Genomic DNA, 72,089 nt, shown 5'->3' on the forward strand with positions numbered 1-72,089 from the left:
CTGTCTGCACTTAAATTACTACATAGGCACAGATCTAGCACTTGAATGTAGACAGTATTTATGCCAACAGGATGGCGTCTCTCATTGGCATAGGTAATCCACCTCCCTGAGAAACGGTAGCTATGTTGATGAGAGAATTCTTCCACTGACCTACCACTTGTCTATACAGGGACTTAGGTTGGCTTAATTATGCCACTCAGAGTGTGGATTTTTCATACTAACCTAATTTTCTAATGTAGACCAGGCCTAAAGGCATGCCTACACCACACTAAAATACCCGCAGCTGGCCCATGTTAACTAACTCAGGCTCACAGGGCACAGGCAGCAGGACCATAAAACTGTGGTATAGAAACCTTGGCTTGAGCTGTAGCCCATGCTCTTTGCAGCGGTGAAAGTAATTTAAAATGTCTTGCAGGTACCGTCCTATTGCAATCCAGGTCCCTTCCAGTTTTTTAAAGAGCTCCCTGCTGGCTTTTGCCACAGCTCAGCCAGCTTTTGCAGGAGCTGCCCTCCAGGATGCACCAGCTTACTTTCACCTCTGACACTTGGACTCAAGAGAGGAAGATAGCCTGTGAACTGCATACGCTGTTGCAGTCACCTAGAGAGCTTACCTGCTAGCTTTCCAAGAGCTGAGGGGAAGACCACGTGGTCCAACTGATTTCATATATTTTAATGATAATATTCAAATATCCTGAATGTGAAAAAGTCTGCTCCAGTGGGAACATGATTTTCCTTGCTGCACACTCCCTATTGTTTCTGTGACTGATTATATTATCTCTGAGTTTAGTTTTAAGTTATTCTTAGTTTATTTCATTCACTATATTTCTAAGCCTTTTCTTGGTAATCATTTTATTCCCTTCCTTTCATTTGGCAACAGCTGACCTGGCAGCAAGCCCAAAACATGGTAAATGACAAATCACTACCAGATGAAGCTATGAGTTTTACACAGAATATTTCCTCCAGCCACAGAGCACTTTGAGGCCCAATAAAATTACTGAAGTTATTGAAAATTACACCCAGATCAATCTTTATCCCGAGTCTTCCTGGTGGGAGAAAATAATTCATGCTAATTCTCAAAGCTGTGAATTGGATAACTGGGTTAATGAAGTCCCAGAAAAGATGCAAGATGAGGGCCAGCTACAGCAGTGCAAATCCACAGTGAATCTTTCCCATTACAGATTTATTCTTGTGTGTCCCCTGGTCTCAAATGAGAGCAGGAAGTGAAGGAATCTCTGTTCACAGATACCATGAAAAACAGAGGGCAAAATGGCCTGCAACAATCAGCAAGCACTGGCCATAGCATCCTCCTTCACTGTGGTTAAGCTGGGGGAAAGCCCTTCAAGCTAAGTCCACGTGGCTCAGCCGGGGCAGTGCTTTTGAGCAGGCAGAAAGGGAACAGAGCCATGGCATGTTCCCCAGCAATCCAGCAATTTGGGTCAGGAAAAAATGTAAAACGGCAGAAGTTGATGCTGCTAAGAACAGTATTAAATTATTATTTAATAATGCTGCTAAGAACAGTATTAAAATATTATTCAAAGTCCAATCCTCATGGGGAGCAATGGGAGGGCAGGATGCAGATATAGAGGGAGAAGGCTATGAATAATGATGATGCACCTCCTCAGAGCCCCGTTAGCAGCGTAAAGTGTCTTTTTCCTGCAGTCACACACGTCTCCCATGAAACCACAAATGCCTAATATCAGAGGCAGCAAACTCTATAGAATCCAGACATCTCCCTGAACCCTTTCCCTGGATGAACTCACTAGAGTTTCCTAGGTGTGTGGACCAAAATTATCATGCAAGGGACAACACATCAAGTTTTACAAAGACATGCTGATTTTTTGTTTCTAAATAGACAATCCGATCCAAGACTGTGGCATTTGCAATGCCCAAGATTCCATGCGGAAAGTTCGTATTTCTTAGCACAATTTCTAAGCTAAGAGTTCTGAAGCAGTAATTTTATGAGAGATACAGAATGATAAAGTGGATGTAACCTGAAACCATTCTGAGTCACATAACATAGTCTGAAAAATGGCTGGCTCTGGCTATAGCCCAGCAACAAATAAGGCCAGCAGAAAGCTAAACAAAGAAAATACCCTGTAAGTAATGCCCTTCTAAAATCTTCTGCGATGAGCAAATGTTTAAACAAAAAATTATGGAAAGGAAAAAACTCACTAACTAAAGTGTTATTTGGCTCCAGTTTTGTATACTCAAAATGCCACATAACATGTTTTTCAGAATAGCTAGAAAACCACTCCCTAAAGAGAGTGTTGTTTGATTTTGTGGGAAAGTTTATAAATGATTGAACTGTCATATATACAACAGAAAATGCAGAGTCTGTCAAGCTCACTTAACTGTTTTCAGATTCCATCTTCACGTGCTAAGGACTGGATTCAACATTCATGAAGTCTGATTGGAAGACAACAGAACAATTGGTTGCAACCCAATTAGTGGGTGTTTGGAAACAGTTTACATTTAGACTGGTTGCCTTTCAAGTCATACAAAAGTTAGAGACTTGCCTGTCCAGGCTACCCTGAGAATAAACTGCTTTGTGGAAGTTCATATACTCCCCCTCAGGGCTGCCAGCCTCCCCAGACAGTAGAATGAAGTGGCTGTCACATGTTATTTTGCTTTATGCTAACAGTTCACAAAAGAGCAGGAGTTCTAAGTTTCATGAACTCATAGGAGAAAGAATGAGCAATTATATAGCTCCTTTCTTAAAATCCTTTTAAAGGTTCAATGCCTCCATGAAGGGATAAAAGTTATTATTTCTTCTTAAAAGATGGGGAACTCAGGTACAGAAGTTGCAATGCAAGCATGTCTTCATAACAGCCACATTAGTAGATACATCAAAATCCTCATCCATCAGCTCTAAAACCACTAACTACTGCCAACTGAGATGTAGAACTACCTTAGGGTACAGCTAAACTGCAGGGCTACGTCTACATTGGCATCCCTTTCTGGAAAAGGGATGCTAATGAGACGAGTCGGAATTGCAAATCCGCGGGGGATTTAAATATCCCCCGCGGCATTTGCATTTACATGGCTGCCGCTTTTTTCCAGCTTGGGGATAAGCCAGAGAAAAGCGCCAGTCTAGACGTGATTCTCTGGAAAATAAGCCCTTTTCTGGAGGATTTCTTATTCCTACTTTCAATTCCTTATTCCTACTTTCTTATTCTCCATCCTTTCAAGTAGAAATAAGAAATCCTCCGGAAAAGGGCTTATTTTCCAGAGAATCGCGTCTAGACTGGCGCTTTTCTCCGGCTTATCCCCAAGCTGGAAAAAAGCCGCAGCCATGTAAATGCAAATGCCACAGGGGATATTTAAATCCCCCGCGGATTTGCAATTCCGACTCGTCTCATTAGCATCCCTTTTCCGGAAAGGGATGCCAATGTAGACGTAGCCCAGGGGTTTATTAGGATACAGGAAGTATCCTGAAAAAACTCTGTGTCCAGGGAATGCATTTGCTCTTCCACTTTTTTTTTTTTTTTTTTTTGCAGAAGAGCAAACACGCTCTTTCAGAAGCCTCTGTATTCCTTGTTCTGTGAGGAAGAAGGGGGCTTCCAACAGAGGGTTTTTTTCTCACATTTGACCCAGTCTAGACGGGTCAAATGTCAGAAAAGCCTCTTCCAATAAAAGAATCGGAAAAAGATACACAAAATGCATAGTGCATTTTGTGTACTTTTTTCGGACAAAAACTTGTAGTCTAGCCATACCCTTACTCACAGTAGACCAAGCACTAATGTACAATAACATTTCATTCATTCATATGTAAGTCAGTACATGACAAAATAACTTTCCCAGAGCCACAGAAGGAATGGATATTAGAGCCAGGACTCAAAACCATGAGTTTCTGGTTTGTAATCACGTGCTTGAGTGATAGGAATGCAGTGAGTTTTGCTTTATTTATCTAAAAATGCTAGTCTTACTCGTGTATTCCAAATAGCTTCAGTGGGAATTTTAAGATATAGTAGAACACCCTTTCTGAGTCAGGAGTGATCTTACATAGTTTTTAAGGTGGGAGGTTACATTGAAATGAAAGTGAAGGCCTGATTTTTGACAGCCAGATTCTAGGAAATCTGAGAAAATACCCACAAAAATCCTGAGCTGGCACTTTGCTCAGAGGTTACTTTATAACCATCTAAGTGACCATTCTTTCTGGGCATGCTTTTTTTCTTTCTTTCAACTGCTTTGAAGGTTAGCATCTCCTGAGAAATAATTCCACTACATCACTTATTGAGCTCCATAAGTTCGGGTCTTCTCAGTTTGCAGTCCCACACCCTCCCACTTCAGCCTAAGGCCACAGGCGGCCCCGGGCCACCCAGAGCTAAAGCGGAATGAATTCCAGGCAAATTCCACAGCCAGCCTGGCATTTCCTTCAGTGCAGAGTAGTACAGTAAATGGTTATAATAAGCACAGCAGCAACAACAAGCTCTGAGTGTTTTGGACTGCGAAGTACAGCACTGAAATTTCAGTGAGCTGGTCAATTGAGGTAAAGAAAACTTCAAAGGGTCACGTCTAGACGATACTTTCCTGTCTCAGAAAATCATGTGCAGCCTGGGAGAGGAAAGAGAAAGGAGGCCTGTCAGGCCTCATTGGGCATAGGTAATGGTACAGGGTAATTTCTTCTGATAATGTCACCAAAAAAGGAAATCCTACAGACTAAACTCATTAAGGTCTCAGGGAAATGCCAAATGGAGAGTTCTGTTTTTGCAGGAAGAAGGACAATAGGATTGAGCTTGTTTTAGGGGAAAAAAATATGTTGTGACACACTGATTTATGCCTTTTGGAGGTTCCCTTTTAGATAGATTTTAGCTCTTAAAAATCTAACATCTCAATGCCCCAGACAGAAGAAAAACAAAACAAAACAAAAAAATACTCCAAGAGAAAAAAGAAAGGTGTATGGCTTCTACTTGGATGCATTCAAGAAACATCACGTCATTTGCACTATCTTGCTGAAGAGAGTGACTTAATAAATAATGTACTGCACTTTCATGGAAGCCTGTTTCAGAGTTCACCCAAGGTAAAGAAAGCCTTTCCATTGATTTCAATAGACTTTGGATCAGGACCAAGCATGTCTTAAATCTGAGAAACTCCAAGCACTTTACAAACACAGAGGAAATAAGCCTCACAACACTCATCTGTCCAATGGAAGAATTATTTTACAGATAGAAAAACAGAGGCACCTAGAGTTATAGCACCAAATTCTGCTCTGGTTTACAGTAGTGTCAAGCTGGAGTAATTCCATAAAGTTATCACAGGTTTGCACTGGTGTGCATATTTTAGATTCAATAATTTGTCCAAAGCCATACTGGTGTCTGGTAGAAGTATGAACAGAACTATACCTTGACTTCCAATCTACTGCCCCCTTCTGAACTTAATGTGTTTTTATAGTTTGATGTGGAGCTTGAGGAAAATGCCTAATAGTGGAGTGAAATCTTGGCCAACTCATCTCTCATTGACTTCAATGGGGACAGATTCTAACACCCTCGATATTTTGTATGTTCTTAACGTAAAATAATTGTTTAAACTATACAATTGAAATGAGATTAAGCCACAACCTTTCCATGTTTATCTGCTGACCTTCAAGATATTCTCTTCTAAATGTAAGCCCTTTCAAAGAGATACATGCCAATATTTAGGCAGGCAGATCCCCATTTGTGTGTTCACACATAACCTAGCCCTGTACTTAAACATGGTGGGAGTTTACACACTGTGCTTGGGAATACCCACAAGTGCACATATGATAAACATGTGGATTTCACGTTTGAAAGATAAAAAGCCTTCTAAGTCTTGATACTACAGCTGGTTGGAAATCTTCCAATGCAACATGTTTCTGTCAGCAAATGCTAATTCATCAAAAATGAAAACATTCACAAAAACATGTTGCTATTGATGAAAATTAATTCCAAAATGAAAATCAAAAGAAAATATTTTGAAACATTCAATTTCACACTTTGCAACATGAACGGTTTTGACTTTCCATTTTTAATTGACTTTCATTGTTATTTATTTTATAATTAGGCTTGGAAGGATGAGGTTCTTATGAGCAAGAATTAAGAAATATAAATTTCATCATACACAAACAAAGCAATGACAAATATTTCCATTTATTATCATCAAAATTTGCAGATAGGCAAAGAAAGAAAAACAGCTTGAGAGTAGAATTTGCTTTTAATATTTTGACATCTGATGTTGACATTTGTGTTTAACTTGTTAAAAAGATTTAACTTTGTGAATCTCCATATATACTATTATTAAATAATTATTGTCCCACCTCCAGCATTTTTGGCTCTTCCATATAGTTTCCCAAAACTGTGAAAATGTAAATCAATACAAATAAATGTTTATTTTAAACATCTATATTACCTACTAAGATTATAAAAATATAAATTGAATTCTGCTAATATAATATAATAAGGAAATCAGATCAAAACATTTCAATTGACCTGAAATAAATTTCAAAATTTCAATGTAAGGACAATTTTAATTTTTTGTTTACATTCTGTAATAGAAGAAATTTCAAAATTATGAGACTCCCACAGTGAAGAGTCTAGTTCTCACACAGCTGTACTTTATATCATTAATACATCTTATAGGATTTTCTGTAACATATTCTAACACATGCACCTAAACATTCAATAACAGGAAAAAAAGAAATGCATCTGTATTTCATTGGCATGTGAATGTGTTTCCAATAGAAACTCTTAAAAATCTGCACAGAAAGGGCTGAATCCTGCAGCTATTATTCAGTCAAAATCCCCACTGACATCAATAGGGATTCTTACTGACCAAAAACTCCAGGATGTAACTCAAACAGGGACAGCTTATAAAATCTTATAACATGTACATTTTGAGATGTCATTGTGAACTGTGCAATCAGATTTTGAACAGCATCTGAAAATGTAAATTATATGGATTGAACTACTTGCTTAAAGTATTTTGCTTGGAAAATACATTTAATATTAAATTAAATATAAGCCAATATAAAATGCAATAAATTAAAACGTTGTAATTCAAGAGAAACATTTTAACTAAAAACTGGCCTGCTGTCTACAGAATAAGTCAAAAAGTGTCAAACTATCCTAGAAGCTAAATTCTCTCTGGCCAAGTAAAACAAATATATGTGCATGCTGTAAAAACAGCATAAATATAGAACTATATCATACAAGCATGTATTCCATTTCTTTATGTGAAAGCAACCATTACAGGAATCCTATGCTGACTTACTGATACCTTACGTATGTATTTGCCAGAAAACCAGCATACAGGCACTTGGTGTTGCAGTAGCAGGGAATGAAAGGTAGTCACTCCAATTCTGGCTAGCCTAAAAACTAAAAAAGAGAGACTTTTCCACAAAGTTTCTATGACAAAAATCAAGCATGTACGCAAGGATGAGATGTAGACGTTGGGTGGGATTTTCAAAAGCACTCATTCAATGTTAGCCTAACTTTGTTGCCACTGAATGGTATAGCTCCATTTGACTGCAATGGAAGCAGAGTCCGGCCAGCACTGAGGGCTCTTCAATATCCCATCATAAAGACTTTTAAAAGCAGTAGAACACATTTTCCATTCATGGCCATGGCACTGGATAATGAGCTAGACCTCCAGCCCACTGAAACTCAAATGAGAGTCAAGTGACAGGAACAACAATTAGAGTCACTGGAAACTAAGGCGAGAACTTGTCGTTTGGATAACATTCCATGCTAATGGAAATGGGCTCAGTCCTTTTCCCACTGAAAATCAATAGGCTCTTTGTCTTCAGTGTGAGCAGGATGAGACCTAATTTGAGGCTGATCCAGGTCTAAGTTAAATTTCAGAGGCATGTTACAGATTGTTAATCTCTTATAAAAGGCACAATCCTGCTATCATGGGAGTCAAAGCAAAACCTTTATGATGCAGGATCAAATGCAGAATATATGATTAATTAAATGGCTCAAATGCATTTTGTAAATCTGTTCCTGAGACAGTTTATTAGTTTTGTAAATTGCACACACAATCTTAAAATAACTTTTTCCTTCAGTGTCCTAATTTCAGAGGAAGATACTATTCAGTACCTCTTAAACAGGATCCATTAGCTTTTCAAAGCCTTCCCTTAAATGAGTGCTTTGAGTGTGGAGTTTAGAGTGTGAATAGTAAGAAGTGTGGTTTTGACTACTCAGAATATATTTTAGATATCACTTATCCTGTGTCTTATTTGATAGTATCAGATATTTTTCAGTGATATCCATGTACTTGTGTATTGTCTTGGTCAGTACCTACCTTCAGCAACAACAGCAACAGAAAGGAGGCATGTGAATGGACAGATTCACATCCTGAAGTTATGTGAATATGAGTTTTAACCTGGATTTCAAAGAAAGGAGGATCAGACTAAAAAAGTTCTGTAAAACTACAACAAGAACTTTCCACCTTATAGCTTCAAAGATTAACTTAAATCCGAACTAGTAAACACTTGATCTTTATCTTTCTTTAAATGGCATATGATTGTTTATTAGTGAGTGTATCAAAAAGAATGGCTCTTGTAATCCAGTAGCTGTTGAAAATGACAAATACATTTTTTGTCAATGAAATTAGTTTCAATTAAAAGACACAGTTTTTGGTAAAACTGCCTAATTTTAATTAACTGCACCATACTGTCTGGCAGTGGGTGCAGGCAAGATGAGATCCAATTGCCAAATGAAACTAATGGAAGTATACCCAACCTCTCTTTCTCTAACAGTGTCTACACTAGCCCCCTAGTTCGATCTAGGGAGGCTAATGAGGGTGACCAAAATTGCAAATGAAGCACGGGATTTAAATATCCCGCGCTTCATCAGCATGTTCCCGGCCGGTCGCCATTTTAGAAATTGACTAGCCCGAAGTAACTGCCCGTGTCTGCCTGCAATGAGGTTTACCAGCTAATTCGATTTAGGGCTTTAATTCAGAATCCTGTTTTGCTGCCACATATAGACTCGGGCAGTTTCTTCAGGCTAGTCAATTTCTAAAATGGTGACTGGCCAGGAACATGCTAATGAAGTGCGGGATATTTAAATCCTATGCTTCATTTGCAGTTTCGGTCACCCTCATTAGCCTCCCTAGATCGAACTAGGGGGCTAGTGTAGACATACACAAACTTTCTCTGATTTTCAGTTGCATATAGTTTAAGGTAGTCATAATTTCTGTACATAATACATCCACCAATAGGCAGTGTTAGAAAAGGTTGACTCAAGCTCCTATTTAACTCAATAGGAATTTTGTGATTTTATGGATTTGAAACTATAGCCAAAGCAGGGCTTATGATACATTATTAGCTTATTTTCTTAAAATGACCCCTAAGAATAACTCCAGGTTGAGGTTGTAAAATACACTTTTTTCAGCCTTGACTATTGTTAAAGTTGTGTGCCTCATATTACAATTCATGACTCCTGCTTTATATATATATATATATATGTATTTAACAGATGGAAATTATATATAGCAACACAGTATTATTTGGTGAATCTTAAATCCTTTCTTGTAAATCATGATTAGGAATCTAAACATCATTCTAGATAAATAAGTTTTTCTTACAACTCAGCTTTGGGCCCACCACTCTTATTGCTTGCAATGGAGGCAACAACACTCACTCAACAGCTATCAGAGGAATGTATGAATAACACTGACTCATTACTCACTTGAAATGGTTACTGTATGAAAGCCGTAGCTTTACTACACTGCACATGAAGACACACTAGCCTGGGGGAAAGATGTTCTGACAGCTGTAAAAAAAAAAAATCGTTCTTTTTTCACCTATCCTGACTGCTCCCTCTTATAGGGTATTCATAATTCTGCAGGGAAATCCTCTTAAACTGCCAATTAATTCAGGGATAGTGTGTATTATTCACTTGTGATGCACCTGCAATGTATAAGCATGGTCTCAAGAGAGACAAGCAATAAAAAACTAATAGCACTTGATGTACACATGTGTCAGTGTAGTACAGATGGGGGGGTTGGTGTCGACTGAGTTTTTGCTGCTGCTGTGGTTATTTAATATAATGAATTATAGCTTACAGTGAGAAGCTCCACAGAACAAATGGTTTTGGCTGCGATTTGAAAGAGGAAAGCGTTGGCGCTTGTTGCAGTACAACGAAGTGTGTGTAAATGTGAATGAAAGACCGTTGTACAACCAGGACACCAGCACCAGAAAAGCTGCCCATTCTCATTCAGAGCAAGAGAACCCTTCACTTTCAGCCTCCATCAGTCCAAAGTGATGTTTAATCGGTATTTCCCCACCCAATACTGGCAGGCAGAGAAGACCCCTGCTTCAGTGCTTTGGATCCATGCTTCAGGATCACCTCCCCATCAGTTACTGGCCTAAATGTTATGGGCATGTTACAAGGGAAGAAAGACATTCAGACTAATTCCACATAACATACATTATCGTTTGATGATTACATCCATATACTAGGAAGGCAAACAGGTGAGATTACACAGGCATGTACAACAGGGCATTGTGCCCACCTGCATTTCCTCAAATGGCCCTTGATAAAGAGTATAGATAAGAGGAGAGGGAGGGGGGTTTCTTACTGCCGACACTTACAAACCCATCCCTTTTAATAAGCCAGCCCATTTGTCAGTTTGATAGTCATATTGACCCCAGTGCTTCCCTCAATCTTCTCGCATCCCCTACAAGAGAAAATGCCATGGACCAGGTTGGCTGCCCCCTTTTGGAGGCATGGTTGTCAAACTTGAGCCTCCCATAAGTATAGCTATGGTGAGATGGCCACTGCACATGTATGCATTTGCAGCAGTAATTGTCATTCCAAACTTACTTTATTTGTTCATTATGGAAATAATCCCTTAGTGATAATGACTCCCTTGTAGGTCTTTTGGAGTAATAGCTTGTCTGGTCAGAATCCATTCTTCCTAAATGCAATATGTACTCATAGGTTTCATAGAGGAATAGTACTTTTCATAGCTTCCATCAGTGAATGGGTTCCATATGTTCCACTTTTTCTCATGCCTCTGAAATGATTTAGCTCTGCAATAAGGCCTACACATCCCATAATACACTGACATTGAGACAAAACAGCTTATCATATATACTCCTATGCAAGAGCTTGGTGTACATTCATTTGTTTGAGCAGCTTGAAAAAAAGCTAGCACAAAGCTGCCAATACACCAGATGGAATGCAACTAAGAAAGGATACATGTATCTTCCATTTCTGAACCCACTATGATTCTGTCTAATCAAAAATCCAGGCTCCCAAAGTAAGTGCGATAGTTTTGTCTTAAAATTGGAAATGGAAGTTAATAATGTGTAAATGCCCGTTCCCATATCCTTTGGGATCATTGAGAAATTTTCTTCTATATTCAATGGGCGCTAGATTGGCCCTAAAGGAGAGTATGACTTCCCCCCAGAGTTGCAACTAGGGGGCATGCAGGACATGCGGGCTCACTGCCATAGTGGGGCTCAATCCAGAGAAGCCAATGGACTGGGGTTCTCGGCTGTAGCTGCTTCCAACTAGGTTCCTGGGACTCTCCTGCAGGCTGCCTTGCTAAGAAGCAGACAGCCAGGCAGATAAAAGTGGCTAGTGGTGGGTGTGCACTCACACGCGCGCACACACACACACACACACACACACACGGTATGGGGCTGCCCCAGCCCCTAGACTGCACACACCTATAACAAGGGGGTGAGGGGGACTGCAACTATGGGTAGCCAGAACTCTGCTGTTCTTCTTCCTTTCACTGTCAGGGAGTGAGGAGAAAGTGCACAGCAATGAGCCTTTTCTTGCTCCTGGCTGCCAGGGTAGGGACAGAGGAGTCTTCATACAAGCTGTCCACTTCTTCTCATTCCCTGAGCATCAGGGGAATAGGAAGAACAGCCCCTCACCCTCCCAAAATGGTGCCCTTGCCCCCCTCCCGCACTCATCCCTACGTCCCCAGCTTCCTGCACTGATTCCTGAACACCCCCCCACATATCCTCCCTGTCCTGCCCTCCCACCTCCAGTGCTTATTCCTGCACCCCCTATGCTCCCCTGCCCTGACTCCCCGCTCTTAGCTCACTGCCCTGATTCCTACATCCCCCACATCCCTCTGCCTTGAGCCACCCACATTCTACCCCAAACTTAAATTTCATAAAGGTACTGTTGTTTTGCGCACACGCACACACACGCACAATCCCCTGCCATAAGCACCCCGAGGGGGGTGAGATAGAGCTGTATCTCTAAGAAACTTAAAATTACTTTCACCCCTTGTGAAATACTATGTGCAATTAAAACTATGCAAATGTATTTAATCACTCTTTAATACACTGAGAAGATGGGGCAAAATAATTAATGTTATAAGTTATGCTCAAGAAGTGAGCAGTGAGAGGAGAGGGGAGCCCAAAGTCATATCTTGCTTGCCCCCTCCAGAACAGCTAGTTGTTCTCCTTCTTCCTCCCTCTCCCCCAGTATATTTACTAATGGTTTTGTCCTTTTCAAAGTGTCCCAAGTGATATCTTTCATCCCTGTTCCTAGGAGCCTCTTCCAGGGTGTGATAAGAGCTCACTGTCAGATGATCTCTCCTTAAAATTCAGACAAAGTTTCTTTTCATCCCATTCCTATTCCTGCTCTCCTTGTAAGCTACATAAACAATTCTTCTCCAGCCCAGGCATGGTACTAAGGAACAGAAAGGCAGAGAAGTTCAGCCTTGTATAAAAGCTTTGTTCCAGTACTAGCTTGAACTGACTGGTTTTTAGGATGTTTATTTACAAAAGTTAAAACAAACACTCACCTTTAAAAACCTTGGTGGTTTCCTGTGTTATTCTATTCTCCCCATTGTAATGCTGAGTTGAAGCAACAAAAAAAAAGGTTTAATTTAAAGTCCAGGTAAAATGCCACATATTTCACGAGAGCTCACAGTTTAAATTCTACCCCAAAGAGAATGGCTCTAAACTACTTCCTGTCCCAGGTTTAAGTACTAAAAACAAGAGGGTGCATCTACACTGCAGGACTTAACTAGAAATAAGCTATGCAAATTGAGCTACGTCAATTGCATATCTTATTTCAAAATAGCGTATTTTGAATAGGGAGCGTCTACACAGCACTTATTTCAAAATAGGACACACTTCCTCCAACTTCACTTACTCCTCATACAATAAGGGTTACAGGAGACAGAGTAAGAGGTCCTCCAGCTTGACAGTATTTTTACACTATTTTGAAATACCTGCATGCTGTGTAGACGCGGACTAAGTTATTTCAGAATAGTGCTAGTTATTTCAAAATAGTGTTGCAGTGTAGACATACACTAGAGATTGCATGGCAACACATGGAAGTTCTACTGAAAGCAATGCATCAGATCATTCTAACAACCCAATGCTGAAAGACTTAAGCTCAAGTAACTTTGCTTAGGGGAGTGGAAATCAACTCACACAGGTAAAGCTATTCACAAGCAAAAGTCTCTGTAGAATCAGCCCCCATGTATGCAGTGAGAATTGTAGATTTAAAATTGTAATTCTCTCCACATTTTTAAATACAATTTTAATTTTTTAAAATGTAAACTCCATTTTAAATATTCCTTGTTGCACTTTGAAAGTTGAGGGCTGGGCATCAAAGAAGCAGGACTGGGTCCCCACTTAGGACAGTGATAATTAAGGTATTTCAATGTATTGCTTTTGTACAAAGCCACAGTCCGTCCAAGACTTAGAAGTCATGTTCAGTGTAAATTAAATCCTGAACAATGGGCTCTTCTTATACGTAATATTCTTAAAGTCATTGTAAAAAATAAAATTGTAAAACACTTAACTCCTTCAACAATTGCTAGATACAGACAGGCAGCCAAAGGGAGCTGCCCTCCCAGGAATATTAGAAATCTTTTCCACATATAAAACTACAGACTAAGTGCATGAAGTAATTAGGTGCATGAATTAGAAAAAAAAACACATTATGTAAGTGCTTCATCCCCCTTATAGAACCATATATATCAGGCACAATTTTCGTCATTTACATAGTAAACCTGTAATGAGAACAGTGAAATCCTTTTATTCTCCTATAAATTCACTCAAAATTCTGAATTAGGCACCTACCTGAAGTCTGAGCATTTTTAAGTATTATATTTTGTATTTAATACAAAGCATCCTTAAATATAAAATACTCAGAGAGGAATAAACTCTTTCCAATATATCTTCCTATTTATTTATACATATGTAGATTTTAATGGTTGCTTGCAAGCCACAGGCATCAGAGTATGGAATCTTTTGCTCCTTGAAGTTCTGAGCCACTTGCACAGTAGAACCTCAGAGTTACAGATATCTCAATAATACAGACTTTTCATAAATCTGAAATGTTCATAACTCTGCACAAAACAATATGATGTTCTTTCAAAAGTTTACAGCTGAGCATTGACTTAATACAGAGTTGAAACTACTATGCAGAATAAAAATTCTGCTTTCCTTTCTTTAGTTGTTTATGTTTAAACACGATACTATTCTGTATTTGGGTTTTGGAGATTTTTTTGTTTTTGTTTTTTTCTGATTCCAAATGAGCCGCTTGGTTTACTGGTCAGTTTGTAACTCTGCTGTTTACAACTCTGAGGTTCTACTGTAGACCTAATATAACTCAATGGGAACAGTAGAGATCTTTTTCCCGGCCTTCCTTCCCAAAAATCCATCTAATTCATCATTAGAACCAATAATTTCTAGACAGTGTGATTGGTTAAAAACTTCTGCTTAATGGGTGTAGGGTCCCTTTAATAAACAGCTAAAGGAAGTTATGTTGGCATTTAGAGCAGGAAATTAGCTGGGGAAAGAGCTCTGACCACTTATTCCTAGAGATGAAATTAATCTGCCCTTTAATATGCTTCAATAAACTAGCCCTTCACATCTGACATTGTCAGAAAATTCCAGAACAGGGTTTGTATTAAGTAGTAATAAATATTCTAAGTAAATATCTGTTTGTATCTTCATTACGCAGGTAGAGTAATAATCAGAGGAATTGAGGAAGTATTGCAAAGGTCTACATCACAGCCAAGAGTGACTAGTGATTGTGAGTGCCTCAGGTTTAAGACGGCCAATTTCACACACCTTGTATGGGCCTGATTTGTGAGGGTCGGTTATCTCAGCACTTTCTCAAGACCAGGCTTGTTGTAGGCCTCTTATGTCAGGTATCCAAAAACTGAAGTTCCCAAAATCATTACTAGCTTTGAAAAAAAAAGTCTGAAATATCTCACAAGGACAATCACATCTCAAAGGTGTCAGGGTGTGTTCAGCACATAATGTTCCTGAAAACATGCCTAACCACTGATTATGGGAAATAGAGACCAGAATGAACCCACTCATTCCAACCATCCCAATGAAAGCTGTTGGCTTACTTGCATGATTAAGGCAAACACAATCTAACCCCCAACAATAAATATTATATTCTCTGGAAAAATACTTGCTCAGGTGTGGGGAAGGGAAGTATTGTTTCATTAAAACAGGTAGATTCATGCATCTGCCCAAAGCTGCATTTGATTTGGCATTGAGAAGCATGAGGCAAATGAAAGAGGGTCCTGTGACTGAGACAGAAAAAGCTACAATACTCTGCAAGTCAGTTCATGCAGAGAGAGATAAGCTGGTAAGTGATGGTGACTTAGTTTCTTGTCTATAGTTTTGACTTTCCCTTAAAATTCTAAGCGTAGGCTAGATATAGTCCTCTCTACAGCTGGTTACATTTAACCTTGGCTATTGCCACCAACTTTCAACTAGTTTTTGTAAGGTATGCGTACAGTAATTGTAATAGTTCACAAGGGAGAGTGACAGAGTTCAATATCATATATTGCCTGACATACAAGGATGCTGGAACAATTTTTACGTGGAAGGGTCCTGAAAGTGGAAACCATGTATGTGGTTGTTATTACTACTTCAAGGCCCTGCACCTCTAGTTCCAACACTAGAGGAACACCTGCTGAGACACCTACAAAGAAGTACTAACATGGTTAATTAAGTATAACTTTAACTCATTCTCCCCACCCCCCTTCACATCTATCTCTCTTCCTGGGGCTCTGTGTTCTCTTACTTTTTCTTTGATCCCTCCTTGTTCCCCTACCATCTTCTGTGGGTGCTTCTCTTCCCTTCCGAGATGAAGACTGGCAGTATTTTTCACAAGGAGTGCTCTGGTGGTAAACAGTTTTGTTACTATTTAGCCCAATCATAGACCAGGACACCATTGTGCTAGGTACCCTACAAACATAGAACAAAACACAGTCCCTGCTCCCCAAAGACCTTACAGTCTAAGTGTAAGACAAAAGACAGACACAGACAGATGGGAGAGTATAAGGAAACGCTATTGGCCAGCACTGTAGGAAGTCTCTAGGACATTCTCCACCAACCTGTGTAATGATGAGAGACAAGAGTACCATTAGTGTGTGTGTGAAATGATTACTGCAATTATCCCCATGGCTATATCATCACAGCCCCAGATTTCTTCATTAAAGCCTACTCTACTAGCTAACCCCTATATATATATATATATATATATATATATATATATATATATATATATATATATATATACACACACACACACACACACTCACATGTAAATGTATACACATTTATTGTGTCTTCTTCATACAACTGACATGTTAACTGAAAGAAACACATAGCAATTGATGAGATCTGACAATAAGCTATTATCAATCAGCCCCAACAGTGGGCAGCCTCCTGGCTTAGTTGCTAATTTGCCCTGTTAACTTTAAATCCTGACAGGTCTGAGGCTCCATATCCAGAACCACCACTTACCTTAGTTGCTAAGGAACCTGGGCATGAGCGTTTTATGTCAAGGCTGTCCAGGCAGAACTCCAAAAATTCGTATGGAGATTGGTGGAGGGGAGAGGGGGAATGGACGAGAGTCCAGATTTCCATGCCCTGCAGCCTCATATGGCACCCTGAGTAATACCCACAGGCTACAAACCACCCGCTTCTCTACAACAATTCCCAGAATATGAAAATCAGAGCTCTGTCCCCCGCACTGTGCCAAGGGCCTGTTGGCTCTGCAAGGGCGGGGAGCCTGTGACACCTGCGATTGGACATGTTTGTGTCCATACCAAAGGCTCAGCTCATCCCAAACCATGGGGGGAAGCACAGGAGGGGCGGGGGCTATCGGTGCAAGGGCCTAGTGCGGCCCACGTACGGCAGACCCGGGTACTGCCGGCATGGCTACCTCAGGTCAGTTTTTCAGCTATTCCTGAGGCAAGGCAGGGACCATAAGGCGGCTCTGTGCAGGCAGGGCAGTTCATCTACCCAGCCTGGGGAATTTCCCGGGGCTTATTTCAGGCCGACACACATTTGCGCTGGGGATCCCCCACCCCACGACAGAGCCCGGCGCGGGGGAAGCGGTTTCGAGCACCCCTGGCGGTGTAAACCCGAACACACTGTGCGGGGAACAGGCACCGCTGCTTGCCGGCTGCTGCACCGGGCCAGGTGCGCGCGGCAGGAGCAGCGCAGTCCAGCCCCGCCCGCGCTCACATGCTGTCCCCGTGCGCTGCAGCCCCAGCCGCGCCGGCTGCAGCCCAGGGGGCGCTGAAACGATGTGCCCGCCCTCTGGCCGCTTGGCCGCTGGCAAGAAGGTGGAGCTCACGCGCCCGCTAAGTGGAACCCGGGCTAAGCCAGAGCGGCCGCCCCCCCGCATCTGACCCCTGCTGGGAAGCTGCCACATTCACCCTGCTCTGCAGCAAACCAGCAGCCCGCGCTCGCGAGCGCCTGGCCAGGAGCCGGAAGAGCCTGGCTGGGCTTTCCACTGTGCGTGCCTGGTTCCCTCTGCCCTCAGCTTATTACTGAACCCAGCAGCGCCCAGCCTCGGCGCGCACCCGCTGCCCCTCTACCTGCTCGGAAAGCGCAGCGACTTTGTTAGGCTGCGTGCTCCGCATTCCGGCCCAGTCCTGCCCGCTAGCACAGCACAGCAAGTCCCGCGCCTGGGGACTGGGGTTTAAAACGCTGAGTTCTTAGTGCGCCCTAGATTTTTAGGCAGAAGTTCCCTTGGACATCAGCTAAGGCGAGATTTGGCCCAGCTGTGTCTCAGAGCGCTGCGAAATTGTCCTCACCTTCACTTCTGCTGCCTCTGTCACTGAGCAGATTTTTTTAAAGCCACGGTGGTTGTTTATTTGAGTGATTATTAAGTTTCACTTTAATAGGCCTGTCTCCAAATATTTTTCTTGAGACATCTTTATTATTTTAATATTGTTTCCTGCCAGCAAGCACTCAGTGTAATTGCTAGCGACTTGTATAAATGCGTTGCCGAGGTCTGTCAGAGAGAGTAAACATATTTCATTACAGTTTATTGTACAGATTCTGGTACGATGGGTGGAGGAAAGAGACTTTAAAAAGTGAAGGTGTTTGGCTAACGTTCAACTGGGCATCGTATAGTGTTGGCAAGATTTTTTTCTTAGACACATGAGTATAAAAATCTTTCTAACACAACAGAGTTTGCTGAACGCAGAAGAGATATCAGAAACACATGTGCTCAAAGTGACCAAAGTAACAACAGAAACAATAAACTGTAGGATGTACATTTTAAAAGGTTCTCACTTGCCAAAAGGGTTGGGGTTGGAAAAGAGAAAGAAGGAGCAAGACTGAACAAATGTATTCCCTTGTATATGAAATGCTACTGAGATTTTACCAGACGCATTTTGGCATGTGAACATTGCGATTAAGGAGCTAAGGGGGTGGTCAAAACAAAGATGTTTTTTCTCGTATAACTTGCTGTAAATATGAAGCCCGTTATTCTATAATTACTTTTCTTGCTCGGGTATAATTCAGTCAAGTTGTCATCATGGTGAAATAGCTGTATACGTTCTAAGTGTGCACATTAAAGAAAGAATAACCTATACAATCCTACATAGACACTTACAAATATTTTCTTATGCTGTTATTACAGTCCCTTTGTGTCATTACAAATGCATGGCATGGAAATATTCTAACACTGCTACCTGAGAAAATATCGAATTGTACGATTAAATGAATTGTACCAATACCGAATTTCCCTGTCATGGTATATTTTAGCATTGGTGATAAAAAGCCCACCCATGAAGGATACTCTAACTGCAAGTAAAACCATTGCATTTAAATACATCACAAACACATTGAGTGAAATTGTATGTTTGATTCCCCACACACACCAAAAAAGCAGTACGTCTCAAGACAGTGCTCATAATAACGTACTTTTTCCTTGCTACATTGAGCCAAGTGAAAATATTAAATTATAATCACTGCCATGTGGCTAGGGGAATTTAGGACAAAATATTCTGAAATCATACTTTATTTGCAGAGCTGTAGAATTGTTTAAAAAACTAAAAAATGTAATCAACCATAAAATCAGAGCAAGAAAAATCTATTTATATTACTACTTTTGCTACATTTATAGTTAATTTGTGTCCATCTCAATTTTCATTCCGATAGCTCCATTGTTTACATTTTTTAAATTCTAATTTCTGTGACTTTTCCCTCCCTCTCCCTTTCTTTCTACGTCTCTGGTGTTATTTACTTCTCGTCCCTGTTTCACTGAAATCATTTCTCCGGAGCAGCTTAACAGAGTTGCTCTAGTTTGCATCCTCTGGTTAAAAGTCTCACACACATGCCGCTACCAAGCTAATGGTAAATGCTGTTGGATACAACTGGCAGGATATGTAAGGAAACTGACAACAGGGGCTGCAGCGCTACGGATCACTCCCCATCAGATCTAAATAGTATAAAATCCCGTGAAAGCGACTTGGTTTTACTAGCAATAATCGACCTCCAGGAACTGTGCCTGGATCAGGACTTTCTCCCGATTGTGCGAGTCCCTGACACGGTCAAGGTTTCAATTCTGCCCGGGAAATACAAAGGGGGTTTGGAACTAGACGATGTGCCCAGCCACATTGGACCAGCGGGGCTGGGAAGTCCTTGAACTTCAACTGCCCCCCTTGATTTCATGTATCTGGGACCAGGATTTCAATCTAGAGACAGGTCAGGGAGGTTTGCGGGTGAGATCCAAAGAGAGCAGGGTCTGTGCTTCACCCTCCTTCCGCAGGCACAGAGAGGGCGCCGCTTCCATCCCTCTGCGCGGAAACTGATGAACGCGGGGGGCAGCGTCTGCAGCGAGGCGAGTGGCTCGGAGCAGGAGACACGTCGGGGACCCTGGCCGGGGCCGCCGAGGGAACTCAGCCTTGAGAATCAGGGGAAACTCTCGCGCCTAGTCTGGCCCGGAGCATCAGCTCCCCGCCATGTGCAGGCCCCTATGCGGGGGCCGAAGGGTGCGAAAGCTTCTCCGTGGCCCTCCAACTAAGCATGCTCGGGCCGGCAAGGAGGAGGCAGGAGCAGCGCTGCCAGAGCCTCGCTCCCCCATGCTCTGGCTGGCCTGGGGAAGGCTGGGGCTGATTTTCCCCCAAGTACTTGGGGGCCCTGGGGGGGGAAGGTGCATTCACACCCTTGCGGTGCACATTAAAAAAAGCACATCCACACCCCACATCGAAATTCCTGGGTAGGGTTCGCGTGGCTTGCTGGGCCCAGGGCACATCGGAGCCTGGCCGTTTGTTCAAACAAACATCGCCCCCTGCCCCTGCCCTTCCTGGCAAGGCACAGCAAGAACCCGCATCTCCGAGCGCACAGGCTGCCGCTGGGACACCTGGCTGCTCCCCCGCTCGCGGGCGCTCTCAGGCGCAGGTAATTATCCTGCTCTACCACGGCCTGAGAGTTAAAGGGTCCGATCCTCCGGGCAAACCCTCCTCTCAGAGTCCCGCCGCGTTGCCAGGCAATAGGAAGCAGCAGGGCAGGGGAGAACCATCAGATAAAAAAAGGGTTTAAATCGGTCCCGGGGAACTAACGTTTTTCTATGAGTGTTTATTAGCCATGAACCTCTCACCCTGCGCCCGGGCACAAACGCAGCCCTAAGCTACACTGAAGGAGGGGAAAGGTACAGACACAGCTCTCGAGGGTTCCCCTGGGCTGGGATTAGAGGGCTGGAAACCTCGGTGATTGCAGTAAGAATTCCAGTTCCCCTCCCCCAGGAAATATTTCCATTTGTCAGCAGCGGGCTCCGTCCAGAGAGCAGTGTTTATTCGTCACATAAACAGAGGTGAAGGGAATTAAGGGAATCGATACGAGACCTCAGGGGAAACTTACAGAGCCCCACAGGATGAGGTTTCCCGGTGGCTGGAGTGGTTCTGAGAGGCACCCTCGGGCCCTCGCGGCAGACCCACCCACGCACCCTTCTGTTCACGTTGGTTAACTTGTGCAAGGCGATGCCCCTGTTTGGAATACAATGGATTACACTGTCATGACACAACCCCACAGCAGAGCTCCCTTGGTTGTGAAATTTTATTCTTCCATTAAACAAAATCTGGGGAGGGGGTTGGTAGTCATGTTAGTCTGTAACTTAAAAGCAAGGAGCAGTCCTGTGTTAGAGACCGACAAAAATAAACAAAACAGTTGTTAGTCCGGTGCCACCTTAGAGACTGCTTGTTGTTATTAAACAAAACGTGAGCGCATGCTGAAGAGATTATTATAAAGGCTTCCTTCCATATGAAGAGTAAGCAGATAGGCGGTTTTTTAAAACCCGAAACAACCAGCGATAGTTTATCCTTCTTTTATATAATCTAATAAGTGGTGGGAGAAATGCTCCTCCATTAAAGTCATAGTTCGACTCAGCCTGTAAATTACTCCCTTTGAAGTACCTGATCCAAATGAATTTCACTACAACATGGCATCTGAGGACATAAACAGAACACGCTTTTTTTGTGGGGGCAAACTTCTCTCCTCGGTTAATGGAGTTAATGGATGCAACATTTGCTCTTCGCACGCACATATTTGCTGTGGTAGCCGCTTCTCCATACAAGCCCAAAGATGTAGTATGAAAGAATACTAATTTTGCTTTAAAACTTCAGCTGTCCATTCAGACTTCTAAAGTACTTCCAGTTCACACCTCCGGCTCTGAATACTGGAGCCATCCACGCTGGTGGTGCAAGGGCTGGAGGAAACCACATTACAAAGCCAATATCAGTACTGGCTGTGCAACGTATTGTTTGCTCATCTAACCCGAGGATAGATACACCACGCTGTGCCTTCCCTGACCAATCTCACATAAACACAACCAGAACTGAGAATCATAGAATACTAGAACTTGAAAGGACCTCCAGAGGTTATCAAATCCAGTCCCCTGTCCGCATGGCAGGGCCACACATCACCTACGTATCCCCATCAGGGGATAGACATTTATCAAACCTGCTTCTAAACATCTCCAATGCCTCCCTATGCAATTTATCCCAGTCTTAACCATCTTCGCAGGGAGTTTTAGGTTGGACATGATCCCAATGTCCTATGATCCCCTCAGCCACATGTTCCCAAAACCCATTAGAACGTAAATTAGAGAAAGTCTCAGCCTCTGCCCGGCTATCCTACAAGAGCAGAATCTAATTTCATCAGATCAATTGCTGACTGTGAATTAATTGCTCATCCCTGGGAAATAAATTTGCTGGTAAAGCAAGGGGCTTGTTAAACCAGCACAGAGCACTTGAGAGCATGACAGACTCCCAGCTATGGCCAAGTGGAGTGTGGGGGAGGGAAAGAGGGAAGCTTGCTGGAGGGTGGCTTTCGACTTCTTCTGCCAGATAGCTGCAGGAGGAAGTGACCCTGTGTTATCACAGGACCAAGAGGGGCCAGTTCAGAGGAACCTGTGCTTGGGCCTCTGCCCCGCCTCTCCCCTCTAAAGAGAGATCGATAAAGAAGGGCGGGTGGCTGAGAGCTGGGCCCCAGTTGTACCAGCCATCCCGGGAAAACTGTCCAGCGCAGCTGAGAGCATTTGACAAAGGAGCAGTCAGTCCATCATGCAGTTACTGCAACCACCTGGCGGACCGCCTGCCCGCGTCGCCAATCACTGTATGATGAGAGCTCATGGCGAGGAGCGAGACCGGGAAGATCAGTTAACAGACCCATCGGCTGCGCCTGCCCCCTGAACAGCCGGTGGGCTTGAGGGAGTTCATGCCAGAGAAGAAAGTACTACGCGGGTTAGAAAAAAAAAGCACCTGGCAGCTAAATAAAATCTCCATCACGTGTAACGCGTTGGCGGTATGGCGGCGACTAGGTTTCATGGTGAGCAGGGGTAGTTGCTGTCCCCAACCTCCCTGCTTGCAGAGGAGCAGGAAGGCAATTCGTAGGGTGGACGCTGCTCATGCTTTTCACCAGGTTAACTCCTCTACAACAGCCTGTGGCACCTTATGCGTAAACTACGTCCCTCTTTCGAAAGCCTGATCAGAGACTAACCAAAATACAGAAAATCATGAGCTTTCCTGGGTAAAGGTCTCTTCGTCAGGTGAATTGGAGTGAAAGCCAAGAGCTATAAATAGCAGAAGAACCACCTATGAGTTGTAGGGCCCACGTTAATGTGGCTAATTAAGTGGGCTGGATGTGTGCCATCTATAGCTTTTGATGCAGAAATGCTGATGTTAAAGGTGGGAGAAAGTGGCAAGTGTTTGTCTCAGAAACATCGCGGGGCAGACACCTTTTCTAAAGGGCTAAGGTGCAGAACTGGGGGAAAGGGTGTAGAGGGGCATAGTGAGAGTTGGGGATCATTCTGAAGTTAGGGACAAGTTTTGCAGGCCTCCCTCTGACAGCATGGCCAGGATTTAGCTCAATACAGTCCAGATGCCTGTAAACGCTGCCCTTGGGGAAGGCTACAACTCGATGGAAATGTCACCGTCAGGAAACCTCACCTTCTGCACAGAAAGCTCCCGAAATGCTTTTTATAGACTGGTAACTTAGTCTCCCTTTCGCTGGTGGGCAAACTGAAGCAGAAAGAAGTGAATCTAAAGGCTACAGAACAAGCCAATGGCGCAGAGGGGAATGCTGTGATTCAAAGGTGCTGCAGGTAACATCTCCGGGCCATTAGAGAAGGTGACTTTCCCTTGGAAAGAAGAGACATACACTTGGCCTTGCACAAAAATAATTTCCTTTCAACAAGACTCAAGACAGAAATATACCAGAAATACTTCTGCCCTTAAATTAGGTCAATGCATAATTCATGATGCAGTCCACATTATTCCCCCTAATTTAAAATCCATATGAAATTCCAGCAAGTGGATAATTATTCTGCCTTGTTTTCTGATCCTTCACTCCATCCCTGTCTGGATGCGAGACTGTGTGATTACAGAATTAGAGCCCACTAAGAGTTAAAATGCAGGGATTTTTAACAAAGGTTTAATTAGCAACAGAACAAACAAACGCTCGCATTGATTTAAAAAAAAAAACCTCTCCAAGAAGACAGCCTATGCAGGGCACCATCAAATATCACAAAGACCACACAAGATATATTAGAGTCTAAAATAGCAAGAGAATCAGTTGTTCGTTTCTAATCAGGAGTGCCTTTCCTTTCTGTACAGTAGCAACCTACTGAGTCACGTCTATTCACTACAGTCCTTCTCTTCCCATTCTTTTGACGCATACCACGGCGCTACTTTACCCGGTGCTTTTCACAAGTACATTGTAATGTCATTTCAGTTTCCAAAAGGCACCATTTTCACATGTTTAATATTATAGGAAAATGAATTGTAACCCTATTAGCTGTTGTAAAATAGTTTCACTGTTTTAAATTTTAAACATGTTCATTTTTTAGAATTCCGGGAAGTTGTTCGGTATGCTAGCACTTAACAATTATGCGTCTGGTAAAAAAAAAGTATTTTCTTTATGTTGTATTTTATCTCCTATGTGCAATTCATTATCACTTCCACCCACACGCTTCCTTGCATTATTTCTGAAGAGTCGGTGGTATTAAAAAACTAACAATTTCTCTCTATCCGACGGACTTCTTTCCCCACTCTCAATTCAAGGGAGGTAACTATAACACACACCGTTTCTCTCTCTCGCTCTTCTAGGGAGGCGTTTCGCCCTCTCTCCGCCTCTGAACTATTCCGATTTTACGTTTTCCGTAGACTCACAGGAGTTAAAATGCAAACAATGCAATCACCTGGGTTGTCAATGAAGCATTGTCGCTCTCCGTCCAATACCCAGTTCTCTCTCTTTCCCGGACAATATTAAATATCGATCAACAATTGCTATTGACAATCAGCCTTTTATAAATTGTGCCCAGAGTTTGCTAGGTATCCCTTCTAGCTACGCTGTATTTTTACGTTCAACATAATATAGAACTGATACACTGGCATCGGATTCATAGTTCTCTAATGAGTGTGGTGGACACCGCTTATGTTCCTAGAGGTAGGAAACAACAAGGTAAACGCGGAAACTCTGCCATCTACAAATTCTTAACAGCTCAAAAAGCGTTGTTGCATGTGTTCGCTAGAAACATCCGGGCTCGCGTTACTAAGCGATGCAAGTGAAGAGAATGCGGATCGGCTGAAAGAAAGACTGAGATGAACCAAGGGAGGAGTCCAACGGGACAGATATTCATGCACTCCTCATCTCCGCCCTCCCCATTTTACAGCATTCCTCGCCTCTTTCCCCGGAGCACTGAGCTCAGCAGAAACGTTAAACTCTTTTGAGGGATAGCAACGATCCATATAACCGCTCTCGGTTACCTGACAGACATTTGCAAGAGTTACAGGGCTGTTTTCTTTTTACGTATCTGGGTGACAAAAAAAATGCCCCCTATTGCCCCAATGTCCGCTGAATCGTGTGTTCCATTGTCTCTGCATACCGCGAGCTAAGGTCAATGCCTTTGCTCACGAATTGAAATATCACATGGGGTACACGTGCAGAGCTTGCAAATGTGTTTCTGCTCTGCGAAGACGTGACAGAGAACAAAACAATTATAGATACAACTCAGAACTACTTTTCTAACAAAATAACAAAATCAGCTAAGAACATGTTGAGAGCCCTCCTTTGGAACTCCTCCTACATTCTAAAACCTGGCAGGTCTGCCCTACAGCCTAGGTCGATATAACTTAAGACGCTCCAGGGTGTGACAAAGCTTCCCACGCTCTCTCTGGCGAAAGAAACTATACTGAGTTTAACATGTTCTCTTCTCTTTAGTCTTCTTTAAATAGTTGTGTGGGCTTTAAATTAATTCAGAATAAATAAAACGCATTCCAGTTTTGAAAGGCAAACCAATGTGACCGTGTTTTTCTGTCCCCAATACCACGTACTAGATAAAGAAGTTTCTGTTTAGCAACAACGTATTATATATTATCTTCATGGGGTGAGTCTTTTGATATAGTACAAAATGTTTTACAGTGCTCTGAACAACCTGACACACCACGAGGACGAGATCCCTCTTGAACCAGTCTCTCCACTCAATAAGAACTTCTACTGCAACTGATTTAAAACATTAAGTTATTGGAAGCCTTCGGGTCTGCATTCCAGAACCAGAACGAGATGTAGCGAAGACATTTCCTATAGGTCTTTTTATTTTCGCAATTTCAAGCCATTGCAATAGATCCCAAAAGGTGACATTAGCGCATTAATGAAAAGAAACAAAGGGGAGGAGGTTGGGTGGAACAGCTGATAAGGAACGGCGATTATTAGGTCCTATGCAGAGGAAGTCAGACCTGAATGATTTGGGTATTTCTAAAGTTAAATGCTATTGATATTCAGGACTGTTGACATTTAAAAAAAATCCGTGGAGGACAACGAAAAATACAAGGAAATCTATTTTGTTGTAGAGATACGTTGCTATCAAATAGAAAGATTATTCAAACGCGCAGAAGAAATTAGCAATGTATTGTGTTGTCTCCGATTTCTGCTATTTTTCTTCTAAAATAACGATATAGATATTTTTTAAACAAGCTAACATCCCGTTCCCAGTCAGGTGCCACAAGAACATACCAGACTAATTCGCTCAGAGAGTGAAGAAAGGACCCCAGTCAAGTAAACACAGAGCTCACTCCACGCACTTCAAATACAGAAGGGGACTTGAGTTGAAGCAACATTCCATCAGACACGCTAATATCGCCGAATGGCTGATCTACACATGACATTTCGCTCTCCCCCCCCCCCCCCCCCATATCTTTTTCGAGCTAGTTTGTACCGAAACATTTAGAACAGATTAGAAAGTCTAATGCCACACAGCAGTTTGCAACAACTGGGGGAGGGGGAGAAAGAAGGAAGGAAGGAAGGAGGGGTGGTCCTGGCATGCTAGGATCAGCTCAATAATTGCTTACACCTTCAGGTTAAGTTCTTTTCAGGACCCAAACATGTGGTTATTCCCTGTGAGGAGCAAATGTAAAATGCTGCCTAGCCAACTTAGTGAGACCTCACTACTTCAATTATAATTTGCTAATTCAGACTTATTGCCTTTAAATATCGAGTTTCAAGGGACTACCATCAATGCAGGCTTAATTTCATCCCACTGATGAAGGGGGTTTATAAAGGTCCCTGCGGTGAAAGCCAAGGGGGAAAATATCAGTTTGATGCTTTCGCTAAGAATGTCAAGGTGGCACATACATTATTAGGCGATTACACGTTACGGCTCAGCACTGTACAATTATTTTGTGCCTGCCTGTTTCTGGCAGGATGGGCTCCGGCTTTTCGTGCCCGCTGCTCCCAGGTTCTCCATCAATGCCGAGCAGCGGAGTGACTCTGCCCAGAGCACCCTCTGCACAGTCCTTAATTCGGCAGAGCCTAGGGACAGAGGAGCACGAGTTTATCTTCCCACGGAAGTAAGGCACCTATTACTGAATTTAGGGCAACTGGGATGGAAGGGAGCAGATCACCTCCATGCACACGTGAGAAGCTATCCTAAAGGCAGCGCTTCCTGAACCAGCTTCATGCATCATAGGGGTGCAGCTCCATTTGTTCCACACAACCCAGGTGGGGTTTTTTCCAGCTTAAAGTTATACTCGGAGAATTCTCACACGTGTTGTGCTTCCACGCGCGGCTTGATTGAAATCTTCTTTCCAGCAAGGGTAGAGGAATTTCCATCTCTTTAATCTTAGACCTAAGCCTTAGGGCACTGGTTCAGAAGCAATAGGTAGACCAGAAGGCCACGGAAGAAATAGATTCGCTTACAGAGCCTAAAACCTATAGAATCAGAGGGGAGCTGAAGTCAAATGTTTTGGGAAACTGAACTTCCTGGGAAAAACGAACTGCCACTGATATGACTTGTTTAAGATTTCTGTTGGGTCACTGCTGTCCTAACGTGAAAGTAAATGTCACATCAGGGAGATCACTGGCCGAATCCGCAGCGCGTGAACGCCAGCTAAAAGTGAGCTCACAACACCATTCCGATGGCAAAGATGCCCACAAGTCATCTGAAAAGCAAAGGTCACATATAACACCGATGTCTGTTTTACACTGTGTACATAAACGATTAACCCAACCTCTTGTCCCAAACTGGGAGGCATTTTCCAAAGGGAGTTGGTATTTTGGAAATCCCCCAGAATGAATTGTACCCTTCAAAATTAGTAAACACAAATCTAAACATTGATATATTGTGAAATTAAAATAATTGCTTATTGTAATTGACGGGAAACACGATGTGAAAGCCCCCTTCTTTAATTCCATATGTCGCAAGTTAGGGAAATGAAAAACCAACCTTTCCCGGAGTGCTTCAATAGGGTTTGTGCTCCCCGCTCGATTTTATTTTGCCAGCAGAAGTTTCTTCCTCCTCCATCCGAAATTGCAGTGAATCTGCTAACGACACTTCAGGATGATTGTCTGGACAGGGCATCAGGCGAAACGTTTAAAAATACAGCTGTGTGAAACCCTAGCCCCCCGTCTTCCACTTCTCTGAGTTAAGACATTTCGGGTGGCTTGGCGTTCTATCATCCTCACTGTCATAAACCTAGTCATAATAAGAACAAATACTGCTGCCTTTCCGAGTTTACTGTGCCAATAGCCAGCATGGATATTAGGATTAGATTGAAAGCTAAACTCTTTCTAACTACGGTGCACTCGCTTTTAGGGTCGATTTTTTCCCCCAAGAAGAAATATCCTAGGGCCCAATCTATGCAAACACCCCTTTGCCCGTGAAACAGTAGACAGTGATTTTCTGAACTCAGTGGAAACTATCTACCGGTGTGAAAGTTATTCAAGTATTTAAGATTTCGTAATATCGGTCTGTCCTCTGGATAATATTTTTAGAAAGCTTCAGTTGTGCATTAAATGTTTACGAGGTTTATCTCTTCGCAGGATCTCTTGAAAACAAGAGTCACCCTATTATCAGAGAAACTTGCATTATTTCCAAGCGTTTAAACAGCTAAACCAAACCACTTGCCGCCTGTTTTACCACAGCGCTGACAAAAATGCCTTGCATCTATACTTTTACCTTTAGACAGATCTAAAGCAAAAAGGGGGAGAGTGGAATGGAAAAATAAATAGAACTTTAATTAAAGCCACATGGATATGATTTAGTTAAATACCTACGCAGAAGCCGACACAGTATTTACCTCTTCACCTGGAAGTTGCAGAAGTTGTTGCTTTATTCTAATGAAAGGGTTCGGAACGCAGCGGTGCTGTTTTGTTTGGTGAAATTCTACGGGGAATGGGTTGGTTCTAGAATCATAAGAAAAATGCACAAACAACCTACACAGAATTATTTCCTTGTTGGTATTCTCTCTAATTTTTCAAGCCAGTGGACAGCCAACTCATGACAGTCTCTGTCCAGTTGGCGATAAAAGATACGGACGCTAATTAGCAACATATTTTATTCTTTTATGTTTAATTTCAAAGCTACAGCTTGAGCTTTAGGCTGCTCAGATGTTCCTTTTTTATCTTAATGGAAAAGGTTTTATTCAGAGGAACTTGGGAGATTTGGGTAAGAACAAAAACGAGCTAGGTGGTTTTAGAATCTGCAGCGTTTCTCTGGGCGAAACAAACACACTCGGGCTTCGGATTTCAGTAGAATAGATAAAACATACATTTCACACATACTCTTGCTTTCCCTAATGTTTGTCGTCTTTAACTACACAGAAAGAAATGTAACCTGAATCTTTGTTTAGGTTTGGGGGAGAAGCTATGGCAAACGATGAAGACAAAGCTCTTTAGAAGGGTTAGCGGTGCCTGTTCTTTTAAGAGCAAAAAACTGGAGCAAGTTTGCTTGTAACGATAAAGATCTCAACATGTACAGAAGGCGGGTTTTACACAAGGAGGTGAGGCTAGAAAGCCAGCAAAAGGCTGCGGGGTTTTTTTTTTCTTTGCAAGGTTCCACCCACTTGAAAACAAAACTTTTTTTTCTGAAGGGCCTCACATCAGTGAAGTTGGGAACAGGATCTTAAGAACACCCTTGCAAGTAGGGGCAACAGACGGGCCTTGGAGCTTTTTTTCCCCCACCCCACCCTTTAAAGGTGCTTTTGTGTTTTATCTATCGTTGGAAGCGCTGCCCTTTCTGGAGTTGGTATGTGATAACAGGTCCCAGCAGTGCCATGTATTGGAAGAGCGATCAGATGTTTGTGTGTAAACTGGAAGACAAGGACATCCCTGCGCTTGGTATTTCCACGGAGAAGGTGAGCGGATCCTAGGCAAAACCCAGAAGCGCTGCAGGGAGCGCCAATTGGCGGTTTCTCAGGGATGCAGGCGCATATTTCCAAACTATGAGCTCCATAATTTTTCGAGTGTTAGACCTGGCAGTGGATTATAATTCGCGAAGCATGTTTTGATAGCTAAAGCGTCCCGCCGGAAAGGAAGAGGCCTCGGGGAGGAGGGAGGAAATTGTTTAGCTTTGAGACACACTAAGGCCTTTAAATTAATCTGAATAAAGGGACAGTCCAATCAGCCCGATAATTTTAACTTTAAAGCCGTAAACTGATACAAGTAGAGCTCCGAATTGAACTCACTAAAGATGCTAATATGAAAATAAACCTAGCTTGGTAAATGTGTACCTAGAAAATAGAGACCTTTCACCGATGAGAGAGAGGCTATGTTGTGGCTATGTTAATTTGCATAGGAATATTTAAAGTATTCAGGAGCGCGCGGTTATTTTCTGACCAAGTAAAGCGAATCCCGTATTTTTAGGGCAATCAACATTAAAAAAAAAATCCAGAGTGGTTCTGTACAAATAGCTTTGAGTGGAAAATATCACGCGCAATGAATATTAATCCTTGGGGAATTTAAGCAATATTGCATCAGATGCGCTGTAGATGTGTACTAGGTTCATATACAAAGCCTGTTTTGTACTTTTCCTTTTAAGGAACCAACAATAGATTTTTCTCCTGCGCTGGCTTTCGTATAACTTCAGGAAGCTTTGAAAACTAGGAAGTGGTTGTGGGGTGTGTAGACAAAAACAGCTACACTCGCTATCCGAAAAGCAAGGCGTACGTAGAGCTGGGAGCGTGTGCGGAACAGCACTCGCGCTTGGATTGCTTTAAAAAAATGTTGACCCGCGATTGAACAAAGGTGCGATTTTTTTTAATGGCACCAAATTAAATTCAGCTGGATATTTTCCATTATTCGACTTGCTTTCTGCGCCGCTTAAAAATAATCCTCTAGGAGCTCAACTGTTGTCTCTTATTGAGCGTGTAAGTGGCAATTTACACCTTAAAGCAACGAGTGTAAGGCGCTCGCGGCTCTAATTGCAGCAAGTTTACCAAGGAGCCGCTGGCTGCCTTGACTCCGAAGCGTTTTCATTCAAAGCGTCACTGGAACAAACACCAGGCTGCGGTAATTAGCCTTCAAGTGTCCCATTAAAGCTCTTTCCCTTTGGGGTTCTCCAGCGCGGGGGCCGCTCGGCACGGCGCAGCCTTGCCCTTTTAATTGCAGTTATTAGAGTAACGAGCCCCCCTCCCTCCTCAAGGCCGGCTGGAGGAGGAGGAGAAGGGGGGAGGGTATTAACCTTCTGCCCCCAGCCCGGGGGTCAGGCGCGCTCCTAGGGCACCGGGGGCGCACTCGCGGTGGGGTCAGGCCGGAGCTGCCACCGCCCCCCATAGAAGCCCCCAGGCATCGCCTCCGGCTCCAGGTGGCCTCATCAGCCCCCAGCCCGGGGAGGAGGCGGGGGTGGGGGGCCTGCGGCGCACTCAGCTCTCCCGTTTGCCCTGCAGTTCCCGGGGCTCATGGCCGAGGAGTGCGGGAGAGCGGGGGGCAGGCGGCGGCAAGGCGCCGGGGAAGGGGACCTGGTAAGTGGGGTGCTCGGGGCAGTGGGGGGTGAGGAACGGTCCCAGCGCGCTAACAGGCCCCTCGCTCTTCTCCCCCCAGGTGAGCCCCGAGGCGGCAGGGGACGAGGACTCCTGCCCTTCCTCTGCGCCGCTGTCCCCCTCCTCCTCGCCCCGGTCCATGGCCTCGGCCCCCGGCTGCGCCCCCAGCAAGTGCCTGTGCAGCAGCTGCGGCCTGGAGATCGTGGACAAGTACCTACTCAAGGTGAGTGCGCGCGGCCCGGCGCTGCCCTCTTGAATCCCGTCCCGTCAGCTCATTAGCGCCGGCTGCCGCGCGCAGCGCTGGCCCGGGGGCCTGGCTGGCCGCCAGGGAGAGAGACCCGGGTTGTGTCCAAACCACCGGGTCCCTGGCCTCAGAGTGGCGGGCTCGGATCAGGGGGTTCTTCGTTGGCCGCGGGCTGCCTGCGCTTCAGGCCCGGTCCCAGGGTTGAGGAGCTGGAACTGGGGAGAGCGCCCAGTGAGTGACTTCCCCGCCTTGCCTGCAAACGGGTCTTGAGGGTTGCTTCGTTCCCTCCCGCTCTGGGATGCACATCTATAGGGGTCCTTAGCGGCAAGGATCCGGCCTTTTCCATTTGAAGTCAAGCTTGGCATTTGGCTCGGGAGAGACTCGACTTTTTTACTTCTAGTAAAATAACTTCAACCAGTTCAGCACTTTTGTTTCTCATAAGATACACCCGAAAACAACCAGAATCTTTGTTTCACCTTCAAGTGTCCCCCTCTGGAAAACAATATTTTTACTAGCTGTCTATAGTTACATTTGAAATAGTGTGTGTCTGTTTTTACTGCCACCACCAAGTTAAAACCCATTCTGTTCCTTTTTTCATAATTTCATTTGTTGGCCATTTCAGACTGCATCTTTCTAAAACCTTTTTGCAAAACAATACCTGGGTCAGGTGAAATGTTAGCCCCACTGAAGGTTACTGGTAAAACTCCCATTTACATCCCTGAGTTACCCTTTCTGTCCTACAAAAAAAGAAACGTTAATTCTTTAGGAAGAAATATCTTTTTGTAGTATATTTTAAATGAGCACAATTTCATTGAATGAGCAACTGGCATTGTTGAATTCAGAACAAGTTCTGAAATTCTATAGAAACTAATACATCACAAGCATATGGCTGCTAATATTAGAAATTCTGTGACCGGTTTGGTTACTTTCTTAAAAACTATCCGGAAAAATATTAATTGTACTCTTTTATTTCAGTCTGAATAATCAGTAGCAGTTAGAGATTTATATTATTTTGGTATTGAGAACTTACAGTATCTAGCAAAGAACAGTCTCTCCATAAGCTAGAATGCTTAATTCACAGTTTTGTTCCTTAATAGTGCCACTGGGTTATGTAAAGTACAGTAGTCTCTTATTTAATATTTGTGTGCTGTGTAGTGATGAATGACATGTGGGAAATGTGGTACAAATCACCAGACCTAACCTGAGTTTGAATATCATTTGTTCAAGAGAAAACCAATGGTCTGAACTTCATAGTTTAACCTGCATGTTCATAAACTAAAATAGCACACTATCAGTGATCTCTGCCCACAACTTAGGCTTTGTCTAGAACAGAGGGTGTTTAGTAAAAGTATTTATTAAAAGTGTGGGAGTACACGGTATAAACAGGTTTGAAAAGTCTTAAAAATGTGTTAGCTGCTCACAGTGGGCCCTGAAGCCGGAGTGAATTGGATCGAGGAACTGCACAGATATAGAAGTTCTGTATAGTCTGTCTGCATTGTGGATGACTTAATTCTCCATAATGAAATTTGTCTCATCCTTGCTACAGTCTATACAGTTCTTCTTCATCCACTTCCAAAAATACTGGCAGATGCTTTATTTTCCTATCTTTGTCCCTGATCTTGCTGATGTACATGCTCTTTACCATTACATGAGAGAGCAGTTTCATTGCGGCCAATGGGACTACTCCCATGTGTAAATTCAAGCACATGAGTAAGTGTTCACAGGAAGTGGGGGGTTTAGTTGAAAGGCAAACAGCTGATGCTAGTTTGAGAGAGTTTTAGAAGTAAGCATTTTGGGAATTGTTGCCTCAGGAAACACTTTCTTTAAAAATAAACTGGTAAGTTGCTCAGGCAATGGACAGTTTCTTTTTTCCTGTTCTGTGTAATGACAGTTGCATTGTAAGTAGCTAATGAGACATTTCACACACTTTGGTCTTCAGAACAGTTCGCCAGCTATAGAAATAAGTTATCCCTGATGTGGATGGCTTACTAGCTTTTGCAGTGAGAGAAGGTGCTACATTGGTAATATTGCTCCAGTGCAATCTCAAGTGTTGAAAAATCAAGTGTCAGACATTAAAAAAATCCAGATGCTAATATGAAAAAACACAAGTTTTTTTAAAATAAAGTTGTTAGTTTTTCATTTACTGTCTGGATTAGAGCCTTTGCTGGGGTAGCAGCTTCTGGGTGCATTCCGATCAGGCTTTCCAGCTTTTTCCCACCATCATGAGGCTAGGCACTTTGCCTCTGATTATTTTTAAAGTCACTTAATCACTTGGCTTCATAAATAAACGACTTACCTAACACTCTTACTATACTGTCAGAACAGGTAGCAGTACTAAAGGCATTTTCAATTACTTCCCTTTCTCCATACTTTTCTGTTTGCCTTTTCGATTCAAATATTGTCTTGAGGATTGGAGGGGTAAAGGTAAGAGACGTATATTTACGCTATTTTAGTATTCAAGGATGGGTTAGATAGACAGGAAAGTAGCTGGAAAAGAATTTAACGTTGCCTTTCCTTCTGGGAGATCTCCCTTCTTCTTGAGACTTTCTTGGTAATAGTCAGTGTTCTCAAATGACTAGAGTATGGTGGGATTGGGATTAGAATCCATGTTTACTAACTCTGAATCCAAGTGACTATTTATCATGGTCTGCATAAATCACTTAAACACTGATCAGTTTTTCCTCCCTGAAAACTACAGAATTTGTAATTTAGGTATAAGCTGGAATACAGATGCAAGTATGAAGTCTGTACCACTTAAGCAAGAGATGGTTTAAATAATATAAATATCTTGTGCTCATGCTACTCAGATATCTGACTCTTTCTATTCCTAGCTACACTAAGAATTTGAGACATGGTTGATGGTGATTGTCACCACTGGGTCACTTAAGCCAATGTTCAGTATGTGATTAAATAAGAGTGTAGATGGAACAATATTAAATGTCCCCAGTATAAAGTGTGTGTCATGCCTTTTTTCTACAGGAGGATGCTAGCAGCATTAAGGACCCTATAATAAATGGGCCATTGCTGGCATTTTAAGCATCATTCCAATTAAAATGGTTCTGAGCCATTTCATTTGACGGGGCTTTAACACCAGAAGCTCATCGACACTAGGGTTTGCTAACACTAGTGATGCAAAAAACACTCTTGGCAATAGTGGGAAATACTTAGAAAATTATTATACCACAGCCTCTCTTCCTAGACTAGAGCTACTGAGATTTGGTTCAGTCCAAATGCTTTTGTCCCGCCTCCACTAGCAATATAGCCATTTTCAACATGACTTGTGAGGATCAATTGCTGACAACTATTATCAACAAGGCAGTTTCTTACCATTGACAAGGATATTCAGAGGTATAGATCAGCAGTACACTGTGATGTGCTGATCTGTCCATTTGTTTTGTCTCTGTTTCAATAACGACTGCTGCCAACATGATTATATTGAGGGAGACAATATTCAGGCAACATTAAATTTTAATATACTAAGGCAGAAGTTTATTTCTCCTCAAAACAGCCTTCATATGCATACATATATTTTGAAAGTTATTGTTATAAGTAAACTATGGCTCCTATGGCATTATTCTGATATTTGACTAAAGACACAATACCACTGATATTAAATCTGCTGTTCTCCTGCATGCAGTACACAGATTTTGAAGATCTCATGGTATAAGGTATCTAAGATTAGTTCAGAAATGTTCAAAAAGTCTCAGGAGTAAACATGTTAGTCTGTAACTTTAAAAACGAGTAGTCCTGTAGCACCTTAGGGACTAACAAAATATTCATAGTATCATGAGCTTTCATAGGCAAAACCTACTTCTTCATATCCAGCTTCCAGTTCATCTGCAGAAGTAGGTTTTGCCCACAACAGTTCATGTTATATATATTGGTCTCTAAGGTGCTACATGACTACTCGTTATTTCTGAACTAGTTGGCTTGGTTTCCACTTTCATTAAAATGTTGGATGATCCATAATGTTTTTACTTTTTTATCATATTCAGTATTTGGTTCCTGGCCAGATTCATTTAATATTTGCCAGGAAAAATTAGACCAATATTTAAAAAAAAAACTGTTCTGCATTTTATCAAATAATTGAAATGGACAGTACTGATATTATAGATGGACAGCTCTTATGGAGAAAACACTACATAGACTATTGATTTTTAAAATTGCACAACTTTTGAGAACTGCTGATACCCTTAATCAGAGAAAGTGAATAGTAGGTTATGTCTACACACAGGTGCTGCAGCAGCACTATAGTGTGTATGCTTGCTACAGCAACAAAAGGGGTTATTCTATCACTGTAGAATTCTTCAGTCAACTCAGCTGTGGGGCAGGTGAGGGATAGGGTAGGAGAAAGGTCAACTTAACCACATCACACAGCACATGAAACTTTTTACTGAGTACGTCAACCTAAGTTTTAGGTGTAGACTAGACCTAAGTGAAACAGCATTATAGATTTTTGCATCTGAAACAATGGTTGATATTTCAAAGCTGGGGGATTTAAGACCTAAATTGCTTTGACAGTTGCAGCCCATAACTAATTATAAGAGTGTAGACACAATTGGTAAAACAAAGTTAAGACGTCATTTGTGGCAACATTCCAGGTACTTAAATCTCAAAGCTCTTTTCATATCAATTGAATTTAGCGCTTTCTGTTAAGCAGATCTTTTTGCAGATAGGGAAACAGAGGTCAGATGACTTCCACAGTCACTTGAGGCCAAATTCTGCTTTATTACTCAATAAAGTGTGAGAGCAGAACTAGGCGCAAGAAGTCAGTGTTGGCGCCAAGAACAGAACCCAGATCCCCTACTTCCCATTATCCTGCCTTAAACACAAAACCACAGACGCTTGTACTGAGGATTTCTAACTTTAAGTCAATTAAGAACTACACTTGGATGAAATTTGGAACAGTAATTTATAAAATCCTACTGTGTTGCCTTAAAAAAAAAACCTTTTGTGTATGGTATATTCTGATAATCTGTGATGCATATGGCAAAATATGGACTTTTGCCTTGCTATTGACTTGAATTAAAAATACTACCAGACTGTTGTCTTCTCCCTTTCATAGGTAAATGATCTCTGCTGGCATGTACGCTGTCTCTCATGCAGTGTTTGCAGAACGTCTCTAGGAAGACATACTAGTTGCTACATCAAAGATAAAGATATCTTCTGCAAGCTTGATTATTTCAGGTATAACATAAAACTCGTCAGTTCATTTTTTTTGAGGTGACAAGTGAGTAACACCTAGACATACACTCAGACTGGTATTTAGGTTGTCTTTCATCTTCACAATTTTCAGTAGTCACTATGTCCCAGTGTCTCAATTTTCTTTAGAAGGTATTGGGGAGACCTTGAGCAGTTTAAATAAATACATCATAATAGTTTGTAATATATTAATTACATTTATATAATGTGCCATGTTGTATATAATAACTACAGCATTTATGCAAAATATCCCTCATTGAGGCTATTCCCTCCCTCCCTCTCCCTCACTCCACCTTCTGTAATAAATCTGATTTGTCAGTTTAATAATGTGTTCACTTTTTTCATTGTATTCCTTTGGTATCTATGGTCATGCTAATTCTCTTCCAGAATATGATCTGAGGAAGTGGGTCTGGCCCACGAAAGCTCATCACCTATTAAACCATCTTGTTAGTCTTTAAAGTGCTACATAGTTTTTCCTTTTGTTTTACCAAGATCAGACTAACACAGCTACCTCTCTATTACTGTTGAGGCCCATGAGGCAATTAAATCCACAATAGAAGCAAAGGCCCCTGCTACAATATAGACTGTAAAATCGTCAGATTAATACTTTCTTTCAATAGTGCTGGATCAATACTACAAAGTAGAACTGTGATGTTCTAGTCCAAACAAAAGTGGATATAATTCCTTATAACACAAGCAATGACCCGTAGGGTGCTACAGAAAAGTCTTACTAAACAGTAAAATATAATTTTAAAAAATCTCCATGCAACTTGTAAGCATGTTGTAAATCAGCACATTGTAATTATTGCAAGCAGGTGATTTTGAAAGTGTGTCATTCACTGCCAGATTAAGGTATGGTCCTGTGAGATAGGGAAAACTTGTACTGGCTTCAAAGGGAATTGAGAGGAATTTGCACTTGACAAGATCTGGAGTGAAGTTCTGATGCCTTTTTTTAGTCAACGGGCGCTTTGCCATTGACTTCAGTGCAGCTAAGATTTCACCTCAAGTCAAAAGCAGGTAGGGAATATTCAACCATGAAGTAAACATTCATTTGATGACAGCTTTAATATTGAAAGATTAATTTAAACTAAATAGTAATTCAAAATATACTGATGAGTGCTTAGTCCTTTTGATAAACTAGACTAGTTTAGATTTCTTGGAGCTGAAGTTTAAGCATTCATTTTGGAAGAGATGTCACATGATTCTAAAAAATAAGGATTCATGTTTATAATAGATATATTGTAGTCATCTTCCTCTTTAAAATAGTCAGATTCTGATGGGAAAATATATTATCTCTGTAATCTAGATATGTTTGATACTTGAAGTTCTTCTAAAGATAACAAAACTAGATGCTGTACTTTCCCTCTAGTTATTCCCTGGAATTTAATTTTTCCCCTGTAGATATATTTTCTATTTTAAATTTCAGTTAGAATTTGAAGAACTATAATAGAATTAAGTCTACCCAAATAATTTAGGCAATATGAAATATGTTTGAATAACTGGGAGGTCCTAGAACTGAATAATAGTTGACTGTGAATTACATTTTGCCCTCTGCCTTAAGGAAAGTGTCAAACTTGTAATAGGGCTGTAGCCCTATTTTAACAACAACCCGATAGAAACTTTTTAAAAATTTCTCTAGAAAAACACAAATTCTACAGTCATCTAAACAATGCTGATTGTGAGTGCACTTACCATGAATCTCATGGACTGTTTCCCCATCAAATTGTCACTAATATTGCTAGTTTGATAGTCATGTTTTAGATGACTAGCTTCTTTTGACAGTCTTTTGTTTTTTCTTTGTTGCAGGCGGTATGGAACCCGTTGTTCTCGTTGTGGTAGGCACATCCATTCTACTGACTGGGTCCGAAGGGCCAAGGGAAATGTGTATCACCTAGCATGTTTTGCCTGCTTTTCCTGCAAAAGGCAGCTTTCCACTGGAGAGGAGTTTGCTTTGGTTGAAGAGAAAGTCCTTTGTAGAGTACATTATGATTGCATGTTGGACAATCTAAAAAGAGAAGTTGAAAATGGTAATATGGTGCTTTTGTTATTAAATTCCTAGTTTGACTGTCATTTAGCTTTAACTAGATTTGCTGCTTTTATTTCATCACCCTTTATATAAAAAAATGTATCTAGCTTTATTAAGCAAGAGGCACATGTATTTAACTCAAGTAATGTTCAAACTACACAATATGTTTACACTTACTCTCATATGTTCAACTCCCTTTCTATATTTCTGAAAAGTAAAACATGTCTAGCTTATCCAGTTGGTCTGCAACTTTGCAAACGTAATGCTTGACCAAATCTTGCTCTCCCTTATTTCAGTGAAATCTGGATATCAGTGAAATGACTCCAAATTAATACCAAAGTAATATTGAATAAATCAGGGCCCAATGTACTATTCCATAATACCCAGCCAACAAACATTAAAAATCTATTTCAGAATAGTGAGACTCATGACTAATATTACTCTGAATCATCAATATATAGATTTTCTTTTCCATATCAGGGAATGGGATTAGTGTGGAAGGAGCATTACTTACAGAACAAGATGTCAATCATCCAAAACCAGCAAAAAGAGCTCGGACCAGCTTCACAGCGGATCAACTCCAGGTTAGAAGCAGCATTGTGAGCACTGAAAACTGACAGTTTAGAATTGCATGAAGATTTTAGTCGTATGTATGTTATATATGATCTATTTTCTGGTGTTCTAAACTATTTATTTAACAAATGATTAAGACAAAACATGTTTCTGGAATAATTTGTTAGCTTTAGTAGTTTAATATGAAATAGTTACTCTGCTAGCTTTTTCTTTCCCTCAGGGCAGTTAGGAATTCTGCAAAGTGGAAGCCAAAATGTTGATCTATTAGGACTGCTTGATGAAATCCATTTAATCAAACAGACATCCCTATGAATAATGAAAGAAAAAATATCTTCAGAGCTATGTATTATAAAAAAAAATACAAAGGGAAATGTACTTCATATGATTTCTCAGGATACCAGTGTGGTGAAGTTTGATTTCATTATTCCACCCCAATCAGCTTTTTAATCACCATCATGACTGTGTCCTCAAAACTGGAAAGTACTCCGATGTGAACATAGTAAATAGGAACTCACAGGTTGGCTTCAGTAAAATTAACCCTTATTTTATATGGTGAGAGAGGTGGAATAACTGAACTACTTTCTTTTGGAATTTGTCTTTCATGGAGGAAGGACTAATCTCTCTGTGTTATGCTTAACTATGAAGATCGTAAATATGTGAATGACCTATCAAACAAGTATTAATGAAGACTGTTAAATGATGATTCCTTCCTTCTCCTCCTCCTCCTCTGTTCCAAAACATTCAGATTTCGACTCTATTAAAGCACATTCTCCTCTATATTTAAGGGTGAGATGTTGGCTTATTTTCTTGGATCTTTGTTTCAGTACTCACCTCTACTTGTTTCAGGGCAAAAACATTTTTTTCATAGAGATGGTAGGGTACAGACAAAGCTAAACTCTGAAGGAGTGTATTTGAAAATTAAGCAGCATGAGACTATTACTACCACAATTTGCTCCTTTGGTTTGGACATACTATATGGTATGAAACGCTTTCCAACATCCCTCTATACCAGCTCAGTCAGTGGATATACTGCTTATGATGAACACATGGGAGACTGTGTGTTGTGGGAGTGATGAATCAAAACTCTTGTGAGGTCAAGTCTGCGCTAAAGGGGTCTGGCTGGCTGAATCTCCTATGTCACTAGGGCTTCCTCTTACATTGTCAACTCCCTTGGCTATGACCTAGTAAGATTTGCAGCCTTGGACCTTGTCTCTGATGTGAAGTTGCTCACTGGGCACTATCCCCCATGAAAAGAAATAGTTTTTCAGTCATGGAATAATTCAGATCATTTGACCTTGGAGGAAGAATCTGATTTTTAGCCTTCTCAAGATAAAATCTATGACCAGTGGCAGCCCCATCATTAAAGGGGCAACAGAAGGAATAGATAAAGATTCCAGCTCCTGCAGATTATGAAGGTGGCATCTCTTTGTGTGTCCCATTTCATATTTGTGCACATCCCCATTTAATGGTGTGTAACAGTTTTCCATTTTTCACTCTGTTTGGCACTGACAGTGTAGGGTCCTGTCCTCTGTAGTGAATACCAGAATCACCAAGACACAATAGTAGTCCTTATTGTGGCTCTCTGGGAGGAGGAACACTCTGTCCTCCCTGACCTGAAGGATGGATTGCTGCAGGTAGAATCAGCAGTATATGTGTGTGTCTGGCAAGAGAGTAGGATTCAGTCTTGTCTGGGTGACAAATTGAGACAAATGATTGAGACTTTTTTTCAATCTCAGGAATTTGTGTCTTAGTCATGCCTGGTACTCAAGTCAGCAAAATATTTCTTTTGCAGACTCAAGCTATAAAACTGAAGATACTATTTAGTTCCTTAACCAATGCTTTATTTTTATGGTCTAGTGTGTTCTTATTGGTGTTGGACTCTCTAAAGAAATAGCCCGCTAGAGTGTACTCTGCAAGCTTTTACATGCAGCCACTCTTAAATTTGACTTCTCTGCTGCCTCAATCTGAGCAATGTCTGGTCAGCCTATCGTCCTTCCTTAGCAGATATAAAAAGAGTATTCATTAAGAGTTGTCTCTATAGTGGCCCAACAGGGTGGAAGTAATGTGCACGAAGCACTTCAGCCATAATGTAGTAATGTGGCTACTGGCTCTAGGTGGAGATTGGTCTCTTAGTTCACTGTCGGAAACCCAGTTTGCCATTTCTGCTGCAAATCAAAGGGAAGGAATAGGCGAAGATACTTTAAACAGAAGTGCAATATGTGTATATCAGCAATTCAGGGGAGGAGGGCACAAAGAAGTATCTTGTACTTGAGGACTCTTGTTCTAGGCAAAGAGAAATTTCCTTTCCCTTGCTGCTATCCATAGTTCTGTGATTCTGAAATCCAAAGCTGAGCTGGAGCCAGAACCCACCAAGGGAACAGAAATTGTGCTAATCAGTGCTCCTCTGGAATTGCCGCAAATGAAACATTTAAGCCCCCTCTCGGGTTAAACGGACGGTATCCTAGTTTCTCAGGATGATTGAGAAGAATGTTCTTCAGGTTTCTGGGCCCATTAGATTTAGGAATGAATTATTTTTGCTGTCCAGTTCAATTTGAGCATACTTTTATACTTAACCTTGCTAGGCAGAGCCTTTTAGAAGATTACATTTTCTAAATTTAACACTGTCCTTGATTTCTGGAGTTACTTATTTTCAAATTGGCATCTCTTTCTTAGTTACAATATTTTGATCTAGGGCTCAAATTGTGGCTCTTCTTTGTTTTTCCTTGTGGGTCAGAAAGCTTTTCTCTGGAGCCATGAAATAACACATGCAGTATTTTCTTTATATCACGTATATGAAGGCTTTTTTTCTATTTAAATTGAAAGAAAACTCTAAATTAGAAAGTCAGATCCTTCATGAATGCACCAAGAACAGCTTCTAATAATCACTACCTTTGATTTTTAAAACTGCATTGAAGCAGCATATGCTGGCAGGTATAGATAGCCTTGGCTCCTACTCAGAATAATTTGACAAGTGGAGGTTGAGGGAATGGAGAATGTTTCTCTTGGAGAAATATGTAAAGTGACTATGTGGATGTGTATCACGTAGCTTTTTGTGTCTTTAAAGAGACCTGATATGCGAAGCTTCTTGAGATGCATTTATGGAAGTTGAGGCTTATACATGTTGTAATCCATCCATCTGTTCTTCTCTGGTACCCACCACACACCTGTTTGAGAACTAGAAGGTGCTTTTCAAATTCACACTCAATAGGCAGAACATTCAGAGGTAGTATTCTTGATCAGCCTAGGCATCTCACCCTGTCACTCTTGTGTTGGTGACAGTGGGACTAATTTCCCCCTTTAACTTTTTTATGGAGCTTTAATATGAACAGAATAGATTTTTTTTTTTTTGATGCTCAGGAAGTCTGAAGAGGTTCATCCAGCTTAACTGCCTTTATAACTTAGTAATTGACTCTTATGTAGTGCTCTGTTATTCAAAGCACTTTACAAACTTTGACTTCACAAGAGCTTTACTTTTTTCCTCTTTCCATCTGCTGGTAGGAGGACTTATACCCACAATATGGGCTGGCATATTGGGACATGGAGAACCCAATTAACAAGTAAGAAACTATCATTTTTTTCCATATAAAACTGAGTGATAGAATGGGCTTCTATTTAAGACAAACTAGAAGATTAGATACTGATGTAAAATATTAGCTCTGTAAATGGGGGAAGACAAATTATGGAATAGATTCAGGTTTATAGTTTCACTTTATGAAACCCTAGAGGGATAGATGAATTGTTATAGGGAATCTGAAAATTGACTAATACATGGTAATATCCAATGGAAAAAATCATTTAGCTCCACAACCAATTTAAAAGATAATGTATAAAACAAAGCACTTTATCGATAAAGTCCCTGGGCAGTCTTGTTGTCCATACTCAAACTCATTGACAAATCTAAATGCTGATGTGGCTCAAATGGAGTGGATTGTTATCTATATCTAAAGTGTTTGGAGAATAAAGTCAAGATGGTATTCGTGAGGGCTATGTATTAGTGAAGAGGTGATTCTGTTTCTAAGGCTGTCCTAAATCTTGATTAAACCATTTCTGCTTTGGATTCGCTTCCACAAGATGTCGACGAGCTGCTTATGTGAACTGGACAGCTAAGAAGAGTAGCCTCTAGTTTACATTGTATCTAACTTGCAACTGTCCCTTCCACATAGGAAACAAAATGTCATCTAGCAGTACCACACCCATTTACACCATTTTACAAATTGTCATCCATGGAGAGCAGGATCGTAACAGGGTGTGAACTCTTCTCACTGTTTCCAGCCAACCAAACCCAGGAAAGGGGATAGTAAATTAATATCAAAATGGGGGAGCACAATTAACCCACCTCCAAAAAAGATAAATCCCTCGTGGGCTTCTTTTGTACCATGATTCTCAATGGAAGCAATTGCTGTAGTTGCCCCTGGAATTCTGCAGTGTTATCAATAGAAGAGGTTAGTCTATGAAACTTGAAATGTGAGGAAGTGGTCTAGGAAACCCATCCCATGTTTGGTCCAGAGTATGAAAAAGTTTGCAAACACATACATGGCAAATGCATCATCAGTCACCACAGTCCAAAAGTAAGCGAATTTAGATTTTCCTTAACATGGCTACAGAACCACCAGCAAAGGGCCATACAGATTTTTGTTAGATAAGGAAAATGCTCTCTCTATTCTCACGTGGTCCTTTATAACAGTACCTTTCAAATGAAGACACTCCCAAGTACTTCACAAACTGTATAGTTTGAGCATATGTAGTTTGCCAGCTACCCACATGAAGTCATTCTCCAAAGGCAAAATACAGAAATTGTTCAATAATGCCAGTTTAGGACAGGAAGTGAACATTTTTTTTCCAGTTGAAGCTATACAAGGAACTTATGGAAAATTAGAACTTAATCAAGACACAAGTTAATGTGACATCATCTTTTACCAAAGATGCCTTTCATTATTTTTAAACCTGACAAGTAATCAGGTTTTCAGTTGTCAAAATATTGCACCTTACCACCATAACCCCGTGCTGAACTATGTCTGATGTTGTTAGTGAGAGAGCCAAGAGGAGGTCTGTTATATGCAGCCTGTTTGCCATTCTGAGATGGATTAAAGGTAAACTTGGGGCAAACACAGCACTTCTAAATTATATACAGATTTCAGGGAAGCAGCAAAAGGATTAAGTAGGGATCCTCTTTAGAATACATGACCTATATTGACTGATTGGTCTTTTTGAACCTGTCAGTCATTGAAAGTTCATTCTGTGTCCATATTATGTATTAAATGGCCTACAGTTTAGGCAGTCTATCTAGCAACAATACTTAAATTACTCTTCAGTGAATTCTTTGCCAAAATCCACCTCTAGTACAGTCATAACTGTACTACTTTCCCCTACTGACTAGTGCTAACCAGAACAAAGAACAACGTGTCTGCCAATTCTAAGTGGCCAAATTCTAAGTGGCCATTTTATTACTCAAAGGGCTATCTCTGAAGATATTGATTTTACAAAGATAAACTGGGACAACATGCTTTGGTATTTTATTCCCTTATATTGATATGGGATATGACCATAAACTTGAGAGAAACCTGTAATAAATAACTGCTTTGCCAGCACTTACAACACTTAACATTTAAAAAAAAAACCAATCTCTTACCTTTTCAGGTTATGCAAGCACAGTTTGCTCAAGACAACAATCCAGATGCACAAACACTCCAAAAATTGGCAGAAAGAACCGGCTTGAGCAGGCGTGTGATACAGGTGATTGTATTCTATTTCACAAACACTAAGTCTGAGTTAATACTGGAAGAAGAAAAATTGCTAATTTCTCAGTTGGAAAGAAATCTAACCTGGTCATTTTAAACATAATTTCAGATCAAAACCTTCAAAGAGATTGTTTAGATCCATATTTTTAGATAATATACATTTTTTTCATTACGTACTTTGGGAGATTACATTATGTAGATACCTAAATGAGTCTTATTAAAATTCTCTTCAATGAAAACATTGTTGAAACAACATTTACTAGACAAAAATGGAACTTACTGATTTAATTTTTCAGCAAGATTTAATTGCATTTACTCTGTGCACTGTATTGCAGCAGCTCTAACATGAACTAAGATTTAAAGGACATCATATCTACCTAGAAATGGGTCCTGAGCCAAACCCTCACACACTATTTCTATAAGAATAGGCAGAGGTTATAGAAGGCAGCCAAAGGGTTACAACTTTTTTTAAAAAAAAGGCTAAATTACTCTTTAAAAACCCAACCTGGCCTATTAAGGATATTTTAGCGTTCTTGTCAGCAATGTAATGGTGATCTAGTCACGGTTCCATGTGCTCTGTGGTCTTGATGCTGAATTCAGCTTCAGCTGAACTACAAACTTAAAGAACTTCAGGGGTAGCAGAGTTAGTCTGTATAGGAAAAAAAAGTGGTCTAGTAGCACTTTATAGACTAACAAAACATGTAGATGGTATCATGAGCTTTCGTGGGCACAGCCTACTTCAGATGACCGGAGTTTTTTAGAATGTTCTAAACATCTGATCTAAAAAACTAAAAAACTAACATCTACATGTTGTGTTAGTCTATAAAGTGCTACCAGACCATTTTTTTTATAAACTTAAGGATTTTTATTAAATCAACTGTCAAAATTAAATACAATCAACCAACATGATTGACATTTTCTTCCTTTTCAGGTGTGGTTTCAAAACTGTAGAGCACGCCATAAGAAACATGTTAGTCCTAATCATTCATCCACTGCTCCTGTCACAGCAGTTCAGCCCTCTCGGCTGTCTCCACCAATGTTAGAAGAAATGGCATACTCAGCATATGTACCCCAAGATGGGACAATGTTAACTGCTCTACATAGTTACATGGATGGTAGGTACAGTAACTCTTCAGATCTAACTACAAAATGCCAATGCTTTCTTTAGCTGAAGCAAGAAGATTGATCAGGTAACAAATAATAATATACTATATACTAAAGAAATCTGTCTATCAATTCTCACTTCCAGGACTCTAACATCTTTTAACACCTGTTACCTAGTGCTATAGCAGTTGCTTTTGTTGTATTAGCATAGCTGAGATTTGGATATAAAGATCAGCACTGGGTACTTTCTACATAATGCTGGTGATGCCCTCTTGATTAAACCCTCTTGATTTTTTTTTGCTGTTTATTTTACAATAGAATTATTGCTCATTTGTAGTTGATATTAAATTTAAAAGTGTTTGCTTTAAACATTTTATTTTCCAAATCAGGATTTTTAGACATCCTATTTTCAGTTTAGTTTGGGGTTTGTATTTGAAGACTTGGAGAGAGTACTAGAAATTAGTGGCACACTTGGCAACTTCATTGCAGACTAAGGCTCTCTCCACATGCAGAAGAATCTGACTACTACACAGATGCCTGTAAGCCATCCTAAAATCTAGTTCCAGTTTGTAGTGTAGTTTGGATTTCAGCTGTTTCAACACCACACCCAAGTCAACACATATTTGAACCATGTTTATAGTTAAGTTAGGGAACAATTGTAATGTAACCAAATTTCCTGATATTGGCTGCATTTATGCACAGATAGGGTCAGTCTGCTTTCTTCCTAAGCTGCAGGATAAAATGCATGAATAGGGCATGGATGGAAATGACATTAACAGCTTGTGACCCAGAATGAAGAAGCTGGAAACAACTGTAATGCCATTTACTGGCTAGGATCCTGTAACTGCACTAGAGCAGTGGCTCTCACCAATGATACATGCACCCTTGGGAGTACTAATCGGTACTCACCAGATAAGTGTTTTCAAGGTGAGGGGTTGCAGCCCATGGAGAGACCATGGGATGGGTTTAGGGGGTTGCAAGTGCAGGGTTGTCATTCTCAGGTGACACCAGGGTAACTGTCCTGGCCCCGCAAAGCTACGTTACATGTTCAGCCCCAGGCAGCAAAGGTTTGGCTTCAGACAATGCTTGTAAGTGAAATAGGTTCAAATATCATACTGAAAGGTAAATAAAATTATAACTATGGTAGAAATGAGAGAGTTAGCACATCTTCAGTTAAAGGCGCGCTGTGACACTTTCGAATTTTTGTCTGATTTTTTTCTAAATAAGTAGCTTTTAAGGAAGATGAAACCTGGTGTATGTATGGGAGACACATCAGGCTCATGAAAGGGTACAGTATTTTGGAAAGATTGAGAACCAGTGAGCTAGAGAAGAGCTCTTGACAAAGCTGGTGAAATTAGTACAGATCACTTGTGTCCCAGCCATCCTTATATAGGGTTTTTTACTAGCTTGCAATGTTGTCTGCTTTCAATGCAGTTGACCAATTAATCTTTTTTATTTTTGTAGCTCATTCACCTACAGCTCTTGGACTGCAGCCCTTGCTACCCCATTCCATGACACAACTGCCAATAAGTCACACCTAATTCCTTTCTTTCAGGGATAAAAGCTATTAAGGATGTACTCTTAAGAGTCATTTATTGTGTATTAAAATATCGTTGAAAAGATATTAATGTTAATTTTTTATTTAACACCCAAAGCATTTTCAAGACCATTTTGCTGCCCAAGTATGTAAGTATAGTTGGCCTGCAAGACACTTTTATGGATTCTGCATAAATAACTATATGTTGTTTACAAGACTTATTAAACACCTTTTTTGTATTGTCTGGAAGTAGTCTACTCTAGTTATGTATTTGTTAATTTATTTGTCATCAAGAGCACTTTGCCTAAAAGAAAGGACTGAAATTGTGCAAAATGTTTACAATTCTTTGTGAAATTGTAGTTTATCATTAGTTTGTATCTGTAAGTTATTGTTATAAAAAGTATTACCTGTATTTGAGTTTATATACAGCCTATACTTTAAAGCTTATGTCTGTGAGTTGGCAAAATAAATTTCATTTGCAAATATTTTCAAAATGAGCTGAATAAACCCTCTGTTGCAGCATGCTAAACAAACACGTTATTGTGTTTATGGTTGAACTATGAGTAATTGTAATGGGCAGCATAGTTTTAATCTTCATTTTTAAGACCAGGCCCTTTGTACACCTAGGCACATTAGACCTAAATAATGCAGGAAACTTCAGCCTTCCCCAGGATTATGCAGCAATATTAAAGAATGTAAAAATCCTTTGATAACCTTAAATTGTTTTGAAATATTTCAAATATACTCTACAAAATGAAACTGCATTTTTGTATTGCAGAATACAATACAACCCAGTATATTATGTGTGGAGGAGAAAAATTCTAGGCAAACCTTTTTGGTAGGGTTTCCAGATGGTTTAACCAAAAATACCGAACACCCTCCTCCTCCCACAAACACCAGGAAAAAAATTCTATTGGGGGCGGGCGGGGTGGGGGGGAAGGGGAGACCAAAGTTGTTGAGCAAAAACAAAAAAAGGACCTTGAGAGCTAAGCAAAGGCTGGGTTCTGCCGGCAGCCATCTTGTCTCCCTGCTCCAGGCCAGACAGCACCCCTGCAAAACCAGGTAAGCGAGGGTTGAGGGGACTAGGCCCAGTTGCTGTGTGTGTGTAGGGTTGCCAGGTGTCTGGTGTAGACCTGGACAGTCTGGTATTTTCACCTCCTGGCTGGGGGGAAAAAAATCAGAAAATACCGGACATTTTAGGTGTCCAGTATTTTCTGAAATTTTTACTGGACAAGAGGTGAAAATACCGGACTGTCCAGGTCAATGCTGGACACCTGGCAACCCTATTTTTTGGGTAGGGTATGAAGACTGGGTCATAACAAACTTCTCATAACCCATGTGTGAAATACAGTAGAGTCCCTATCATCCAACCTAAACGGGAATGACACCTGGTCGGATTACCGAATATGCTGGATGATACAGACTCTACTGTAGAGAGCAATGGAACAGCTGATGCCACTCCTGCCAGGGACAAAGTCCCCACAGAGCAGCATCAGCTGTTCCGTTGCTCTCTAGGAGCAGCTACTGCTGCTCCTGCCAGGACGCTTCCAGGCAGGAGCAACATCAGCTGTTCCCTTGCTTTCTGGGAGAAGCTGCTGCTGCTGCTGCTGCTGCTCCTGCCTGGAAGTGTCCCGGCAGCAGCTTCTCCTAGAGAGTGACAGGGCAGCAAAGTCCCTGGGTGCTTCAGGATTGGATAAAGTGGAGTGTTGGATTACCGGGTGTCGGTTAATCCGGACTCCACTGTAAATGAGAAACAGCATAGGCTCTATAATATGGTTTAGGGGGAGAATATTGCTGAAGCAGCTCCTGGTGTATACTTCAGTGGTCACTATCTCACTGAAGCTCACAGCTAAGTCAAAGGGCTATAAGCAGGAGGAATTCATATATGCTACTGCTAGTGCTTTGTTTTGTGTTAAAAGGAAAAAAAAAGGTGCCAGTACTCCAGGGGAAAAGTTGTTGAGCTCTGACTGGAGCTGACGGTACTGCATCTGGAGGTGCCAGTACTACGTACCGGGCAGTACCATCACAAAAAAGTACTGCCTACTGCTGCTATTGTTGGTGTAATTGTCTATATGTGAGGCTAGATAAACAATGGAGTGGATGTTAGCAGTTTTAGCAAGTCTTCAGGCTTTGCAGCCACTACCTCCCGCAGGCCTTCCCTTGAGCATGCAAATTCTGCAGCCTATTCTGCCATTAAGTTTGTTTCACCATCTTTTGTCTGGTGAAATTGCTGAGAGGTGTAAAAAGAGAGAAATGGAGGAGAGCTCTCCTCACAGTTCAAGCTCTCACTCTGGGCTGGACCATGAAGTGCTTGCTTCTCTGAAAGGATGCCTGTGCTTTGCAGTCAGTAGCGTTCAGATGTTCTTACTGCTCTACTCTCCTCATTCTCGAAAAATCTCCCCCTGCTATTGGAAGGACAATAATACTCATCAAACTTTTCCATGGGAAGAGACTGCAGCCCAAGGACACAACAGTGGAGGACAGCAGGATGGCAAAATAGTAACCCAAGAAACTTCAACAGAAGGCAGCACTCTGGCAACTTTGCACAACAACTTAACAAAAAGGTAAACTGTGGCCATTTGGGTAGCTGCATAATGACATGTGTAACACCCTATTCAAACTCATGCTGGTAGTGTAGCTTTTGAGGTGGAGTGAGGAGAAACACCAATGTGTGCTCAACAGGGCCACATTAGAAAACGCTTTTTCTTAAGCTTTTTTTCTCTGAGCTCCTGTTATGCTTCCTGCTTCAATTGAGATATTACAGAAACTAGAGCCTGGGCTGCATTATGACTGCTAGAGTCTCTCTCATTTTGGGGCTTCTTCAGTGCAATAGGAACACCAAGAGGATTTCAGAGGTGGACGATGTTTTAAGACCAATTAAAATTTATTCCTATGTTGTTTCTACTTTACCAGTCATAACATTTCAGCCTTTTAACCACAACCACCACCTCCACTCCCCATTATGAGAGACTAGGGCTGGTGCAGCTAGCAAAATGCAGTAAACTAGAACCCTTGTGGAAGCGTCAGGGAGCTCTATTACTACAGCAGAAATAATCAGTGAATGAGGTGAACACTGTATTAGTTTTCTATTGCAACTACTCTGCATTCCAAATTGCAGACAAGAGCCAGCCTGAGCTTTGCTATCAATCTGAAATGTCCCCTAGTCTTGAGACTGTCTGAAAGAGTGTTACTTCATCATAAGTTAGCAGCATTTAAAAAATTAAATTGCATTTGCACACTTAAGGCATATCCACATTTTACTGTTACTACACATTAGATGGATTAAACTACAGTCCATCTGTAACTTTGGTCAACTGAATATATGCAATTGTGCGATTGAGGAACTTAAAGTGCTAGCAAAACTGTGGCTTGGCTGTGTATATTCTACTTATGTGTAAAAAGTACCCATACATACACAAAGCCCACATGCTTGTCTCTTGAAAACTTTCAAAATTGAAACATCTTAGAGACACTTCTACCCTTCCTTTGCCTAATTTCTCTCTATCATCTTGTCTTTGACCCACCTTAAACCACTATCTTATCTATCAAAGCCGTGCATGATATAAAACTAGGAGCCATAAGGCTATAGTAGCCAACATACCAGTTTTTAATGTTAAAAGGAGTTATGCTGCTTCAAAGGTTCAGGCTTTTAATTCTTTTGCACAAGTACTTAGGCTGTTTTTGTCAATACTCTACCCCAATAACTAACACATAGGCCTTACTCCTGTTTCTGTATAGTTCCATGATGCAGCATCAAGGTCTGACCATCCAATGTTTTTCTTAGTCACCATACACATAAGTGGGAAAGAGTTAAGCCCTGCTCTGAAGATCTTGCAATCTTAAACCAAATTACAGATATAGGAAAGGGGAGAGAAAGTTGAAAGTGGGTTTTAAGTAATCTAACCTTTTCCAATTTTTAACTTAACTTCTTGCACAGCTGTCACTATTGTGATGTATTAGCTAATTTTGACCTATGGTCCTTTGCAATTTTTGTCACTCTAGGCTTTATTCATCTTAAATATTTAACCCTTGAATAGTTTTAGTCTTGGCTGCTCTAGAAATTCTAAAAGAAGCTGAAATAAAGCACAATATACTTTTCATAAACAGTATTTTGTTAATTTAATCTTTCAAAAATCTCAAAGCTGTAGAACAAATCAAATCACTAATTCAATTAAAAAAACCTTTCAGTTTCTTAAAAAAAAGAACCATGGCCCTACTTATCTTAAAGTGGTCTGTATAAACAGGAAAGACCAACCAAAATGGGTTATTCCATTTGTCAAATTCTTGACTGAGTTGTGCATATTGAGTCTTTCCCCTCAAATAGTGACCTCTAGTGACAGAAAAAGATTTGCAGTGGGTGAGGCTAATATATCATACTAGTGTGTGTGAGAGGGGTTCCTCGGTGAGAATGTGTAAACTTGTTTAAACTGATTCACACTAGACTGCAGGTTTATATTTTTGCTGCTTTAGACTTTCTTCTCTCTTTAGTAAAGGAAGAAAAAGAGCATAACCTTGCAATGATTAAAGTTGGCACTTCGATAGCATGGCAGCTCTCTGCCACTTAACAGGGTCAGATGTTTTGTTTTCACCAACTCTCTAGAGTGAGTGTCCCCAACATTAGGCAATACTTTCCCAACTGGCATTTCTACCTGCAGATGAGGGGCCTTGGGTTGCAGTGGTAAAGTGGATATAGTTCAGGACTGAAGTTCTAAATAAAATACATATGTATTTAACGCCTACTTTCCTGCGAACAGAGTCTCGGTCTCTGATAATTTTATTTGCCTCTTCAGCCTCCTACCTTGCTTTAAGGGTTGCCCTAGTAGACATTGTTTTAACTATAATGCTACCTTTTATAGTGAAATTGAGCCAGGTGTGACACATTCTGCAACAGGCTCCAACTAAGCGTATACTTAGGGTATAGTACATGTGTCATCTTAATCTGTTCCAAAGTAGTTCTAGACAAGAGGAATTAAGCGGGTATCTGTGTGCTTCCATCAATAGTTTACTTGACAATCTATGCCTTTGCTGGGCAAAGTTCTCTCTTATTTCTGAAAGCTGGGGAGCAGGGTGCCAGACAAAGTATATCTAACACAGATATTACATTACTCAGATAACATGGCATTTTATATCACCAAACTATGGAGGACTAGATTTGTGATAAGACTGCCTGTTTCTTGACAACAACTTATAGATTGTTTTTTCTGTCACTAGATTTCCAGTAAGCCTGATTCAAATCACTGCAGTGCAAACATGCCATAGCATCACAATCAAACATAGGGGAAAATACATTTTTAGACTGATGATATGGAAACTACGTTACATTAGTTCCTGTCTGTAGGAATGATCCCTACTCTATAACACAAAAATAGACAAAATGTGTGAAATGAGTAATGCACTGAGCCTTCAACTCTCTGCCACTTCTCTTGGGAGATTATTTTACAGTCCTTTTTTATTTTTTTTTCCTCAGAAACAAGCTTATACTAATATTGAGCCTATATTCATTCTCATCCTATTATGCATTAGTCTATGCCTTTTGGGCTTATCACATTATTTAATCACCCTCATGGGGGATGATCGTTACTTTATTCCACACTTGGTCTTGATTTAGGCAAACTGTTACACTCCCAGACCAAGGATGGTTTTAAAACTACAGTTTTATTTAGACTTAAAATAAAATCCATACCAAACAGCTTGCACATTTCCTCCCGCCCCCACCTGCTGCTGAATCTTGGATCACCCACCAAACTACAACTACAGCCTGCTTCCCAAAGTGCCCTTTTAGGCCTCTAATCCTTAAAGGAAGAGACAGCTGTCATTCCTCATGAAAGCTTCACTACACACTGATAAATGTAAAGTTGGCCTAACATAACCATTAATTCAACAGAACATTCAGTTCATCCATCTGATTTACTAGAAGTAGTCCATGGGTTCCACAAAACTCTAACAAGTGTTCACAGGTGAATCTATTTCTCATCTTTCATGGGTTCTGGCACTGACAATGATAATTTCTGCATCTCTTTTGATTATTTCACATTAAGCAAGATTTTTTGTGGCAATAGTGTTCCAATAGCCAGCAAGAGAGGCAGTTCTGATCAGTTTAAATTCCAAAGTTTTATATAACAACTCTTATTTGCCTTAAAACTCCAAGGCACAGAGCATAGGATGATCTGTTGTTAAAAAATCTAAACAAGCATAACATTTATATAGAACTATACAACGTTATAAAGCAATAGCCTCACCATAAGTCAATATCACTTCATTTACCACTATTACATCCATAGTGGGTAGAATACATAAGGTACAGAAATAGGACCTGGGATGGAATTTGAAAATGTGAGACTAACCCTATGGCACATTCACCAGACTGATAATTGGACTAAGACAGTGATCCATTAGCATCCCTAGATAGTAATTGTCAGTGTCTTTAGAGTGCTGTTTTTTCTAGGACAAACTTGAGTGTAAATGTGTTTTTCTTTGCTTGTGCACTTCTAGTTTCAGGTTTCATGATCTCATTTTAGTAATTGCATCTTTGCAATAGCTGATGCGTCACATCAGTTTCTATGGATAGGATCAACATCTTTATTTCTCAGGGCATGTCTACACTAGAAAATTATTTTGAAACAATACTCCTGAAATAACTATTTCATAACAGTGCGGCCACACTACAGGGAAGCCCCCAAGGCAGGCTTTTATGTGGACGTGCTACCTTGACGTAGAGCTCCAGGAAGCAGGGGGGAGTAATTAGTTTGGGGAGTAGTTATTTCGAAATAGCTGCAGTGGAGTGTCCACACTTTGTTTTAAAATAACTATTACAAAATGAGTGTTATTCCTCCTGGAAAGCAGGAGTTATTTTGAAATAACCAGCCCATTATGTTGAAATAAGAGGCTTGGAAGTGTGGATGCTCCCCTTGTTGTTTCAAAATAAAGGGAGTTATTTTGAAATAACTCGCCAGTGCAGACTTGGGCTCAAATACTATCAGGCTGTGTCTAGACTGCATCCCTTTTCCGTAAAAGGCATGCAAATTAGACACATTGCAATTGCAAATGAAGCGGGGATTTAAATCCCCCCCCCGCTTCATTTGCATAAACATGGCTGCCACTTTTTTCCAGCTCAGAGCTTTGCCAGAAAAAAGCGCCAGTCTAGATGGGGATCTTTCGGAAAATAAAGCCTTTTCCGAAAGATCCCTTATTTCTCTTAAAATAAGGAATAAGGGATCTTTCGGAAAACGCTTTATTTTCTGAAAGATCCCCATCTAGACTGGCGCTTTTTTCCGGCAAAGCTCTGAGCCGGAAAAAAGCGGCAGCCATTTTTATGCTACTGAAGCAGGAGAGATTTAAATCTCCGCTTCATTTGCAATTGCGATGTGTCTGATTTGCATCCCTTTTACGGAAAAGGGATGCAGTCTAGACACAGCCTCTAAGTGTAGTTGATTTTCACTCCCACTCTCAGAATCATTGGAGTCTGACATCCTGTCTTCATTTTGATCTTGCTGCCTTACTTTGTTCTGATCTGTGTATTTCTCCTATGGTGGTTTAGCAGATGGCATTACATTGAAGGGGAAGAAGTCACACAAAAGTAAAACTGAAATGAAAAACTAACATGTTTCCATCATCTGCTTTTACTTCATAGACTTGCATTATCCCCTTTCCTTTTAAGTAGTACATTAATTCTTTCTTCCAAATAGGACCTAGATGTCCCATCTGTTCACGTAGTTCTTAAAATATTTGCTCTGGGGATTTTCCAGGCAATACCAGTTGATTTCTTGACTTGGCTTTCTGAGGAAGTAGTCTGTCCAAATGCAACAGCTGCCATCCATCCATCAGGGCTGAGAACTCACCCCATTTACCTGTGTTCTTTTGGGGTGCATCTACACAGCACTGTAAACTTGACATAACATACGCAATTAGTGCTACACAAATTGCATATCTTCTTTTGATCCTAATTTGAAATTTGGCACATCTGCACAGTGCCGAATTTCAAAATAACGCACTTATTGTGGAACAAGGGTTACCAGGATGTGAAAATAGTGTGCTTGTTATTTCAAAATAATGAGCGGCTTGCGCAGATGCAGGGTAGCTATTTCAGGATACCTCTGGTATCCCACAATAGCTGTGCAGTGTAGATGTACCCTTGGTTATTAGGCTTGTGGCCCAGGGATTTGGTTTTGGGCTGCCAAAATGTCATCTCATGGAATAGGACTTATGACACGTCATGCCCACGAAGTAACCTAACTCAAATACTTTGCATCTCCGTAGACATCCAAGAACTATAGGACATCATTAACATCCTCTTTGCTCATCTCCACTCTGCATTCTGTCGTTTCTCCATATGAAGGTATTCTGGATAAAGCATCTGCATCCAGATTTCCTCTGGGCAATGATTAACTTTGCACAGTTAGCTGATTAATTTAAACCAACCAGAGTGGTTTGGTATTCAGGCTTGCAGAGGTCAAAAATGTAGGTTAAAAGCTTATCACTGTAACTGTACAGGATTTTGCTTGGTAGAGGTAATCAACAAAATGACAGTCTCACTACACCTTTCCTGAGTGAAGGTGATAATTTTCACCTGGTGTTTTTGATCCATAAGCAACAAAGCAGTATTTCAAAGCAGACCGTGGAACTTTCAGTGCCTGATAGCAGGGTCCGTGCATCGTTAGTGTGTGGCAAGCTGGTGCACTATAGACTTATAATCTGGTTTCCTGTGCACTAAGTCTCCATGAACACAAGCTCTTAGTTTACCTTCCTGGTTTTGATATAAGAATTGATGATACCTAATCCCTTATTGGAAATACATGTATAACTTGGGATGGGCTATTAGTGGTGCTCATCCTAGGCAATCAATCAGCTGCTTTAGAACTCTGGTGTTGCTGAGTCTAGGTATCTGTCCAGGCTCTGTTCCTTGTATTTTGGCTCTTCAAATTTATCTTTGAATTCCAGGAAAGCTAGATAATTCCTGCTCTTCACTATTTAAATATACAACAAACCACTTCACTAAAATAAAACTTCTTTTAACAATTATAGTGCATGCTGACCCCAAAATACTTAGAGTTGTATCTATCTTAAATAACTCATCCGTTACCTATCCATATGAAGGCCCTCTAACTCTTTACCAACCATAGTGCTTGCAAACAATTGTTTTTTACCTTATAAATCTAGAGGAAACTTTCTTTTGAAAATCCTCTTTGCTGTTTTAATCAGTTTGTGCAGAAATAAAGCTGCAATTCCGCCTCCACTGGCTGTTTTCCTAAATGCCACAATCCCAGACTCAGCCTACTTTAAAAGTGGGGTTTCATTCAACATAGAATCCCCCCCAAGAAACCATGCATCTTGCACAAGCTCCCTTGCTGCTGAATCCTTCCCAGCAAGCACTACTCTCTCCAGCTATTACTATTCCCTAGAACTGTCTCTTTTGATTGCCATTCGTTAAATGCAAGTCTGCCTTTCCCTGATGCTAGAAGGAACAGATGGTTGCAAACCAGTGGCTACTATAGCCCATGTTCAGCAGTGGGGAGCCTGATGGGACTAGAGCTCGCTTTAAAGACTGGAGAAAGGGGAAATATGCAGGCTGCAGTTAGCTTCTGGGCTACAGGCTAAGCAGTGTTTCTCAACCGTTTTTTTGCTCATGGCCCCCTTCTGAGCTTCGTTTACCTCTGTGGTCCCCCTCAGAGCCGCTGTTAGTGGGGAAAAAAGGTACATAATTTACCTAATGTTCCGTTTTTTTCCATGTGGCCCCCTAGAGGTAGGGCGTGGCCCCTTGGGAGCCATATGGCCCATGGTTGAGAACCACTGGGCTAGAGGAAAATACAGTCTAGACCTCCCTTGTCCAGCACCCTTGGGACGTGGCTGGTCCTGAACAAGGGGATTTGCTGCACCAGGGGAGGTCCCTCCCCTCCCAGCACGTGCTAAACCTCTGACCCCATCCACCCCATCCCTGCTACTGCCTGCCCAGCCATCGCTCCCTGGACTGGAGCTCTCCAGTTCCTGCTGGCCCCACTGTTGCTGGGGCTGGAGCTCCCTGGCAGCTGCCAGGGTTGGAGCTGCACAGCTGGGGCTGCTGCTGGTCTCCAGCTACTGCCCTGCTGCTGGGGTCAGATCTCCCTAACTGCGCCGCCCACCCCACCCCCCATACCTGGACTCTGTAGTGCAGGAACAACTGTGGTCTTGCTGGACCATAGATGTTGCAGAACCAGAGTGTCCTGGTTAAGGGAAGTACAACCTGTACTGGCAAGAGAAATGCTGCTTCCCTTTCACATGTTTTCCAGCCCTACTGACAGTAGAATGAAAAGTAATCAGCTTAATCTTCACCAAAGAAAATGTACATTATATATTAGGAAAAACTAAGGATAGTTAAATACTGGAATTGGTTCCCAAGGGGGCATATGAAGTCCCTGTCACTGGAGGTTTTTAAGACCAGGTTGTATAAACACTTGTAGGCCTATGACTACACTCACGGCTTCTTAGGTCAGAAGTATGCAAATGAGGCTAAGCGTGGAATACACTGCCCCTTCTTGCGCAAGAAAACCCCTCCTGCACAATGCCGTTATTCCTGAAAATAATTGGCATAATGGCATTGTGCAAGAGGGGTTTTCTTGCGCAAGAAGGGGCAGGGTAGACAGCTCCTTCTGGCACAAGAACCTCTTGCAAAAATGATGGCTCATTAGGTATGCAAATGAGGCGCGACAATATTCCATGCTTAGCCTCATTTGCATACTTCTGACGCAAGAAGCTACGAGTGTCGACATAGCCGCAAGGAATATCTATGTATACTTGGTCCTGCCTCTATGCAGGGGGCAGGACCAGATGACCTCTTAACGTCCCTTCAATTCCTATATTTCTATGATAAATGTCATTAATGGAAGACAGTCAATGTCGACTTCTCTCCCTCATAGCATGTTCCTTTGGTAGATTCCTGTTCCCATTCAGCGCCTCTCCCATGCCAGTACTCCACTTTCCATGCCCCAAACATCGAAGCAATAGTCCACAAGTCCCATCAGCTACTTTCTGGCCCTGCTCCTAATCACTGTAGGACAGTTTATGGGCCTCAACCCTGGGCATGGATCTCTTCCCAGAGGAGTCAGCAGATGAAACACACTGGGAAGAGCCCTTCTGCTGAACTGCTGGCTTCATTTCCTTCCCCCAAGTGGAGCTTGTTCCTACAGGAATGGGATGAAACAAGGAAATCAAGGATTCAGGTAGAAGAAAATGATAGATTTAATTTAAAAAAATGAAAATGAAAAACCTCTAATTTTATTTACCCAGAAACCTCCAACTGGAGCTGTGCTCCCACAGTGCACTGCTTATAACTGGGTGCCCTGAGAATACACCTTACACTTACAGCTATTTTCTGACATTAAATAAGAGTAAAGGTTAGATAAACATATCTAGCTATTATTTTAAAAATTATAGCTACAAACCATCTACCACATTTCAGGCAGAAATTTGAGTGAACAGTGAGGCTTTGCATTGGTTAGAAACTGAAGATTAAACTCTGGCTTCTGAGGTTGGTAAATTGGATTTCATGGGCAGATTGCCTTCTGAGAAAACCCCACTATACTCTATGAGATGTTTAAAGGCAGGCACCTCTGCTTACTCTCATCAGGGTGGTGGTGCATAGAACTAAGGCAGGCTCTGCTAGACCATAAATCATGCAGACTTTGCAAATTAAAAAAATAATTGAGATTTAAATGGCAAGTGGAAATAGACAGGGAGCTAGAGCATTTAAGCAATGTGTGCCCTATGGCTAACCTTGCTAACACTTTTTAAGCCACTGCTTTCTTTATCATGAAGCCTTCGGGTGCAGTCCCATGAGGTCCATGTTACAGCAATTCAGTCTGCATCACCCTGATAAGATCCATATCTGACAAACTAATAAATGCAGAAACTATTAATATGAAAGACACTTCCAGTCACTGGGCACACTTCCAGTTTATTTCAGTAAGCACCGATCAGAAATATCCATAAACTGTGAACCTGCTTTACACAGGAAAGACAGACCCACAATAAAGGGGAAGGCAAAATTTTTGCACTGCCTTCCAGAAACTTATCCATCCAACCAACATCAGCACAGTGTTATCTGGGTTAACTGTAAATTGTCTTCCTCACCTGCAAGTCCTAACTTTTGCAGGCTTCAGGAAAGCACCATCCAGTTTTAATGAAAATGTACTCAAACTCAAGCATGGAACATGAGTACAGTTCAAGCAAAGGCCATTATGGCATACAAGCAGAGTTCTCGGCCACAGTCGCTAAGGGCGGGGTGCAGGAATGGACTGTCATCAAAACTTAACAACTCTTTAACTTTATTTTTAATGTAACAAACTTTATTACAATGGAAACTGCCTAGAGGGAATTCTGACAAAGTGAAAGTCCACTTAGAGATCTAAACTTGAACAAAGCTCATATAGAAACAATAAAACACAAAAATAGACCCTCTGATCCACAGTGCTATTTCCCTATAGTCAAGTAGAAACTCACTGTGTTGTTGAACTATCAAAGTGGTTCAGGAATGTGAATCAGAGCCATGAACCTCTTTGTTGGTCCTGGTGTTGAGACACTAAATGCTCCAGACCTGTCTCTTTTGCATTAAGAGGATATGCAAAATGTTTTGGCAAATACAATGCACTTCTGTTCTGGGGAAAGAGACTCCTGAGCCCAGGCTTTCACTTTACTCACTGATCCGCTCCAGGGGGGAATCCCTTTTATACCCCAGGATGAATGTTTTGCTGAGGACCTGAGTACACACAAAAGCTGTATTGGCATTAACTATGTCAGTATAGGAAGTCCACAACTTACGAATGCGTTGTGTTCCAAAAGTTCGTTTGCAAGTTAATTGTTTGGAATTTGGAACACATTTTCCCATAAAAACTAATGGTTAGGTTAGGTTCCCAGGCTAGCTCACAAAAGCCTATTTAACCCATAATGCAGCTGAAATACTATATATTTGCAATGAAAAATAGTACAGGTGGAACCTCTCTAGACCGGCACCTGCAGGCCCTGACCAGTGCCAAATGAGAGAATTTGCTGGACCATGGGAGGTCAATATTGTGTAGCAGCATTGCCAACACTTCCAGTGTTTTCTGGGCTCTTAGGGGTAAATTAGAGCTAAATAACAGCACAGAACACTGAGAACCAGGATTGGTGGCTATAAACAAACTTTATGGGACCGCAGGAGATTTGGCCAGACCCATGATAAGTGGACATCCAGCTAACTCAAATAATACTGGACCATGGATGTTGCCAGAGCAGAGAGTGCCAGACTAGAGAGGTTCAACCTGTAGAAGTGAAGCTAAGTAATACTAGTTAATAGTTGCAACACTAATAATTAAACAAAGCATAAAACAATAAATTGTCTAAAAATAATTTTTATTTAACATTGAATGCTGATGCTTGAGGAAAAGCAGGTTTAATTACAGCAGGATGAGGAGGTAGGTGGAGATTCCGAAGGGGACTTCTGGGCATCCACCAGCTGCCCTGCTCTGCTGCCCCCAACCCCCCTACTTTCCCGCCAGGCTCTGCACCAGCTCCTGCATCCCCTCCTACACATAGGCTACGTCTACACTGGCATGATTTTCCACAAATGCTTTTAACAGAAAAGTTTTCCGTTAAAAGCATTTGCGGAAAAGCGCATCTAGAGAGGCACGGACGCTTTTCCGCAAAAGCACTTTTTGCGGAAAAGCATCCGTGCCAATCTAGATGCGCTTTTGCGCAAAAAAGCCCCGATCGCCATTTTAGCCATCGGGGCTTTTTTGCGCAAAACAGTACTGTGCTGTCTGCACTGGCCCTCTTGCGCAAATGATTTGCGCAAGAGGGCTTTTGCCCGAACGGGAGCAGCATAGTATTTCCGCAATAAGCACTGATTTCTTACAGTAGGAAGTCAGTGTTCTTGTGGAAATTCAAGGGGCCAGTGTAGACAGCTGGAAAGTTTTTCCGCAAAAGCAGCTGATTTTGCGGAAAAACTTGCCAGTCTAGACACAGCCCTTGGTTTTGTGTTGGTTCCTGTGGCCAACCCCGTCCCTCATTCCCCCTGACCGTAGGCTCTGCGCCAGGAGGTGGTGAGTGGTGCAAGCGTGGGCTGGCAGACTGCAGGGAGCAGCCACACAGCTAGCAGCTGTAGAGAAGCAATGCTTAGTCCTCCAGCCTGCACTCGCACCACTCGCTGCCTTCTGATGGGTGTGAAATAGGTGCAGAGCCCACGGGATGGGGGTGACCAGAACCAACTCAGAGCCTGCACAGGGGAGAATGGGAGCTGAGGCTGGCCGCGATCCTCCAGCCTGCGCTTATGCCGCTTGCTGCCATCTGCACTTCAGGCTTGCTCCCCTGAGGCTGCAGGTGAGCATTCATATGTGCAGATGTTCGTAACAGGCAGTTCAAGTGGTACAACCTATGCTATAGTCACAATGATACCAGTATAAAATATGTTTGTAGTTTAGACCCACGGAGGAAGAGGAATCACCTACACACGAGCATAAAGCCTATTTATACCAATATAATTGTGTCCATAGTAGGTATTGAACCAGTATAGCTACACTGATAAAAAGTCATATCCCAACAGTCACACCATTGCAAAAGCTACATGTGGAGCAGGTATCTGTCAGCATTAGTGAATGAGGAACATTTTGCTATCATTGTGCATGGGGCTCAGGTGTGTTGTGATTGTAAACAACTCCGCTCTTCCCTATTTGGCAATCCATGCTGTGTGGATTTGTACCTTTTGCTATGAGTCCTGTTCGCATTGCGTTAACCAGGATCAGATGCTTAGACTGAAGCTTCACGAGGGCCAGTGATGTGGTGCTCTCAGTGTTTCTCTGGCACTGCAAAGCACCTGGCATGCTGATGGCACTGTATTAATAATAATACTTAGCACCGCTACAGGGCTTTATGCCTGTAGCTCAAAGGAGGGTAGCCCCATGACACCCATTTTTGGTATTACTGACCTCACAAAGGCCATGAAAATCACAGAACTGGCTTAAGCAGTATGACACTTTTAAAATTATTTTTTATCTGCCATCTGGTTTCTAAATCTCAAAAGTGCATTTGCCTTCATGTTTAAGCTTTTTTTCTGAAGCCATGACTCATAAAATACTAGAACTAGAAGTGTCCTTGAAAGGCCATGAAGTCTAGTCCCCTGCATTCACCAGAGGACCAAGCACCATGTAGATCATCCTTGACAGTTGTTTTTCTATCTTGCTTTAAAAATCGTGATTGATGGAGATTCCACAACCTCCCTAAGCAATGTATTTCAATGCCTAACCAAGAATGCAGCACTGTTTCTGCTTGGTTTCAAAGCAGAGACTTTTTGCACATTAGGTAAATGTGATAAGCACTACACGAACAAGGCAAACACCTCACACATGGGAGACATTAGGAACATCCAGAAACTATCTCTGAGGCCCCAGTGAGATTCAAACTCACAGCCCCCTGGTTTATAAGGCCAACACACTAAACTCTGAACTACAGAGCCTGGCTTTAGGAGCTAGACTATGTTTGTTTTTTTAAATGAAAGCTGAGATTCTCATGCACTCACTTGATTCCAACACTTGGGAAAATCTTCAAATATTGCAAGAAAGTTGCCAGAAGTGTTGACATTGTATGTAACAGGGAGAGAAACTGAGAAAACAGAGAGGTTAAGTGACCTTCCCCCAAAACAAATGCACAGCAAAAGAGCAGGGGGAAAGAACCCAGAAGACTGACTCCACCATGCGCCCTATCGGGTGGCCTTTCTAGGCTGACTTAAATTCTTCTTCTGCATAAGATCTGCTTATTGCTCACTTGTAGAACTCCCCCACTGACTTCTCCCCACCGCACTCCAACATTTTCTCCCTGTTTGGTATATATATTATCATGTGTCAGCTATAACTGTTCTGAACATTGTGGCCTAGGGGTTTTTTTTAATGCCCTCCCACAACATCTCAACAGGAACTAGCTTCAACCCTCAAACAATGATAAACAGCTGCCATCACAAGCCACACCAATATTATTTCCCAAGTTGTCCCCATGGGAAAGAGCCTCTTACCCTCCTCCAGACAAACCCTGTTACCAAAATACAATCAGCTTAGAACAAGTAACAATACACCAGTATGTAAAAAAAGTGATGATTTTTTTCCTGGTTTAAATTAAGCCATTGCTTTTAAGAAAGTTGTTATATTAAAACTGCACAAGAAACTGCTTTGAGATTTAATACAAGTTAGTAGGTCAGCCAAGAAAACTATTAACTTAAAAATATCATTAGAAGTGTAATTCAAACAGCATGCAAGATTTCCTTTGCTGTGCGTAAGAGCTGCTAGCAGCCATGAAATCTGTACATTCAGAAGCAATAAGTAGAAATGCCAGAAATATGGTACCAGGAATTTTAAAGATAGGGTGCGTAAGTATAACTAGTTATAAATAAATACTACTGCTTTCTCTGCCACACATTTTAGTTAAACCTTTCAGGATGGATAGAACCTTCCAAAACTATTTTTACACTTGCTAATTTTGAGTCACCAAGTTAACTCAAGTTTTTCAGAGTTCAAAAACAATTTTTTTTGTTATTTAAACAATTATAAAGGAAAGGAAGGGGGGAAACTAAGTTCAATATTTTAGGCTAGGCTTCCATTGTCTTGAAAACATTCTTCCATATACAGTGGAACATACACACTGCATGTCTGTGTTATAAATTTAATGCAAAAGTTGAGTGACTCCAAAAATATGTTTGAGGTACACTCACCAGAGGCTGTGAGGTGTCTTCTTTGGAAGCACATAGTTTCTTTCTCCTCCAGCTCCCTCTCTGTTACTGGTGAAAGAAGATGACAAGGTAAAGGTAGCTATCATTCCTGCAATCTCTGGCACTTAAATCCATTTTACAGTAACATTTTGTATCAAAACTTTCACAAATTACTGGCTTACAACATATGATTATATCCCATTAGCACTTCTCAGGAACTATTTACAATCCCTCTCTAATGAAGACTGGGCTTTTATGAACATTTACTGGAATCACCAGATCCTAAAACAGAGATTAATTCTGTGAGGCCTTGAGTGTCCTCATCTCCTCCCTAGGAGCTGAATGTTTGCAGGACAATCTCAAAGGCCTCTCTCTTGAAGACTCAGGAGAAGCCAAGGGCAGTTTTTTATTCAGTATAAATTGTGTGCTCATATCTAGTGCAGAATAAAAATAATTCCTTTCCAGTCTTTGACTTTGTTTCCATAAAACATCAGGTTTTACATTGGTAAAACACTGGTGAGTTTTCCAGATTTTCTACTGACCATGCACTTGATTAGTACATCATCTGTTTCTTTTCTTTTAGATCATTGTTAGTGGAAATACTGATTTTTTAAAGAAAATGCCCATGGTATGACTTCAGGGACATACATTTTATTTTGATACACTATATACAATTGTATAGTATACTGTGCTAACATTTTCTTGTCAATGATACTTTATAAAGTTAATTTGGATCTTTCAGGATTAGAAGTATTACAAAATATAAAATAATTTATCTGTCTTGAACTCTGAAACCCTACTGTAAATCTATTGGGAAATCACCTTTCAAAACTGAAATGCTCAAAAATACAGTCCATGAAATTAATCTCTGTTTAAACGTGTGAAGTTATACACTTATCATTATAGCTTGTCATTACTTTAAGAAAGAGTAAATGAAACATCCAAGTAGAGATGTTTTAAAGTTTTGTTTAAAGTTTTCAAAACGGACTTCTACATCTGTAAACTCAATACCAGAAGAACCATTAAATAAAACATTTTAACCATTATAATATAGTATTAATGAGTACCATAAAGGATTTCACAACACAGAACATCTGTGGGCTTCATAGTTAAAATTCTACTGAAGTGCTTACTCAAAAACTGTCTTAAGGAATTGGAGCCATATAAAGTATATACAAACAAATAAATAAAAACAACAAATGACTGAAGGGAGGAGTCAGAATTTTGAGGTTATCATTTGGAGCAAATTATACATCAGCCATTCCCCTGAGAATACTTCGATTAATTTCCAAATGGTAAAAACTGGGACTCATTCAGGCATCAAAATTGAAAGAGATCACCTGCAAAGCCCAGCCAAACCAGCAGAAATGAGAATTTGGGAGTTCTTGAAATGAAAATTGATCCAAGACAGGAAATTGACTTGGGCAGATGTGTAGAAAATGATGGCAACCAGAAACTGTTTTATACTGCGCTGTATAATGCAATCTCTTCCTTTCCCTCCCCAAGCCATCTGCAGAGGCGTAGATTTCAGGGAGGGAAATTCCCTTACAGCACTGTGCATCTGTAAAGTAACAAGGCAAAGAAGGGTTGGGTCATATATGGAAAAGTTCAGAGCAAGACAAAGGCAGATACATATGGTACAGATGTGTTTTGATCCCAAATTTAGGATCAAATTCTGCCACATTTATTCCATAAGGAGTCCCATTGCAAGAGGAATGCTTGTAGGAGTAGGGTATCAGACTCAGGCTTTTACTCAGTTTATTTCTAGTGACAAGAGAGTCCACTTCTGCAATCATCAAATGAAAAGGGAGCCATGCAAAAGCCATCACTAACACGCACATAGGGCCTTGTCCTAACATGGCTATGCAAGTCAGTAAGACTTTCTCCCTCCTTCTGCAGCTTGCACCAAGGCTAGCCAGATCACATCTCTGAGGCCTAGAGAGCACAACCACCATATGCAGAACCTCCTCTCTAGGCCCTGGTCTACACTAAGTTATTTCAAATAACTCCCCTGCCCAAGGTCAAATTTATAAGCAGAGCATCCACACTACCAAGCCCGTTATTTTGAAATCTGTACTCCTGTTTTTAATCAGGAGTAGCGCTAATTCCGAAACAGTTATTTCAAAATAATGGTAATGTGGACACTCTACTGCCATTAATTCGAACTAATTACTCCCCAGAGTAATATGAACTAATTACTCCCCCAGTGTTTCCTGGGTCTGTCAATCTGAGGTAGCATGTCCTCATGAACAGAGCCTGCCTCAGACTAATTCTGAGGTTTCCCCATAGTGCGGAGGCACTAGTTTGAATTTGTTATATTGGGAGTTAACTCAAATTTAGTAATTTCAAAATAATTCCCTAGTGTAGACATGGCCTAGGAGTGAGACCATGAGGAGTAAGACACGGCATATCTTCGCCCCTGCCATGTGCTAGCAATGTGGAGGGGCACATGCTGCATCCAGTTAAGTGGTGCCACAAATTACAGAACCTTGACTCAGTAGGAGATGCTAGGGAGTGATGGGGGCAATAGATACTTAGCAGAAACCAACTTTGCTGCAACAATATGATCAAACCGGGAAAGCCTGCAGAAGCTCAGAACATCAGTAATTCTAGAGAAAATGACACTCAGCTTTAAAAGTCATCTGGACATGGATTAAAGTCTTTATGGCCTGCAGCCAATGATAGAGCTAAATGTAATATGAATGTTAAGAAAACTATGTGATACATAAAACTCATCAGGCTGCAAGCCTGTTTACGAGCATGTTTTATAAGGAGGAAAGAAGGCAGATTTGCAGTAAATTTGAAGTTTTTTGAAGTAGGACAAAACAACCAATAGCCACTGCCAGTTCCAGCAGACAAAATGATGCTGATGTAGTTAAAACAAAACCAGATTTAATTAAAAATAACTCTGTACATATGGGGGACAAGGGTTTGTTCTCTCTGAAATCCCCCATTGTAGCTTGTGTATTACTCGTTCAGCATCTGAATCCAAGAGGAGTCATTACTTAGAGCTAGCCATCAGCTGAATTCCAAAATGATGGATAAGATTGTGCTTAAACTTACATGGGGCTGTATTAGTCATTTATTATTATGTTCAAGTGTCCCAGGGGCTTTAACCAGAGCAAACAAAGCTGGAGCCCATGACCATGTTCATAGCCGGATGGTGCTTCTGCCATGCAAAGCAAGAGAAGCCGGGGCCCCCTTTCCTGGAGGTTTACAAGCTTAATGACAGCCTCTTTCATCTCAGCCAGGTGTCATGGGGTCACCATTCACTTCCGCAGCTTTACAGGCCAGGAATCGTTGGGACTTGTGCGATGGCTACATGAGAGAGTTTACAGTGGTGTGGACGTACCAGTGCAGCTTAGTGGCTACATTAGAGAATTTACAGCCATGCTATGCTGGCAGGAAAGAGCTCTCCAGTCAGCGTTAACAGCCTCCATGAGCAGCTGCAGCACTGCCAGTGGTAGAAGCTCTCTCTCCAGTGTAGCACCCATAGTGGCGCTTATGTCAGTGCAACTTATGTCACTCAGTGCAGTGGTTTATTCACCCCGAGCGACATAAATTAATCCAACAGAAGCTGTAGCATAGACATAGCCTGAGCAGTCTCAGGGTTCTTCTCGTGTACAGATCGCAGCTCGCTTTCAGTTAAAATAATCTTAGGGGCTGCCTGGACTTGACAGGAACATTTTTGGATGGAGGGGATGTGACTTTCAAGTTTAGATGGTCCCTTTAAAGGATAGATGGTATAAATGCGAAGTAAGACTCTCTGTGTGGCACAGAAATGAGGGCAGATTAGCACTGCATTTTTGATTGGTTATTCAATAATCAAATCATACCAACACATACTCACCTTTTTTCCAATACACCAGTTCTTGTTGACATTTTTACTGCTTATTTCAAAATCTCTTTGATAAAAAAAATCTAAAAGTATTTATGATCCCTGCTTCTCCAGCCTACCAGATACCAAATCACAGTGCCACTCAGCTACATGTGTCTTTCAAACAATGATTCTCCTCTCATTCTTCCCGCTGAATACACTTGTGGCACCTGCTGCAGTTTGTACCAAGAGGGGTGGTAGGGCCTGCAGCTGTGATATAGCAACATAGAATGGTGTCCTGGAGAGAGACAGCCAATGGGAAAACAGCTTGAGCCAGGAAACAGGATCAGCACCCCCCGAAGGAGGCACTTGGAAAGCAGTCAGAGAGGAAGGAGGTACAGTAATAGGAGGTAGAGCTGCTGTGGGAAGTTGGGCAGTGTGTGAGGGACCTGCGCATGTTGGCTGTGTCTAGACTACACCAATCTGTTAATCGAGAGATGTAGATTAGGCACGTCGAAATTGCTAATAAAGCAGGGATTTAAATATCCTGCGCTTATTAGCATAAACATAGCTGCTGCTTTTTTTCGAAATGGAGCTTTAAAAAAAAAAACGGCAGTCTAGACGCGGATCTGTCAAAAATAAACCCTTTTTCGACAGATCCTCATTTTTTGAGGAATCCAGGATTTGTCGAAAAAAGGGTTTATTTTCGACAGATGCGCATCTAGACTGCCAGGGGTTTTTTTTTTCCCCGAAAAAGCTCCGTTTCAGAAAAAAGTGGCAGCCATGTTTATGCTGATGAAGTGCGGGATATTAAAATCCCTGCTTCATTAGCAATTTCAACGTGCCTAATCTACATCTCTCTGTCGACAGAGAGGTGTAGTCTAGACACAGCCAGAGTGCGTGACCAGTGAGGCTGACAGAAGGAGTACGCTTTGGGTGCCTGGGGAGCAGGTGCAGCCCACTGGGGTGTATCTGTGGGGAAAAGGTGTGGTCAGTGCCGCACAGAAGCAAAGGAGCATCCTAATTGGAGACTGGTGAAGATGGGCCAACTGGACTGAAAGTGGACTTTGTAGCCAGGGAGAAGAGGTGCTGATTCCATCGTGGGGTAAAATGATGCAGTGGAGTGTTAGAAACTTTTTATTGTCATGGCAAATTAGTTTATTTTCCTAAGCAAGTATTTGATGTTGCTTTTATTTATATTAATATTCTAAAATGATTGTTCCTGCCGAATGTCTGGCTTTTTCCTTCATGAAGTTGAAGGTTCTCTCTACTGTGTTGGTTTGCATCTTCTTCTCCTTCAGGCAGCATAGCCTAAGCAAAGCCTAGTTGCATCTCTGAACCCAGAGTTTCCTAAACCACAACTCCATTTTTGATACTTAGACCTCCCTGGGTGTCTTCCTTGTCCAGATCTTTCGTGTTATCCTTGACCCTGACTTGTTCTGCTCGTCCCTCTTCTCCTGCATCTGTAATCAGCCTCTTCCTTCTCTCCAGAAATGCCAGTGTTCTTTGCTACATTGCCTCTGCTAAAATCCTCCTAGGTAGCTCCAGTTTGACATAGGCATAATTAAAAAGAGATGAGCTATCTTGTTTTTCCTCCCTGTTGAAAAGTATGTGATTTCATCAAAGGCAGCACCTGAGTAATGATGTTGCTTACAGGGCTGAGTTCTACTCTCCTCTCTAGCCCGGAAAGTATGAAACTCAAAGTCATGAAGCTTCAGAGAAAAGCCTGGAAAACCAGAACAAAGGAAGACATATTTCTATTCCCCTTTCTAAAATTGTAATTAGTTGATCTCTGCATAGCACCAAAGATTGAGGCCCAGAGCCTGCCCTGAGCTGGTGTAAATGGACAAAGCTCATTGGCTGTGTGGCAGAGGATATGTCTTTTTCACACCAGCTGGAGATCTGGGTCTGGATTCCTCTGTTTTGCCAGAAAACAAACAGGGCAGACAGTGGTGCTGCCAGCAGCCCACTACAATGTCAATGTGCTTCAGCCCAGACTTGGACCAAATAAAATGGTTTTAGTCTCCTTGCCTACTTAGCCCATTGCCTCCCAGTTGAGATGGTTCCCCAAGGCTGTGCTAATCAGTATCTGCTGCAATAAGGTTTAGTTCTGAGATGGGATATACCGTTACCCACTGAGGACTTGTACAAGACCAGAGAAAATACTACTCTTTGTTTAAGATGCCACTGATGTCAAAGATGTTTCTAGTAGGTTATTAGGCATGTAAGAAGTTTGGCTTTAGATGCTTCTTATTCCAGTTCAGATACTTTTCACTCTATATACATGTTAGATGTTATTTATTTATTGCCTTTTGGTCATCTTATATTGTAATATTTACAAAAATAGTGACCAGATTCCAAACGCTACATCTTTGCGATTAACAATGAAGCCCAGGAGCAGTTTCCATTAAAAAAAAAAAAAAAGCTACAACACTAAGTTTTCTGTGATCACAGTAATGGTTTAATTCTTCAGTATCACAAGCCAACAGACACTGATGGATAAAACATGGTCTCTCTGCTTAAGAACCAGATAGCAATTTCCTACCATCTGTAAAAGTAAAAGCACATACTTGGCCATTAACTGTTCAAGGGTCTAACCGTGCAAAAATACATGATTGGCCCTTGTGTGCTTACCAGCCAGAGCAACGGGAACGACTCTACCTGGCAGGGAGTGTCTTCAGGATCAGGCTTCCCCTTTCAACTCCCCTCACCCAGACAGGCCCTGCAGCACCTCCTTTGTGAGAGATCCGTACTTGCTGCACTTTGAAACCCCACACTAGCCAACTGCTACCTCCCTGCCTCAGCCTCTGCTTTTCTTTGCTGAGTCCCCAGGGGCTGGGGGAGGAGCTCCAAACTGAGGCTGCTCAGACTTAAGCTGGGAGGACTAAAAAGACTGTCTTTGAGTACTGGATAGCCCTTGGCACTCGAGACTTTCAATGGAAGGAGACACTGTGCTCAGGACACTGAAAGGGCTAGAATACTTTGATTTAAAGCAGTAAATCCATCATAAAAGGAAGCAGCTGTGTGAACTTAGTGGATGCCAAAGTCTCTCTCTGGCCCAATGACTGTCCAGTACATTTCCTCTGCTCCATTAATTATGCCACATGGAACAGCTTCAGATGGAGATACCACATTACCCCATAGCTCAATGGTTAGAGCAATGTCCTGAGAAGTGGGAGACCCC

The 72,089-nt window shown here is 41.4% G+C and overlaps 1 protein-coding gene across 4 annotated transcripts; it reads left to right on the forward strand.

Moving 5' to 3' along the window:
• Positions 1–29,311: 29,311 nt before the first annotated feature.
• LHX8 (LIM homeobox 8) lies at positions 29,312–48,681 on the forward strand. 4 transcript variants are annotated; one of them, XM_075936257.1, is made up of 11 exons: positions 29,312–29,385; positions 29,839–29,988; positions 30,079–30,342; positions 31,873–31,947; positions 32,027–32,188; positions 37,275–37,396; positions 39,218–39,438; positions 39,918–40,021; positions 45,648–45,743; positions 46,680–46,863; positions 48,317–48,681. In XM_075936257.1, the coding sequence occupies exons 3-11, from the start codon at positions 30,262–30,264 to the stop codon at positions 48,391–48,393; spliced, it is 1,122 nt and encodes a 373-aa protein (XP_075792372.1). In that variant the 5' UTR covers positions 29,312–29,385; positions 29,839–29,988; positions 30,079–30,261; the 3' UTR covers positions 48,394–48,681. The 4 variants fall into 4 exon arrangements, with proteins under 4 accessions (XP_075792372.1, XP_075792375.1, XP_075792373.1 ...); XM_075936260.1 differs by lacking the exon at positions 48,317–48,681 and adding an exon at positions 43,509–43,567 and having other exon boundaries at positions 46,680–46,816; XM_075936258.1 differs by lacking the exon at positions 31,873–31,947.
• Positions 48,682–72,089: the final 23,408 nt, after the last annotated feature.

The sequence above is a fragment of the Pelodiscus sinensis genome, chromosome 9, assembly GCF_049634645.1.
Source record: "Pelodiscus sinensis isolate JC-2024 chromosome 9, ASM4963464v1, whole genome shotgun sequence".
NCBI classification, from domain to species: domain Eukaryota; kingdom Metazoa; phylum Chordata; order Testudines; family Trionychidae; genus Pelodiscus; species Pelodiscus sinensis.

Coding starts and splice junctions, on each gene's coding strand:
- LHX8 (XM_075936257.1), top strand. CDS start 30,262: ATGTATTGGAAGAGCGATCAGATGTTTGTGTGTAAACTGGAAGACAAG. Junction 32,189..37,274: donor TGGACAAGTACCTACTCAAG/GTGAGTGCGCGC, acceptor TCCCTTTCATAG/GTAAATGATCTCTGCTGGCA. Junction 46,864..48,316: donor TCTACATAGTTACATGGATG/GTAGGTACAGTA, acceptor TTATTTTTGTAG/CTCATTCACCTACAGCTCTT.